The sequence below is a fragment of the Canis lupus genome, chromosome 18 (assembly GCF_003254725.2).
Source record: "Canis lupus dingo isolate Sandy chromosome 18, ASM325472v2, whole genome shotgun sequence".
Taxonomy (NCBI): domain Eukaryota; kingdom Metazoa; phylum Chordata; class Mammalia; order Carnivora; family Canidae; genus Canis; species Canis lupus.
In genome coordinates, this window is record NC_064260.1 from 37,346,698 (window position 1) to 37,418,786 (window position 72,089).

The 72,089-nt window shown below is 38.5% G+C and overlaps 3 protein-coding genes across 3 annotated transcripts; all 3 read left to right on the top strand.

Moving 5' to 3' along the window:
• Positions 1-18,517: 18,517 nt before the first annotated feature.
• Positions 18,518-19,477, top strand: LOC112663725 (olfactory receptor 5A2-like). Its single transcript, XM_025452792.1, has one exon. The coding sequence runs from the start codon at positions 18,518-18,520 to the stop codon at positions 19,475-19,477; it is 960 nt and encodes a 319-aa protein (XP_025308577.1).
• A 15,974-nt stretch (positions 19,478-35,451) lies between these two features.
• LOC112663724 (olfactory receptor 5AN1-like) lies at positions 35,452-36,390 on the top strand. The gene has a single exon (XM_025452791.1). It carries the CDS (start codon positions 35,452-35,454, stop codon positions 36,388-36,390), a length of 939 nt encoding a protein of 312 aa, XP_025308576.1.
• Positions 36,391-64,390: 28,000 nt separating this feature from the next.
• On the top strand, positions 64,391-65,361 carry LOC112663723 (olfactory receptor 5AN1-like). The gene has a single exon (XM_049096758.1). It carries the CDS (start codon positions 64,391-64,393, stop codon positions 65,327-65,329), a length of 939 nt encoding a protein of 312 aa, XP_048952715.1. The 3' UTR covers positions 65,330-65,361.
• The last annotated feature ends 6,728 nt before the right edge of the window (positions 65,362-72,089 follow it).

Sequence of the window (72,089 nt, forward strand, 5' to 3'; positions counted from 1 at the left end):
TTAGGAGTCTTTATGTTCTGTCTCCCTTTCTGATATTTCCTACCCATTTCTTCTCCCTTCCCTTCTATTCCCTTTCACTATTATTTATATTCCCCAAGTGAATGAGAACATATAATGTTTGTCCTTCTCCGATTGACTTATTTCACTCAGCATAATACCCTCCAGTTCCTTCCACGTCGAAGCAAATAGTGGGTATTTGTCATTTCTAATGGCTGAGTAATATTCCATTGTATACATAAACCACATCTTCTTTATCCATCTGTCTTTCTATGGACACAGAGGCTCCTTCCACAGTTTGGCTATTGTGGACATTGCTGCTAGTAACATCGGGGTGCAGGTGTCCCGGTGTTTCATTGCATCTGTATCTTTGGGGTAAATCTCTAGCAGTGCAATTGCTGGGTAGTAGGGCAGATCTATTTTTAACTCTTTGAGGAACCTCCACAAAGGGGATTTTTGTGAGGCTTACCTGGGTTAACATATGTATTAGAAGAATGACTAGTACAATAAGTGGCCAACAGGTATTATTTAAGTATTGTTATGAATGAAGACAGATAAACAAAAGGGCAGACATTTACAATTCTGTAACCTTAAAATTAACAATTGGTTTGTCTGTTTGATTTTCAAAGGGTGTCAACATCCAAAATCTTGTTATGGTCAAATTAGCATACCCCATTTCATAATGCCTAAGGGTTTCAGTAAGAATCAACATTTGTTTCACATTTTGTAGCTTCTCATTTCCCATTAAATTCACTTAAGGGCCTGATTAGGATGTAAAACATATGACATCCAAGTGAACAAGCCCAAGCCCACTCCATATCCCAAATCCTAAAATATGGAGAACTTCAGGAATCAATGAAGTAAATGTTCCCTAGCGTTGGTCTGCATGTTCTAACTTTTTAAGTCACCTTGTTCTTTGAATTTTCTACATATGAACTTCTTTCCTTCTTCTCTTTCTTCCTCTTTTTTCCTTCCTTCCTTCCTTCCTTCCTTCCTTCCTTCCTTCCTTCCTCCCTCCCTCCCTCCCTCCCTCCCTCCCTCCCTCCCTTCCTTCCTTCCTTCCTTCCTTCCTTCCTTCCTTCCATCCTTCAGTGCAAGGACTATGTAAAGAGAAACAACTCTGCAAACTCAAGTTTACGTTGGGCGATGGTCTCTAACCTGTTACTGTGAACATTGCAAATCACAGTGACAAGATTTGTTACATGAAAGGCCTACGCTAAACCAGTCTTAGTAACAGCAATACCCTCAGGGAAAGCTATTATCTCAGGACTTCTGGATCCTGTAAGCCCTCAGGCTGGTTCAGGAGAAGTCGTAAAGATACACAGTGATGCCCACAGAGACACTTTGGATATTTTTCCCACTTCAGCTCCATCTATTATCTTAGAGAAACTCAAACTCTGCTTCTCCTTCCATGATAGAAGACTGTTTTGTTTTTACATGTAATAGGTATATAATTTCCCCCCAAAATGATAATATTTCAGTGAGTGAAAGAACCTCTTAAAATTCTCCTTTAGTCCCATTATTGTGATTCTTTTCCAACATTAAAGAAAGCCCATCATGGTTCTACATAGTTGGAAGATTTATGCACTAATAGAAGAAATAAATGATAATCACTTGGAAGCATTATCTTAATCTCAAGGTCTGACAAAGGCTGAAGTGTTCCTTCAACAAATGTGTGCCCCCCTACAGTATTTGAGGCATTGGAGGTGTTAAAAAAAAAACAAGCATGATTTTGCTTTCCTAAGATACAATTCCTTTCGGGGTGCCTGGGTGGCTCAGTGGTTGAGCATCTACCTTTGACTCAGGTCATGATCCCAAGGCCAGGATAGAGCCCTACATCAGGGTCCTTTCAGGGAGCCAGCTTCTCCCTTTGCCTATGTCTCTGCCTCTTCATGTGTCTTTCATGAATAATGAAAAAAGATACAACTCCTTTCAACTATTCTGCAGGCTTTCAAACAGCTGCTTGTGCTCTAGCAACTCTCTTTTAACTCATCTATTCTTTAGAGAAGTGGCTTTTAAAGTGTGCTGTTGGGACCAGCTGTGTCAGCATCGCCTGAGAACTCGTACCAAAAGAAAACTCTCAGATCCCACTCCTGATGTACTATCTAGGAAATTCTCAGAGGTAGGGCCTAGGCATCTCTGCATTAGTAAGCCCTTAGGGTGATTTTTATGCACCCTGCAGGGGACTACACTTTGAAATCAATTGCAGGCTGTTAGAAAATACTGATGCCTGGTTCCCAGTACCAGCAATGCTGATTTAAGGGTTGAGGTATGGCCTGATCCATAGAGGCTTAAAAAGCTCACCAGACGATGCTACTATACACCCCGGGTTGAGAAGCTCTGCCTTGGAGGGATAATTTTCAGCCTGAGATGGGTGAGCTGCAGAAAGATCAGAGAGAACGCTGTGCAGGTGGTTCCCTCCCCTGCCTTTGTATTACAAAGGCTAGAGAACCAACACGTGGAAGAACCTACTTTGATGAATTTGAGTAATTTGTCCAGGTGCAAGGGGCTCCCTGCAACCAGCAAAATGCATTTGCAACCAACAAAATACAGGGGATTCCTGTCGCTACTTTGTCCATGTTCCATTTTTCCCCCTCTTCTCCAGATTATTCATTTGAGACCACTCATGAATTCTTTAGTTCCACTCTGGGCATAGAGTTGTAGTAAGCTGTAAAGCCAAGATGTGGACTTTTAAAAATTACTATTTATTGTATTTTTTCTGAAGTCTTGTGTACTGGCTCTATGCACAAGAGTAGGATTCTAAGTAAAGTGGTATTTATGATCAAATTATTTTCTCCATATATCATTTGTGTTGTTTTGTTATTTTGGCTTAAGTGCATTTTCTGGTAGACATTTATGAGAAGAGCTAATATATATATGATGACCTCTGAATTCTCTTATTTATTTGCTTATTTACTTATTTATTGGTTTTATTAAAATTCAAATTAGTTAACATATAGTGTATTATTAATTTCGGGATAGAATTTAGTGATTTATCAGTTGCGCTTAACACCCAGGGCTCATAACATTAGGTGCCTTCCTTCATGACCGTTACCCAATTACCCCATCCCCCCACCAATCTCCCGTCCAGAAATCCCCAGTTTGTTCTCTATAGTTAAGGGTCTCTTATGGTTTGTCTCCTCTCTATTTTTATCCTATTTTATTTTTCATTCCCTTCCCTTATATTCATCAGTTTTGTTTCTTAAATTCCATGTATGAGTGAAATCATATGGTATTTGTCTTTCTCTGACAGACTCATTTTGCTTAGCATAATACCCTCTGGTTCCCTCCATGTCATTGCAAATGGCATGATTTCATTCTTTTTAATGGCTGAGCAATATTCCATTGTGTATATATACCATATCTTCTTTATCCATTCATCTAATCCATGGACATCTAGGCTTTTTCCATAGGTTGACTATTGTGGACATTGCTGCTATAAACATTGGGGTGCATATGTCTCTTCAAATCACTGTTTGTAACCTTTGGGTAAACACCTACAAATGCAATTGCTGGATCATAGGGTAACTCTAGTTTTAAGTTATTGAGGAGCCTCCATACTGTTTTCCAGAGTGGCTGCACCAGGTTGCATTCCCACCAGCAGTGCAAGAGGATTCACCTCTCTCTGCATCCTTGCCAACATCTGTTGTTTCCTGAGTTGTTAACTTTAACCTTTCTGATCAGTGTGAGGTTGTATCTTATTGTAGTTTTGATTTGTATTTCCCTGATGATGAGTGATGTGGAGTCTTTTTTCAGGTGTCCACTATTTCTATGCCTTCTTTGGAGAAGTATTTGTTCATATCTTCTGCCCATTTCTTGATGGGGTTTTCTGTTTTGGGAGTATTGTATTTTTTAATATTTTATTTTATTTATTTATTTATTTATTTATTTATTTATTTATTTATTTATTTATGATAGTCACACACACACACACACACACACACACACACACACAGAGGCAGAGATACAGGCAGAGGGAGAAGCAGGCTCCATGCACCGGGAGCCCGACGTGGGATTCGATCCCGGGTCTTCAGGATCGCCCCGGGCCAAAGGCAGGCACCAAACCGCTGCGCCACCCAGGGATCCCTGGAGTATTGTATTTTTTAAAGATTTATTTATTTATTTTAGAGAGAGAGAGAGAGAGAGAGAGAGAGAGCAGAGAGCAGGTGGGGGGAAGGGGCAGAGAGAAAGAGAGAATCCGGTAGCAGACTCCCTGCTGAGTGCAGAGCCCAACCCCCTGAGATCATGAGCTGATTTGAAATCAAGAGTTGGCAGCTTACCCAACTGAGCCACCCAGGCACCCTAAGGTTATTTATTTATTTTAGAGAAAAGGGAAAGAGCAGAAGGAGAGGGAGAAAGAGGGGGAAAGAATCTCAAGTAGACTCCATGCTGTGCATGGAGCCTGATGGGCTTGATCCCACAACCCATGAGATCATGACCTGGACCAAAACAAAGAGTAGGAACTGAATTAAGCCAGATGTCTCTTTATTTTACTTACTTTTTTTTTTTTCTTGAGTAAGCCTATACTTTCTTTGTGTTACATTCAGCAGTATATTGTCTCCTTTCTTTTTTGCTGCCTCCAACCTTAACTTAATCTCTATGATAGTGATTTCTTTCATTAAATTGATTTTGAATGTTATTTTTATATATTTATTTTGCTAAACTCTCATTAATTCCAGTGAGTTATCTGTACAGTCTTTTTTATTTTCTACACAGACATTCAGATCATATGGGAATGATAATTCTCATATTTTTTTTTGAGTTAATTATTTTATTTTATTTTATTTATTTTTTTTTATTGGTGTTCAATTTACTAACATACAGAATAACACCCAGTGCCCGTCACCCATTCACTCCCACCCCCCGCCCTCCTCCCCTTCTACCACCCCTAGTTCGTTTCCCAGAGTTAGCAGTCTTTACGTTCTGTCTCCCTTTCTGATATTTCCCACCCATTTCTTCTCCCTTCACTTATTTTCCCTTTCACTATTATTTATATTCCCCAAATGAATGAGAACATATAATGTTTGTCCTTCTCCGACTGACTTACTTCACTCAGCATAATACCCTCCAGTTCCATCCACGTTGAAGCAAATGGTGGGTATTTGTCATTTCTAATAGTTGAGTAATATTCCATTGTATACATAAACCACATCTTCTTTATCCATTCATCTTTCGTTGGACACCGAGGCTCCTTCCACAGTTTGGCTATAGTGGCCATTGCTGCTAGAAACATCGGGGTGCAGGTGTCCCGGCGTTTCATTGCATTTGTATCTTTATGGGCAACTAATATTCGATAATTCTCATATTGCTATTTAGTTTCTTTTTGGATTTTATACAGAAGTGACCAGATCGATGGAGGTAATAAAAATATAATTTCTTTTTTATCCTCAGAAGCTGAAATTCTCATAGCTGGCAATGTAAAATGGTACAATCGGGTGAACTGTATGGTATATGAATGATATCTTAATAAAACTTTAAAATATTACCCACTAGAAAAGCAATTTGTCTTTTTCTTTTAAAGTTAAAAGAACACTTGCCATAGAATCCAGAAACTCAGTGTAAAGAACTTACCCCCCAAAATGAAAACATATGTCTACACTGTGATTTGCACACAGAAATTCATAAAATATTTATTTGAGTAGCTAGAAATTAGAAGCAGTTCAAACATCCATCAGTAGATGAATACATTGTGGCGTATATGTACATTGAAATATTATTTAGCCATTAAAAGAAATGAACTATTTCCAGAGTGGCTGTACCAGTTCACATTCCAACCAACAGTGTAAGAGGGTTCCCCTTTCTCCGCATCCTCTCCAACATTTGTTGTTTCCTGTCTTGTTCATTTTGACCATTCTCACTGGTGTGAGCTTGTATCTCATTGTGGAATTGCTGTAAGAGTTCTAGCAATATTGGGGTGGAGGCTTTTGGGTTTTCAATGTAGAGTATCATGTCATTGGCGAAGAGGGAGAGTTTGACTTCTTCTTTGCCAATTTGAATGCATTTAAGGTCTTTTTGTTGCCTGATTGCTGAGGCTAGGACTTCCAGTAATATGTTGATAGCAGTGGTGAGAGTGGACATCCCTGTCTTGTTCCTGATCTCAGGGGAAAGGATCCCTGTGCTTCTCCATTGAGAATGATAATTGCTGTGGGCTTTTCATAGATGGTTTTTAAGATTTTTTTAATAATAAATTTATTTTTTATTGGTGTTCAATTTGCCAACATACAGAATAGCACCCAGTGCTCATCCCATCAAGTGCTCCCCTCAGTGCCCGTCACCCATTCACCACCACCCCCCGCCCTCCTCCCCTTCCACCACCCCTAGTTCGTTTCCCAGAGTTAGCAGTCTTTACATTCTGTCTCCCTTTCTGATATTTCCCACCCATTTCTTCTCCCTTCCCTTAGATTCCCTTTAACTATTATTTATATTCCCCAAGTGAATGGGAACATATAATGTTTGTCCTTCTCCGATTGACTTATTTCACTCAGCATAATACCCTCCAGTACCATAAACGTCGAAGCAAATGGTGGGTATTTGTCATTTCTAATGGCCGAGTAATATTCCATTATATACATAAACCACATCTTTATCCATTCATCTTTCGTTGGACACCGAGGCTCCTTCCACAGTTTGGCTATTGTGGACATTGCTGCTAGAAACATTGGGGTGCAGGTGTCCCGGTGTTTCATTGCATCTGTATCTTTGGGGTAAATCCCCAACAGTGCAATTGCTGGGTCATAGGGCAGATCTATTTTTAACTCTTTGGGGAACCTCCACACAGTTTTCCAGAGTGGCTGCACCATTTCACATTCCCACCAACAGTGTAAGAGGGTTCCCTTTTCTCCGCATCCTCTCCAACATTTGTTGTTTCCTGCCTTATTAATTTTCCCCATTCTCACTGGTGTGAGGTGGTATCTCACTGTGGTTTTGATTTGTATTTCCCTGATGGCAAGTGATGCAGAGCATTTTCTCATGTGCATGTTGGCCATGTCTATGTCTTCCTCTGTGAGATTTCTGTTCATGTCTTTTGCCCATTTCATGATTGGATTGTTTGTTTCTTTGGTGTAGAATTTAATAAGTTCTTTATAGATCTCGGAAACTAGCCCTTTATCTGATATGTCATTTGCAAATATCTTGTCCCATTCTTTAGGTTGTCTTTTAGTTTTGTTGACTGTATCCTTTGCTGTGCAAAAGCTTCTTATCTTGATGAAGTCCCAATAGTTCATTTTTGCTTTTGTTTCTTTTGCCTTCGTGGATGTATCTTGCAAGAAGTTACTGTGGCCGCGTTCAAAAGGGTGTTGCCTGTGTTCTCCTCTAGGATTTTGATGGAATCTTGTCTCACATTTAGATCTTTCATCCATTTTGAGTTTATCTTTGTGTATAGTGCAAGAGAGTGGTCTAGTTTCATTCTTCTGCATGTGGATGTCCAATTTTCCCAGCACCATTTATTGAAGAGACTGTCTTTCTTCCAATGGATAGTCTTTCCTCCTTTATCGAATATTAGTTGACCATAAAGTTCAGGGTCCACTTCTGGGTTGTCTATTCTGTTCCATTGATCTGTGTTGTTTTTGTGCCAGTACCACACTGTCTTGATGACCACAGCTTTGTAGTACAACTTGACATCTGGCATTGTGATGACCCCAGCTATGGTTTTCATTTTTCAAATTCCCCTGGCTATTCGGGGTCTTTTCTGATTCCACACATATCTTAAAATAATTTTTTCTACCTCTCTGAAGAAAGTCCATGGTATTTTGATAGGGATTGCATTAAACGTGTAAATTGCCCTGGGTAACATTGACATTTTCACAATATTAATTCTGCCAATCCATGAGCATGGAATATTTTTCCATCTCTTTGTGACTTCCTCAATTTCTTTCAGAAGTGTTCCATAGTTTTTAGGGTATAGATCCTTTACCTCTTTGGTTAGGCTTATTCTTAGGTATCTTATCCTTTTGGGTGCAATGGTAAATGGGATTGACTCCTTAATTTCTCTTTCTTCAGTCTCATTGTTAGTGTATAGAAATGCCACTGATTTCTGGGCATTGATTTTGTATCCTGCCACACTGCCAAATTGCTGTATGAGTTCTAGCAATCTTGGGGTGGAGGCTTTTGGGTTTTCGATGTAGAGTATCATGTCATCGGCGAAGAGGGAGAGTTTCACTTCTTCTTTGCCAGTTTGAATGCCTTTAATGTCTTTTTGTTGTCTGATTGCTGAGGCTAGGACTTTCAGTACTATGTTGAATATCAGTGGTGAGAGTGGACATTCGTGTCTTGTTCCTGATCTTAGGGGAAAGGATCCCAGTGCTTCCCCATTGAGAATGATATTTGCTGTGGGCTTTAGTAGATGGCTTTTAAGATGTCGAGGAATGTTCCCTCTATCCCTACACTCTAAAGAGTTTTGATCAGGAATGGAAGCTGTATTTTGCCAAATGCTTTCTTTGCATCTAATGAGAGGATCATATGGTTCTTGGTTTTTCTCTTGCTGATATGATGATTCACATTGATTGCTTTATGAGTGTTGAACCAGCCTTGCATCCTGGGGATAAATCCTACTTGGTCATGGTGAATATTTTCTTAATGTACTGTTGGATCCTATTGGCTAGTATCTTGTTGAAAATTTTTCATCCATGTTCATCAGGGATATTGGTCTGTAATTCTCCTTTTTGGTGGGGTCTTTGTCTCGTTTTGGAATTAAGGTGATGCTGGCTTCATAGAATGAATTTCCAAGTACTCCATCTCTTTCTGTCTTTCCAAACAGCTTTAGTAGAATAGGTATGGTTTCTTCTTTAAACGTTTGATAGAATTCCCTGGGAAGCCATCTGGCCCTGGACTTTTGTGTCTTGGGAGGTTTTTGATGACTGCTTCAATTTCCTCCCTGGTTATTGGCCTGGTCAGGTTTTCTATTTCTTCCTGTTTTGGTAGTTTGTGGCTTTCCAGAAATGCATCCATTTCTTCTAGATTGCCTAATTTATTGGCATATAGCTGTTCATAATGTTTTTAAAATCATTTGTATTTCCTTGGTGTTGGTAGTGATCTCTCCTTTCTCATTCATGATTTTATTAATTTGAGTCTTTTTTGTCTTCTTTTTTTTTTTGTCTTCTTTTTAATAAGAATGTCTAATGGTTTTTCTATCTTATTAATTCTTTCAAGGAACCTACTCCTGGTTTTATTGATCTGTTCCACAGTTCTTCTGGTCTTGATTTCGTTGAGTTCTGCTCGAATCTTTATTAACTCTCTTCTGCTGGGTGTAGGATCTATTTGCTGATTTTTCTCCAGCTCCTTTAGGTGTAAGGTTAGGTTTTGTATTTGAGTTCTTTCCAGTTTTTGGATGGATGCTTGTATTGCGATGTATTTCCCCCTCAGGACTGCTTTTGTTGTATCCCAAAGATTTTGAATGGTTGTATCTTCATTCTCATCAATTTCCATGAATATTTTTAATTCTTCTCTAATTTCCTTATTCGCCTTTCATCTTTTAGGAGGATGGTCCTTAATCTCCACGTGTTTGAAATCCTTCCACATTTTTTCTTGCAATTAGTTCTAATTTCAAAAAATTTGGTCTGAAAATATGCAGGGAAGGATCCCAATCTTTTGGTATCGGTTAAGACCTGATATGTGACCCAGTATGTGGTCTATTCTGGAGAAAATTCCATGTGCACTTGAGAAGAATGTGTATTCAGTTGCGTTTCAATGTAAAGTTCTGTAAATATCTGTGAAATCCATCTGGTCCAGTGTATCATTTAAAGGTCTTATTTCTTTGGAGATACTGTGCTTAGAAGATCTATAGATTGTAGAAAGCACTACATTCAAGTCACCAAGTATAAGTGTATTATTATCTAAGTATGTCTTAACTTTTGTTATTAATTGATTGGTATACTTGGAAGCTCCCACATTCGGGGTATGAATACTGATGATTGTTAGGTCCTTTTGTTGGATAGATCCTTTAAGTATGGTATAGTTTCCCTCTTCATCTCTTAGTTCAGTCTTTGGGATAAACTTTATTTTATCTGATATAAGGATGGCTACCCCTGCTTTCTTTTGAGGACCATTTGAATGGTAAATGGTTCTCCAACCTTTTAATTCAGGCTATAAGTGTCCTATGTCTAAAATGAGTCTTTTGTAGACAGAAAATAGATGGGTCTTGCTTTTTTATCCAGTCTGAAACCCTGTGCCTTTTGATGGTGTCATTAAGCCCATTCACGTTCAGAGTTACTATTGAAAGATATGAATTTAGTGTCATCATGATACTTGTTCAGTCCCTGTTTTTGTGGATTGTTCCCTTGGACTTCCTCTTTCTATTTCAGAATCCCCCTTAGTATTTCTTGTAGAGCTGGTTTGGTGGTCACATATTCTTTCAGTTTCTGCCTATCTTGGAAGCTCTTTATCTCTCCTTCTATTCTGAATGAGAGCCTTGCTGGATAAAGTATTCTTGGCTGCAGGTTCTTCTCATTTAGGACCCTGAATATATCCTGCCAGTCCTTTCTGGCCTGCCAGGTTTCTGTGGAGAGGTCTGCTGTTAATCTAATATTTCTCCCCATAAATGTTAGAGATTTCTTGTCTCTTGCTGCTTTATGGATCTTTTCTTTATCTTTGGAATTTTCAAGTTTCACTATTAAATGTCAAGGTGTTGAGTGGTTTTTATTGATTTTAGGGGGGAAGAATCTCTCTATTTCCTGGATCTGAATGACTGTTTCCCTTCCCAAGTTAGGAAAGTTCTCAGCTATGATTTGTTCAAATACATATTCTGGACCTCTTTCCCTTTCGGCGCCCTCGGGAACCCCAATTAAACGTAGATTTTTCCTTCTGAGGCTGTCATTTATTTCTCCTAACCTATCCTCATGATCTTTTAATTGTTTTTCTCTTTTTTCCTCAGTTCCCTCCTTGCCATCAACTTGTCTTCTATGTCACTCACTCGTTCTTCTACCTTGTTAATCCTTTTCATTAGGACCTCTTGTTTGAATTGCATCTAATTTAATTGATTTTTAAATTTCTAAATTCTGCTGTCATAAAGTCTCTTGAATCCTTTATGCTTTTTTCTAGAGCCACCAGTAGCTTTATAATTGTGCTTCTGAATTAGCTTTCTGACATTGAATTGTAATCCAAATTTTGTAACTCTGTGGGAGAGAGGACTGTTTCTGATTCTTTCTTTTGAGGTGAGTTGTTCCTTCTAGTCATTTTGCTCAGTGCAGAGTGGCCAAAAACAAGTTGTACTTGATAGAAGCATGAACTCTTCTCACTGTAGCATTTCAGCTGCTCTCTCTTTAAGTCTCAGACTGAATTTGTAGGTTTTCAGATTGATTTGAAAGTTATCTAGGTAATTTGGTGGGGACAGGTGACTTGGGGACCCTATTTTTCCGCCAACTTGCCCCCTCCCCGATATATTCATTTTAAAAGATTTATTTATTTATTTGAGAGAGAGAGCAAGCACAGTGGGGGTGGTTTGCAGAGGAAGAGGGTGAGAGAAACTCAAGACAGACGTGGGGCTAGATCTCATGACACTGAAATCACAACCGTGAACCAGAACCAAGAGTCAGATGCTCAATCAATTGCACCACCCAGGCACCCCTAGGATTCAACATTTATGATCTCCTAATGATTCATTTTGAGTTTAAGTCTTACCTAGCAATTCCAAGAGAGTCTAATATATTCAAGTATTTTCTAGAAGTATAACATTACATCATTCAGGAAAAGTGTTCATAGTAATACTAAGCTCAAAATAATAAAAAAATGACAGTGATAGCAATGACTGTTTATAAAAAAATATTGTGTCCAGATTTGCTAAACATGAAAGTCTCTTAAAAACTATGTCCGAATTAGTTGGCTTTTAATTAAAATGTGTACAGTAGTTAGTTGGTATTTAATGAAAGCTTAGAGTTAGCTGGGCACAATAATAGCATGGATTACTGGGTGCCTGGGTGGCTCAGTCAGTTAAGCAACTGCCTGCCTTTGGCTCAGGTCATGATTCCAGGGTCCTGGGATTGAACCCTGGGTTGGGCTCTCTGGTCAGCAGGATGTTTGCTTCTCCCTTTCCCTCTGTCCTTCTGTCTACCTCTACTTGTGCTCTCTCTCTCTCACTTGTGCTCTCTTTCAAATAAAGAAATAGAATCTTAAAAAAATAATATGGATTACCATGCATTTCTAATAAGCTGATATCAAACTACTATAGCTAGAGATGTTTCCTCTGAGACACATTGGTAATTTAAAAGTCAGAACAATAACTCATCCCATTTGAATAGTTTTTACCTAATGGTTTTCATATAGGTTTCACATATAATCCAACAGTCATAAATGCTGGTACACTCGGATGAATCTCACAGATGAAGGAAGAGGCGATATGAAGTCAATGGAGGTGTGCAAGACCACACAGATGGAAATAGGCAGAATGCAGACCTCTGTGCCATGTGTTAACACCACCATTTTTAATGCTTTTAACCAGCGATGGCTGTTCTTTTAGGCTATTCTTTTGTTATGTTATGATGCCCCTTTTTAAGAACTTAAAAATCTGATTTGTTTAAAATGTTACCATGAATGTGAATTTGTGCCTTGCCTATATTATACATCACTCTTATCTAAACATATTTGTTTTTTAGTGTTATTCACCATTTTCAATATGCTTAGTAAGTTGTCCATCTCCCTGCTCTGCTTTCCTCCCAGAATTTAACTGCGTGAGAGTGTTGAGTTAAGGTACTTGAGGGGCACATGGTACAGTGCATAGAGCATGGTGGGTGTATAATGTGCTTGAGGATAATCAGTTATTATTGCTGTGGTAGCTTCTCAAGTGGATTTTGGTGCCCAAAGATCACCTAAGACTGACCCTACAGTTCAGACATACTTCCACTAGGTGGCAGCTACATTCCATGGGAGGGTCTGCAAGTAGTCCTCCCCTGTGCTGATCATGATTTGCTAATATAGTTATCTCAGTTGTAATCTTGCTGTTTGGGTTCTTAGAGGCCTTCCACTTTAGTTTTTTGTTTTGCAGTAAAAAACTGAGTCCCAGAGAGGTCAAGAACCTAATTTCCCACAGCAGAATGGGAATTGGAACACAAGTTGTATAAGTTCCAGTCTTTCCTTTCCTTTCCCATATGAAAGGAAAGACCACTAAAACCTCTACATGTGCATTTGTCTTGTATCATATCTTTGTTTGGAATGTCTGGTGGAAAGACTCTGGATCTACAAAAGGTTGACATTTATACTCCACACTAGTAGAAGATACACAAACCAAAATAACTTTTCAGACTCCAATTTGAGAATCAAGATTGTGTTTTATTGCCAAGGACCTTTGGATTTTTCTCTGGGCTTTCTTTGAAACAGTTAAAATAACCTTATTAAAATAGCTATGCTAAACTATTAAATAAACATGAAACCAAAGTATTTTAGGAGAAGCTGTCAGCAAACAAATATCCTAGTGAGTTAAATGTTGAGTTGACTCTTAAAGAGTTACCTCCTAAACATTTGTAATTCTATATGAAGCTTATTTTCTTTTATGTGCTATTTGCTTTCATACTTTTTAATGATCACTTTATCTTTCCAGTTTGAATTCTCAAATTTAATCATACATGAAATCTGATATTTTATTTTATTTTTTTGAAGATTTTATTTATTTATTCATGAGAGACACAGAAATAGAGGCAGAGACACAGGCAGAGGGAGAAGCAGACTCCTTACAGGGAGCCCGATGCCGGACTTGATTCTAAGACCCTGGGATCTTGACCTGAGTCAGAGGCAGATGCCCAACCATTGCGCCACCCAGGCATCCCGAAATCTGATATTTTAAAGTAAGGGTAATAAGAGTTTATGCATATATACAAGTGAATTTAATATGGCATTAATAAGGCAAGTTTCTTTCTTGTTCTTAAGTTCTTATAGAATAGGTTGACAAATACATCAAATGTCCCGACCCTACATTTTCCTCTCCAACGCAGATATTACTAATTTATAATTTGCTCTTTATTCTTGAGTTTCCCCGTCTTATTTTGCAGATAACCATTGTCACTATAATCAGAGTTGTCATGATGGATAACATCTACTACTATCCCTTATTATCAACTTTTCTAACTCCAAGAAAATGTATAGAGCATAATTAGGGACTACTTTCTAAATTATGAGATTTTAATTAAGTATTACTAAAACACTTTCATAGTTAGGCTTGATTCTCCTAGCCTCAGGATCTTCTGGGCCAGTATGCCTCCAATCCTAGCCCAAAATGCTTCTGTTAATAAAGAACTCACATAAAAGAAATAAAGATCTCACTTCACTTTTCTCCTTCACAGTCTATTTTTGGAGTCACTCATCTCTTTTTCTTTCAATGTCAGTTGCTAGATTTCTTTCCCTAAATTCAGCCTATTACCTTATGTGTCAAGAGTCTCAGTAATTATACTCTTTCAAATGGAGTTTATTTTTGTCATTTAATTAATTTTTATTCTCAGACTAGGGTTCTCTAACTTGATATCCATGAAACAGATTAATTCCTTTTTGGGCACTTTATTCTCATACAAAAAGCTTCAAAAAACAGAAAATTAGTGTCTCAAAATAGTAGACTTTCAGAGCTTGAGGTATCTTTGGAAAGTAAGCAAGCACTGTCCTGAAGCACCGTCCTGCAAGGTGGGGGAAGTGTTAATTGACTCACCCACAGCCACATATCTAGGTCATGGCAGTGGTGGAAATAGAACTCAAAATATTAAAGAGTAAAGAAACTGTTTTCATCACAATGAAATGTCAGATAGAAAGGAGCTCTTGGCCACAACCCTAGAGACAGAATTAATGATGTTATTACTCAACATTCATTGAGTAGTTTCTATTCATCAGGCACTGTGCTAAGACCTTCCTATTCACATCTCATTGCATTATCACAAAAGCCCTTTTGAGATTGGTATTATAATTATTATACCAGAGCTATAAATGAGGAAATTGATATTTCAGAGATTTAAAAAAATTGTATATGTTTATACAGATAAAATGACAGAGCCAGAATTTGAACCCAACTCTCTTGTGTGTGGTTATTTCCAATGAAAGGTCTCGAAGTGGAAAGCCCCCACCAATGCCAAAAGAAGTCTTCCTGGAGCCATGTCAGGGAAAGCTCAGAGGAGAATAAGGCAGGGGACTGTAAATAAGACTTTGGCAATGGGTGGTTATCCCTATCCTTATCACCCCAGAGAACAATTACTGCTCAGAAATGTTTAGTTCTAATGATTTCTGGTCTTTTACTTTGGACCCAAGAGTGAATGACAGGACAACCACGTGGAGGAAAAGTGTGGCTACTCCTGCCCATTAAAATAGTGAACTCCCTAAGGCCATTTTGAAGACTTAGTAATAATGGAGCAGGGATTACAGAAGTGGATATTACTATTTGCATGAGGTCAGACTATAAAAAATTGACTGAGCCAGAAACCAGGCATAGAACAAAGGAAATGCAGATGAACTGAAGTTTGTAAAAAATGTTAGTGGAGCAAAGCAACCAATAATTGTTCTTCTGTAGGATGAGATCTCAGAACACTTCTGCCTGAAGTAATTCAGTAAGTTCAGCTCCTTCCTTTCCATCTCATTCATCCAACAACTGACAATTATAATTTACAGCCTATTCCACATTTCATCTATCAAAGGGGCAGAGTTAGTCTACCCACTTCCAGGGAGGATTAAATGAGTTAATATAAATCAAATCCTTAATAAAGTGCCTGGTACTCAATAAGCCTTGAATAAGTGTTCATGATTATATTATATATTTCATATTATATTACTATAATTGTTCAATATAAGCCAAACACATTGTGACACTCTGTAGATAGGTAGTGAAAAAATTCATTCATCCAACTATACTTACTGTGCCTATGTTCCAATCACTGTTGTAGATTAGTAATAGAATAAATCAATAAATAGATCAATAAACAGAACTCCCAGCCTGCCTTTGAATGCCTTACATTCTGATAGGGAAGATTTCATTAAGATAAGAGACACGAACCTCACATTATTTCCTCTTTGATAGGTTCATAGATTGATGTCATAGTGAAGAGCAGCCTTGGCTCTTCTCAATTTTGGTTGCTCAGTTGGTGACTTACTGTGAGGAGATTTAAAATTTTAGAAAACACAATACTAGGAGTAGTATGTATTTGTTTTAACAACTTTATTGAGAAATATCTTTAACATATAGAAATTATATATATTTAAGGTGTGCAACTTGATAGTTTTATATATACATATATGTTGTGACTGTCACCACAAATGAAGCTAAATAACTTCTCTGTCTCCTCTACATACTTATCCTGTGTGTGTGTGTATGTTGTGTATATGTGTGTGTTGAGATTTAAGATCTATCTTCTTAGAAAACTTCAAAAATATAATACAGTAATGTCAGCTGTTGTGACCATGCTGTTCATTAGATATCCAAAACTTATTTATTCTCAATAACTGAAACTTTGCACCTTCTAACCAACATTTCCCCATTCCTGCCCAGCCCCCCAACCTCCATTTTACTCTCTACTTTTATGAGTTTGACTCTTTTATTCCACATATAAGTGAGATAATGCAGAGTTTATCCTTCTGTGTCTGGCTTATTTCACTTAGCATAAAGTCCTTCAGGTTCATCCACGTCTTGGCAAATGACAAGTTTTCCTACTTTTTTATGGCTGAATACTATTCCATCCCCCCTCCTCTCTCTCATCAATGGTCTGTCATCATTGTCATCACCACCTCCATCATCATCATCACCATCATCTGTCTGAAATTTTCTTTACCCATTCACCTATCAATGGACATTTAGGTTAGAAACAATCTGGACTATTGTGAATTATGCCACAATAAACGTGGAAGTGAAACTATTTCTTCAAGATATTGACTTCATTTTCTTTGGATAAATACCCAGAAGTAGGATTGCTGAATCACACAGTAGTTCTATTTTTAATTTTTTGAGGAACCTCCATAGTGTTTGTCATAATGAGTGCACCAATTTACATTCCCACCAACAGAGTACAACACTCTTCTCTGTAACCTCGCCAACACTTATCTTTTGTCTTTTTATTAATAGCCATCCTGACAGATCTGAGGTGATAACTCATTGTGGTTTTGATTTGTATTTCCTCGATGATTAGTGCTGTTGAGCACCTCTTCATGTAGAACAGTTTTTAATATGATGAATGATAGAGAAAGACTATCTGATAGTAGCAATTGGTTGCAAACATGCATGGGTAGTCAAATTCCATAAAATGATAAAATGTTAGCAACTTTAATTTTAGCCCTGAGACTTCCCCAGGGTACTTCTGCCTTTTCACACCCATCTCATTTATGTTTCTTCATTTTGATCTTACATCAGTGTCAGCCTGTCTTTTTTTTTATGATCTTATTTATTTATTTGAGAGAGAGAGAGAGAGCAGGGGAGATGCAGAGGGAGAAGCAGACTCTCTGCTGAGCAGGGAGCCGGATGTGGAGCTCGATCCCAGGACTCTGGGATCATGACCTGAGCCGAAGGGAGATGCTCAACCAATGGAGCCACCTACGTGCCCCAGCCACCTTGTCTTTCTTAATGAAAAATGCACATGGTCTTCTCTCTTAAAAATGATAACCTGGTCTGGCCTGATGATATCAAGGTTTTCCAAGGTCATCCATAAATATTATCCTTAAATATCTAATGGACCCTTTCCAGGTTTCCTTGCTCAGAAAATACTGGTTTCTGCTTGTTCTTGACTACCACGGTTCATCCAATTTCAGTCAACGTTGGTATTGTTCTACCATTCCCCCAACCATGGAGATATTATTCCCAGCTCTTCTATCCCATAATAATGCTGATTGTGATCATGCAAGTTTTGATCTTTTTATGCATTTTATGCAATTCCTACATAAAAACTTATTACATAATTAGAAAAATTTTCTAGTTCTAAGCATGTATGTCTATGTGTGTGTATATATATATATATATATATATATATATATATATTCTGTATATTTTTTCTTTTAGTTTTGTAACCTGATAGTATGGATTATTTTATTATGAGTTGGTCAAAATGCAATATGTCAAATATTGTAGCTTGTTGTGTTTTGCTCCTTTCCCAGATTCTTATACTAAAGAGATATAAAATATAAGATTCCTTGTGTTTGTTAACCTGGGTTTATATTTTCAAGTTATAAAGTCTAAAAAGCCATAAACCTAAAGCAACCTGGATACTCAGCTGATTTAACCTTCCCATTTTTTCAGTTGAGAAAATGAGAATCTGGAGAGGCAAAGTCACTTTTCCACAGTCCCCAGGGAGTCAGGAATGGAGCTGAGGACAAAACCCGATTATTGGCTACCAGTTACTCTTTACTACCTTAGAGAGACCTTCTCCTAATCAACAAAATCTATGGCATAGAGATTTTAAATAGTGCCAAGAGATTATCATGGGCAGACTTCCTCAAAGAAGAAGAAACAGCTAGCAGGTGGCTGTGATGTTGACTTGGTGTTAATTGTTTATATGATTTTCCAGGAAATATCCACTCATAATAACAAACACAATCTAACTGATCACAGGATTGTTTCTTCCTTAATGCAGGAAGTAGGTCTATGGTTGCAGGAAAGAACAACACAATTGTGATGAAATTCAGCCTCCTGGGATTTTCACATCATCCTCAAATGAAGCTTTTCCTTTTCGAGTTGCTTCTGGGGATTTATCTCTTGACACTAGCCTGGAACCTGAGTTTCATTGTCCTCATCAGGATGGACTGCCACCTGCACACGCCCATGTACTTCTTCCTCAGTAACCTATCCTTCCTAGATATCTGCTATGTGTCCTCCACAACTCCCAAGATGCTCTCTGACATCATCACAGGGCAGAAAACCATTTCCTTTGTTGGCTGTGCCACTCAGTACTTTGTGTTCTGTGGAATGGGGCTGACTGAATGCTTTCTTTTGGCAGCCATGGCATATGACCGCTATGCTGCAATCTGCAACCCATTGCTCTACACAGCCCTCATTTCCCACACCCTTTGTTTAAAGATGGTGGTTGGTGCCTATGCAGGTGGATTCCTCAGTTTTTTTATTGAAACATACTCTGTCTACAAGCATGATTTCTGTGGGCCCAACATGATTGCCCACTTCTTCTGTGACCTTCCTCCCGTTCTGGTTCTATCATGCTCTGATATCTTTACCAGCCAGGTGGTGAACTTCATTGTGGGTGTTGTTGTTGGAATGGTATCTGTCCTTGTGATCCTCATCTCTTATGGTTATATTGTTGCTGCTGTCTTAAAGACCAGCTCAGCTAAAGGTAGGACCAAAGCCTTCAGCACCTGTGCCTCTCACCTGACTTCTGTGACTCTTTTCTATGGTTCTGGTCTCTTTATGTACATGCGACCTAGTTCTAGCTACTCCCTAAACCGGGACAAGGTGGTGTCCATATTCTATGCTCTGGTGATCCCTATGGTGAATCCTATCATCTACAGTTTTAGGAATAAGAAGATTAAAAATGCCATGAAGAAAGCTATGCAGAAGGATCACGTGCTTTCTCACGGGCCTTTGTTTTTCTGATCCTGAGGTAATGTTTACAGGGAGGCTGTGAGATGGGTCAGTTGTGCAGATTTTCATGCAGTTTTGGACTAGTTGATCTACACAATGATTCGTGTTGACTAGACTTTTCTCTCCTTTCCAATATTCCCCTAACTAGTTTACTTATTGGTTATCTAGAAAACAGTTTGGCTATTATTGGTTTCTAGAATGAATAGCATTGCATATACTGAGATTATAAATGCTCAACTTAGCGGACTTCACCATAACAAAGACTGAATGACCAGGAACAACAAAGTAGAGTTTGTGTCTGTAGGAAGAAAACATTGAAAAAAAAAGTTAGTAGAGCATTCGTGATAATGATTTTTAAGATAGGTAGGAATATATAGCATAATAACCTGAGGAGGGGGACACTTTTTCTAAAAAACAGTTGCTTTTCCCTCTTATGAAGTTCTAACATGGCACATGAACACCACAAGGCAGACACCCTCTCCTATTTGGGAATCTAACTCTCAGTGAGCCACTGTGACTGATGAGGGGAGAGTACTGACTCTTTAAATATGGTAGGGCAAGAAAGAGATAAAAAACTTCTGATTAGGGCCTTAATGACTAAACAATCTTATGGCTAATTCAATCAGCTACAGAAAAGAGTCACTACAATGAGTTAAATAAAACCAGGGATTTGTCATTTAATCTGAAGTAACTGCTCTCTAGCCAATTCTCAAAGTTTCTCAGGAATCTATAGAAGAGGAGTGTATCTTCATTTGGGGGAAAGTTTCTATGTTTTCACCAATTTTGTGATAAGTTCTAGAATGGAATTTAGCCTAGAATTGAAGAGAGTGATTTTTTTTCTCTTCCCTACTATCACAGAACTTGTTATAAGTCCTTAAACCAGCAGTAAACAACTGGGATACTTTATTTCAGCTTTGACTGCTCTTGGTTGGCCATAAATGAATAAATAAAGTATCTACCTGTGTGTCCTTGGACAAGTTATTTGGGCTCTGTGTGCCTTAGTGCCTTATCTGTAAAATAGAAATAATAATAGTAATTCTCTAATAGGCTTATTGTGAAAAATTAAATGACTCAATATATACATGCACTGAGAATAGTGCTGGTGAATAGCAAAGGTTCAAGAAGTGAGTATTATTATTATTATTATTATATATTTATTTATCACTATTTGACAAAGAAATAGAAGACATTTCCTTCGTTTGGTAAAAAAAATATATATATATATGATCTTGTAATATCTTTGATGCATTGGAAAGTGGGATGGCAGAGACTAGAGCAAAAGCTGTTAAAGAGTATTCATTAGCTATTCTTAAGTCATTAGAGCTGCAGTTATTAATCTCATGTCTGCCTCTTTGTAGGTAGGTGGCCTTATGGAAGTTACTTACAAGCTCCATTTTTCTCACTTGTACATTGAAGGTAATACTTGTATTTACCTCATGGAATTGATACAACCATTAAGTGAGGATATGCATGAAAAGAGCTTAGCTTAGTGCCTGTTATATGGTACTACTTAATAAATAAATGTTGGCTCATATTACTAGTCAATTTCATATAAATCAAGAGAAATCCAGGTTAATGTGCAAAAAGAGGCAAATCAGGTAGCTTTGGGATAGCCACTCAACCTGGGACATAATCGTTTCAATAAAAAGACATGCCTGTTCCTCTCACCTAAGAGTCATTAGGAAAATATTACATTCACAGAAGTGGCCGCACATAGAAATGCTACAATTATGCCAACTCTATCAGCCACCTGGACACCCCGCCTTTCCTTGTAGCCCGTTTTCCCCGTCCCCCTTTCCTTATCTGTACTCCAGTTCACCAAGCTCTTATCTTTCTATTTACTTTTGGTAGCTAATCTTAAATTCTCCTAATGCTAAAAGTCATTGAAACAAAACAAAGCAAACAAACAAACAAATAAAGGAAAATATTCTTCATGCTTTGGACTTACATGGAGCTGTCATTGGTCTATTATCATTTCTATATTTTATGGAACACACATTTTGGATATAAGAACTTTGGGAAAATATGTCTTGTTCAACCATATACATGTTCACTGCTAGTAGAAATTTTTTCCTTGCATTGAGAAAATATAATATACCTTTTTAGTTTATCGGACTCCCAAAGAGAAAGTAATGCTCGTTAATAATTGTTAAATATAGTGCATATGGTGGGATTTGCTCATGAGGCTTGAATAAAGCAAAAATGATCTGGGATTTATAATAAGCCACATCTTAAATAAAATTTCCTAAATAACTGCATTTATTATGGGGCATATAAATAGATATACATTAAACAATATTCTTGACGCTAAAAGAATCATATGTTTTATAGTTCTTTGAAGGAAAAAAAGGTACAGCTGTCCTGGGGAGGTGGGCAGCTAGCTAGCTGGAGAGGAATTCATTTTAGTAAAATTAGGACAATCCAGGGTGTGTCACTCATCTTCACAACCTCTGAAGATTTTTTTCAGTTGGACTGAAGTTACCAAGCTCAGAATAGCTAATGGCATAAGCCAGATGCCATTTTTAGTTTTCATGGAAGAATAAAACCGCCAAGCTTGTATTTGTGCTAGTGGCACGATTCTCTGACTTGCTGAGGAAACCACATCGAAATACAAATTACAATTGAAAATCTATTTGGAGAGAAAGTGGGCAATGTGTGTCAGTGCCTGTTGTGCCCAACTGCAGAGTCCAGACAGCTGAGGCACTGGGCCAGGGCACTGACAATTTTTCTCCCCAAGTATTTGTCTTCCTCTCTTCTAAGGGACCATCTTCGCATCTAATCACTACATTCACAGATCAATTAATAGACAGATTTTCCTTCTTTGGTTGTAAGAAACATTTTGGTCTCTAAAATACCTCCGTTACACATTTTATTGAACATGATCTGATTTTGTGGTTTAATTTTTAGAGTTTTCAGAAACCTGGTTATTGTCCATATATACCACCCACATTCCCCTAATTTTTTGGTAGGTTTATATGATTAAATGCTCTCTTTCTCACTCATTTACATACTTAGGAATTAGTGACTGATGCATTAAATGGGTTCTTTTTTTTTAAGTTTCCTTTATTTATTCATAGAGACACAGAGAAGAGAGGCAGAGATGAGGCAGAGGGAGAAGCAGGCTCCCTATGGGGAGCCCAAGCAGGACTTAATCCCAGGACCCTGGGATCACGACCTAGCCAAAGGCAGATACTAAACCACTGAGTTACCCAGGTGTTCCCATTAAATGGGTTCTGATGAGATTTAAAATTTTTTCCCTAAAGATGAATAGTTTCATGTTTCTAGTCATAAATCTAGAGAAACCCAGAGCTTACCTATTCTGTGATCATCCACATAAATGAGGAAACACTTGCAATTAATTTCCCTGCGTGCTCAGATAACTGATTCGGATCTCTCTGACCTACAACTGATCAGGGAAAGCCTAAATGCCTTGCATATATGAAGATATGCCATGTGTTCCAGCATTCTCCTATAGGCCTGATCTGCGATGATCATCTTTGAATTCTTGGTGGGTCTCCTTGTCTGTAACATCTCCTAAATAACTGGGGAAGATAAACCAACTGTTGCTATGTGACCTTTGCTGCTTTTATTCCATCCTCACTCTTCTCATGCTTTTCTTTTCCCATCTAATGCTGGCCAAGATATTCTATGTGCAATACTTCTGTGCATCTGTCCAAGGATGAAATTCCCCACCTTCCCCCAAGTAAAGAAATAGCCATAGTAAGCTCTTGTACTCATGGCTCACAACTTTTATTGAATGGATATCGTACCATCTTCCTTCAGTGTTGCCATCCTAGATGAAAGACAGACCAACCTCCCACTTTAGTGGGACCACACTCTAGAAATAGGCAGGCATCGTGGACCCAGGGAGACACCATGGAAAAACAGGCTTCATTTCTCTCTCTGAAAACAAAATTTTTCTGAAATAGTGTCAGGTGTCAGATGGGACTTAAATGCAACATAGGTAGAAAAACTGGCATGTGTAAAAATATCACATTGATATTGTATGAAATATTCTTGTTCTAATAAAGCCTCTTTCTTATGCAAAGGAAGGCTGGGTGGTTTTCATCTTAAGAAATGCTTAAGGAACAAAATTATTGATGTACATGGACCAGAGGGAGGAATCCCTATATTAGACATTCACTGAAACTCACAGATCATTTTTGAGCACCCCAAAGCTAAGCAAGAACCCTGGCAGGAATCATCTCACTCTTCCATTTGACCCTCAGTCTAGAATGCAATTGGAAATAAGTCCTGTGGCTGAGTTACAGCTGAGAGTTGTCCATAAACCTTATCAAAAAGAGGTAGGTTCTGAGAAGTCCTGCATCTCAGGGCATTTACCTGTCCAATCTTTCCTTTAATCATTTCATGTATCCTGTTGCAGATACTCTTTATGATTTGCTGTATTATCTGTACTGTCTGGTCTAGATGCCACTTTTTTCTTGCATTCCCTCTTTGTACCAGAAGGTAAACCAGAGGGTTTAACACTTATCACGTCTGTAGGTTTCAGATCTATGAAGGTTCTTGAATTGTTTTTCATATTGTCATCTCTGGCAGGTTTTCAACAGAAGGCCATGCATGAGATTTTCCAGTATTAGCTAGTTAAGCATCTTTGATGAAGACACTGGTCTTCTTTTCTTAAAGATTTTATTTATTTGAGAGAGAAAGAGTGAGCAAGCCATCAAGTCACGTCAAGTGGCAAGATTTCCTTCTTTCTCATGGCTAAATTATTATATTAATAGGACCCTCCACGTTCCATCATGTGAATAATGCCTGACACACTGTATGCGCTTAATATTGTTCAGACAGTTAACCTTAGTATGTTAGTATGTTAGTACAAATCTTTTTGGTTCTTTTTATCCTGTCCCCCACTGCGTTATTCCGTTTGGGAGTCTTATCACACTTTAATATAAGAGAGGCATTCATCGAAATCCTAGGGACTTCAAATTTGGCCTAACTCAAGAGGATGCCAGGGGATTTCTATTTCACCATTAAAGTGGCGCAGTCCTGTGGTCACAGCTGAGACGTTGATTTCTGGCCACTCTTACCCAGTTTTAACTGCATTTGCATTCAGTTAAGGTTGTATTCTCAAGGTGACATCATATTAAATACTCTTAGCCTATCCATGCCTTGGATAGCAACATACATTTACTTGTTTCTTTTAGAAAGAATTGGTCTCATCGTGCAATTAAAATTGAGACTCAGTAGGTCTTGCTCTACAAATCAATTAAAACGTAGTGAAATGATTTCTTTTGGATCTTGTGTGTGGGATACAGAATTCCTGTTTTTCGGTCAACTCTGACATACTGACATTTTAAAAATTATGGTCTAATTATAGTTTTGGAATGAAAGCAAAATGTGATTTTACCATATCTTCCCTATACATATATATTTATATATTTTGGTTGCTCAGATATAAGGCCTTAACATTAAGGCCTATAATGTTGACATTAAAAAAATGTGGTTGTAACAGTAGGCTGTAGACATTAGTAAAGCAACAGTATAAGCTAATTACCTTTTTATGAGTAGAGGTGCTGAATAGAAATTATGATAAAAATGAATATAATTAAAAATATATAAACATATAAACAAAAATTTCACATCAAAGGTAATAAAGGAAAATTAAAACAATTTTTTTACCTAGTGAAATATCAGTAAAAAACCAAATATCAGTAAAAAACCTAATGAAATATCAGTAAAAAAACAAATATTAAAATAATTTTTAAATTACATTATCTGAATCCTAGGGATAATGCAATGAACAATGGTATAGAGTCAATTGTTTCTATTAAAAATGCAAAATTGCTTAAGAAATTTGGGGCACCTGGCTGGCTCAGTCAGTGGTGTCCGACTCTTGATTTCAGCTCAGGTCTTCATCTCAGGATGGTGAGCTCAAGCCTGGCACTGGGTGCCAGGACTGGAGTCTACTAAAGAAAAAAAGAAAAGAAATTTGAAAACACAGCTGATATATGTGGGTAAACATAATGGGCTGAATCTGTACATTTGCCTTTACTCCTTAGAGCCTTCCTAAAATGACAAAAAAGTTTTTTTTTTTTAACCCATAAAATCACTATAATATGAATACCAGGAGAGAGGACAACAGAAGGTGGAACCTGGAAAGTAGATATATGAGGAATAAACAACTCAGATTCAGGAAATCAGGAAGCGGGTGGCTCAGTCAGTGAAGCTTCTGACTTTGGCACAGGTCATGATCCCAGGGTCCTGGGATCAAGAGCTGGGCTCCCAAAAAAAAAAAAAAAAAAAAAAAAAAAAGAGCTGGGCTCCCTGCTTAGTGAGGAATTTGCTTCTTCCTCTGCCCCTCCCCCTGCTTGGGCTCTCTCTGTCACATGTTCTCTGTTTCAAATAAATAAAATCTTAAAAAGAGAGAGAGAAACAGGAAGTTATCTGTCCTGGATAGATGGGGCAGGAAAGCCAAGAAGCAAATTGATTTCAATTGCACAACCCTCCTACCATCAAGAATTGTAGGCACTAGGCATCTGTATAGTGGGTGGGGCTTAAAACCGGAGATTTGATTGAAAATCTATTAGGGGTAACTAGACTTCTAGACCAACCCATCCCTTTCCTCTTGCATACAAGAAACTCCACCATCCCCATCATTCCTCCTTCCCTGTAGTAGGATATTGGAAGAATGTTTTTTCTCTGGAGAATTGAACCAAGAAATATGGGCCCAGGGCCATCACATTTATCTGTGGGAGAATGATAAAAATAGAGGGATGAAATAATATCTACATGGTGAAGATTCTTCATTATGTTTTTTTTCACTACTAATATCTACATAAGGAGACTCTTCCTCCACTGCACACCTCCTCCATTCAGTTACTCAACTCTCAAAATACTCCGAGCTAGGTTTCTACCTTCCTGGGCAGGAAACTGGAGAATTCTGTATAGAGAAAAACCTGCCCATAGTTATAGCAGAGGTTCATTAGAGCAACTGAGAAGAGACCCCCAGATTGCCTAGCAAGAAACCCAACAGAGGACAGTCTCTAGTCATAAACACCAAGCCTCAAATCTTGCTCTATAGTGCTTTTCCCTGCAATGTGAAAAGACAGCCTAAAATAAACAAATAAGCAACAAAAGAACTCAGATGGTGAAAAGACAATGAATGGAGCATAAGACCATGTAAAAAATAAAACTCCAAAATTAGTTCACTCAGATTAAAGTAGATATTGTGTGTTTAAAAGAAGATACTGCATCCTTATGTGGCATATTAAACAGAAGAGAAGAAACTGGACATTTGTAATATTGTTTGAGCCAATGGATCAAATTTTCTCTGACTCCTTCAGTTTTATGAGCTAATAGATTCACTTTATTGTTATGCCCAGTTGCAGTTCTTTTTTTCTGTTGTTAAAATGAAAGATTCCTGATTTGAAAGATTCCTGATTCTGGGATAGTTTTATGATATATACCAACATCACAAAAATGCAATTCCTTTTGAGTATAAGTGGTCTCTCCTCATAGTATATTAGTTACCTGTTATTGCTCAAAACATCACTACAAAACTTCATGACTTCAAATGTAAATATTTACTATATGGTTTCTGTGGATCAGGAATTCAGGGTCAACTTGGTTATGTGGTTCTGATGTCTCTCATGAGGTTGCACTCCAGTAAGTAGTTGGTTAGGGCTGTAGTCCTCTGAAGCCGGATTGAGCCTGGAGGACCCACTTCTAAAATAGACTGGCAAGTTTGTGCTGGCTGATGGTGGAGGCCAATGATCTTGGTTACATGAGTTAGCCCTATTAGCTATAGGAGGGAGTCTACAAAAACCTGTGAACACTAGAGGACCAGGATCATTGGGGGCCATCTTGGAAGCTGCCTATTACACTTAGATGTTAGGAATGCTTCAGAGTCAAAATATTAACAAGCATTCATTGAAAGTTTGGAAACAACCTACTCCTTGGGCCTCCTTGTGAAGTGAATTGTGAAAAGGAGATGGGAGAGAAAAGTGGAAGAAGAGGCACACTTAAAATCAAGGTTGTATTTCTTGCTTCTTGAGGTAGGCCTGTATTAGTATAATATTCTCTGTTAGAGGGGATCCCTGGGTGGCTCAATGGTTGGCACCTGCCTTCGGTCCAGAGCATGATCCTGGATCAAGTCCCACGTCAGGCTCCCTGCATGGAGCCTGCTTTTCCCTCTGCCTGTGTCTCTGCCTTTCTCTCTCTCTCTGTCTTATGAATAAATAAAACCTGAAAAAAAATTCTCTCTTAGAAAAGCTTTTGCTTCATCCCAAAGATTTTAGACTGTGGTGTTTTCATTTTCATTTTTCCCCATGTATCTTTAGATTTCCTCTTTGATTTCTGGTTGGGCCATTCATTATATCATATGCTGGAAACTAATAACATTGTATATTAAATATACTTGAAAAGTAGAATCAAGGTTGGGGAGATTCTCAGAGGCTATAAAGCAGTAAGAGTCATCCATTTCTGGGTAAAAGCAAGCCTGGAATATGTTTCATGGGGAAACTTGGAACATAGCTTCCCAGGACCCTGCAGGATCTCAGAAATGTTGGCTATTATGATGTGTGTAGGGTGGTTGGGCCCAAGGCCCAGAGGTCTGAGCCTCTTGGGGATTCTAGGAAAATAAGATGACCAGGGAGCAGAAGAGCCACCAGACTTGCGGTACCGTGGAGACTCAGAGTACAGCCGAGAGAATTTAAAGATAATTTTAAAGAGATATTATTTTTCATATCTTCATGGACTAATTTAATGCATATTATATTACTATTTATACAATATTTTCTGCTTCATGCAGTTACATCACATAGATTTGATTTTCTTATGAAGATGTCACCATATGAAGATGGCAGGTGAGAAATTGTATTGCAAATATTACAGATAAAACCTTTGGGCACATAGATGTCTGCCACGTTCTTCCCAGTGGAGCAACAATTTGTTTGGATCTCATAAAGTGTGATTTGTGGAACATACATGGTTCTTATAGACCAGAAGTATGTCCTCTATTACTTGGCCATGGTGCTCACATTCCATACTTTTGGTGTTATACTTTTAAAACTCTCTTAAGAACTTGTTTTGTTAAAAAAAAAAAAACTTGTTAAGGATTAAGTTCTTACAGTTCTTATCAGGGAATATATACTAACCTATCAGCAAGAGTTAAATAATTAACACATTGCTCACCCACCCCTTTCTCCCTAGAAGTGAGAATAGTTGAAATAGGTCAAACCAAGAATGGGACCTTATCTAAAACATCCCTGTATCCCTAGTAACTGGAAGGGTAGATGAGTTTCATTTCTAAACAAATGAGCAAAAATGTTTGTGGGAATGATGCTAAGTAGATATTTTTAGTGAAGGATTAGTAATGCAGCATAAAATGTTGGCAAGAACTCCAAATCAGAACATAGAAAGTACACCTACTATTAACAGAAGGTGTGCTTGTACTATATCCCCTGGTAAGTGCTTTAAAAGCATTATCCAGTTTGTTTCTCTCTGTGAAGACCTACTCTATGAAGTAGCTACTACTGTCACCCCATTTGATGATAATCCTGAGGCTGGGAGAGGTTAATTTGTTCAAGGTCACACACAAGTCACCAAGTGGAAGGGTCAGAATTGTACCCAGAATGGTGCTACCAATGCCTCAGGTTGTAGCCATGATAAATCATGGCTCTGTCATGAATTCGTTTTATTGTTGTCCCTTATTGCCTCAATTGCCTCACTTATGCATAGGAAATACTGCGATGTCTGCCTCACAGGCAGCTGTGATGATTGGATCTGGTCACATATTTGAGAAAATGTATGTATGTGTGTATATACTTAAAATGCAAGTGCTTCGTACACAGGGAATTGTTCACATATCTATTTTAAGTAAGGTATTTTACCAGCTAGTGTTTTACCAGCGTCATCTTGACCAAATCTTTTAGCTCCCCTGCTTTAGGTTCCTCACCTGGTAATTGAAGATGTTGGACTAGATGATCCCTAGGTCCTTTCCAGCCCTAAAGACTTTTAAGTTTCTAATAGAAAAGCTATAATTATGAAAACATGATTGGACTATAGAGAAAGTGCAGAATGGATCCTGAAGGGACATGGCAAAGTGGGGCATGAAATTAGCAGGACAAATACTCCATGACAACCATGACTCAAGAGGATAAGTATCTAGAGGGTTTTCTTCCTCTAATTGTCTTTTCTCCTCTTACCTGTGCCCTCAACAATAACACATTTAAGAGGATCTCAGTTGTGGGCATCTCTCTTGCTCTGAGTGGATAGCCAGTTTGATGGCCAAAGGCTCCCATCTTGGAGAGCAATAGGGCCTACCTGGAAAATTCGTTTGGAAAACAAAGAAGCAATTTCAGCCTTTGGCAAGACCTCTGTCTTCTTGGGGAATCTGGGTCAGGTGAGAGGGCAAGATTTAGTGAGAACAGTGGATTCTGTTATCTTAAAGCGATGTGATTCTTCCAGTAGGACCTGTGTGCAGCAAGGTTTATGGTCCACAGTCTCTCTCATTCTTCACCTCTTTCTCACTCCCACACTCTCCACTGTGGGCTCTTCCTTGGGTTCTCTTGCTCCTTACCCAACTTCTCTGACCTTCATTGAGAAGATGATCTCTAATCTAAAATTTCAGGGATTATTCTGGGGTGAGGGATGCATGTTGAGTTCTAGTTCTGTAATTTCCTAAGGGTGTGTGATCTTGAGCTCCATTACCTTCTTTTTTTTTTCACCTGTAAAATGAGGGATAATGGGATTATTTAGAATATAATAAGACAATGTTTATAATGCCTAACAAATTTTAAAATTGAATGATTGAGCACTGAATTAAAAATAATGATTTACTTACTTTCAGAGGAATTTCCTAAGATCCCACATTCTAGTCTTGATTTTCCAACTTTATCCATCCCAAGACTCTGAATTTGTTTAGGAGTCTGTTGTTATAATGTCATTAGTTAATTTGATTTCCACGTCAATATATAGCTTTGATTGATAATTTCTGAGCGGCAGAAGGCAAGCAGGCCACTAAATGTTGATATAACAGAGTACTCATGTACAGTTTTATTGGTCTTTTGAAGTACTTTGAGTAATTATCCATGGTCATCTTTGGAGACTCTGTGGATCCGGGAGCACTAGTGTGGGTCTACTGTGAGTGAGGTATCTCACTGCCAACATTGGTAGTTGTTGTTCTGTCTCTTTAACTTCATCTTCTTCTTCTTCTTCTTTTTTTTTTTTTTTTACTTACACTGTTCTTCATTGCCACATCTTGGTTTTCTCTATTTGATTTTATTCCCTGAACAACCTTACAAACTGACTATGTCTTTAGTTGGTCAGATTGGAAAGCTTTGATTAGCTTTAACTTCATCTGTAACCAGTATGTATGTCAGTCTCCATTTCTTCTCAAACTATTTGGGAGATGGTGAACAGATACTGTCTTAAAACTTAAAACTCTCACCTCATCACCTTCAGAATCATTTTGTACCCTCAACACATAACCACCTTAAAACTTAACCAAAGAGACTGAATATATTCAGAATTTTTCTGTCTTACTCTGTGTTACCAAATTTCAACAAGTAAATTTTCAGGATCAATTTTATCATGAATTAATAAACAATACATAATTGTTTATTTTTCTGGTGGGGGGAAATGATGAGTTACATAAAGTACTTTTAGCTCTGGCTGCCTCTGTCACCAGAATATAATATGAAACTGAAGAGTTTTACTACAGTGATTGATCAGAAGTTTGGCTTATTTTTGCTGAACTGATTGATTATGTTGGTATATTGGATGTTGGATGTTGGAGGCTGTGCACGAGAGTTTATATTTTCACCATGTTTTCATTGACTCCAACTCATCTTGAGAAAACAAGAGAGATATTATATTGGCAACACTATAGGAGTCAACAGAAAGATTTCCAAGTTCATAAAACCATAATTGAAATAAGATCATTTTAGTTTTGCATCCAAAAGTGGGTGAAAGAACTATTTGTTCAACATTTATTTATTTGGCAACACAGATATTTGTATGCAAGATGTTTTCATTAAGTAGTGGACCTCTCCACTAGACCATGTCTGTGTATAGCATCATTGGCTCAAGGTGGTGGTGGTGACACATAAAAAGGGGCATCAGGGCTTTACACTCCAGCTGACTGGGAGATAACAGAATAATACAACACAGAAATAGTCATTGATTAACTATATTTTTGCCTCTAGGCTTAGAGACCATCTAATTTTGAAGATAATTATGTGCAGAGCTCTTTGATATTTCCGCATTAGTTTGCCTTATTTTTCTTGAAAGAGAGGAATAATAATGGGGATGATAAAGGCTAACATTTACTGAGCCCTTACTGTTTTAAGCTTTTTACATCATTCAATTCTTGCAGCCACATTCTGATAGTAGTAAGCACTATCATCCCTGTTTATAGATGAGGCAACTGAGGCACAGAGGGGCTAATGACTTGCTAAGGGTGACACAGACACTGGTATAAGCCAGGAAATTCTGAGAGCCTCTTTGGTCTATTAGTGTCTCTCTTCTTTATTTCCCCTTCCCTCTCCCCTTCCATCTCACTCTGTGCTTACTATGGAGGATTTATATATCTTAACAACTTTTTCTTCCTATAAATACAGGAGTTGTCAGAAATTGATCAAATATGGAGATGTTTGAAGAAGGAAATCAAAGGCATGCCAGTCATTACACTTGACATTTGTAATTGTCTTGTGTGTGTGAGAGAGTGAGAGACAGAGAAAGATACTATAAAAAGCAAAACAATTTTTCCTTCAGAAAAGTAGAATCATTTTGTACCCTCCTTAGTAGTAAATGTGAGCACTGTATCCCTTGATCTATGCCTTTTGTATTAAAGGCATTACTATGTTGCCTTTTTTATGCTTTGTGACTATTTTTCCCTCATCAATCGCATTTCAAAAGTATTTTACATATGTGGGCTTTTTTGGCATAATAACCAAGTTTTAAATTGTTATATTTTTCTTTTATGGTTTCTGTTTTGGTGTTATAATCAGACATTTCCCCCACATATCAAGATTATATAATGCACATCAAGAATTGAATCTTTCTCTATCAATTTAAAATACTAATTTTTATCATATTTAAATTTTTACTGATATTTAAATTTCTCTAAAATTTCTATGGTCTTTTGGCATCTATTTTTATAAGAATAGTGAATTTTCAGTGTTTATAATGCTTTTTAATATCTAAAAGAATAATACTAACATGTGTTTTTAATTCATAATATTTTTTCAAAAATTTCTTAGCTGTTCTCAGTCATTTCCTCTCTTATCTCAAGGAAGGGCAGTTGATTATGAACCATAGGCCATAGTTGCAATCTATTATGAATTATGAATCTGTTAGTAAGCTCTAACATGATGACTGTATCAACAAAACTGATGAGCCATACCTATGTAGTACTTGGTAATTGAAATTATTTACTTTTTATTTGCCTCAAGGTCATCATGGTTTGATGCTGGTTGTCAAGCAAGTATACTCAAACTCAAGCAAACTAAATAGAACATTGTTTATGTGGTTTATGTCTTCATGGCCCTGGGTGGTTTGATTTGCTTCTACATGAGGTCTGAATCTACATCTGCCTAGAGGTAATGATTCCTCACTGTCTATAAGGTCAATGATGTCTCAGGAAATTCCTCAAATTAACCCCTACAACTGGGGACATTCCTAACCATGGGTACAGCTGTCATTCATGGTTATCTGTAAGCAATCCATGATAATAATAGCCAACCCCTAGTGGACAATTACCATGTACAGAGTTGTGTGCTGAGCATCCCTATGAATTTTATTGTAACCATCCTAGTAATCTTACAGTCCAGGAGCTCTTAATGATCTCACTTTATTTTGAGTAAATCAGTCTTAAAGTGTTTAAGCTACTGTTCATAAAGTGAGAGGGTATCAGACAAAACTCCAAAGTCTGAACCTTTAACTACAGTACCATGCTGTTTCTCAGGTAGTAAAATACTCTAAAATTAAAAAAAATGTTGGGGTCAATAGTGAGCTATCCTACTCTTGCATTGGTATATTTAGTATGAAGACTTCTTTTTTTTTTATTGGTGTTCAATTTGCCAACATACAGAATAACACCCAGTGCTCATCCCGTCAAGTGCCCCCCTCAGTGCCCGTCACCCATTCACCCCCACCCCCCACTCTCCTCCCCTTCTACCACCCCTAGTTCGTTTCCCAGAGTTAAGAGTCTTTATGTTCTGTTTCCCTTTCTGATATTTCCCACACACTTCTTCTCCCTTCCCTTATATTCCCTTTCACTATTATTTATATTCCCCAAATGAATGAGAACATATAATGTTTGTCCTTCTCTGTTCTTATCAGTACGAAGACTTCTGTGAGACGACTTGTTCCATAACTTTATTGGGCACATATGCTGTCATAAGTTATGATATAGTTTTCCAGGCCAGTTAGAAGATGATATATTAACTACATTCATATAAAAGTTTGTGAAATTATTACAAACAGGGTAAATAACTTTTCCTAAGGATAAAGGAAGAAATTTAAAAAATTTATCTAAATGAGGACACCTGAGTGACTCAGTAGTTGAGCATCTGCGTTTGGCTCAGGGCATGATCCTGGGGTCCTGGGACTGAGTCCCACATTGGACTCCCCATGGGGAGCCTGCTTCTCCCTCTGCCTATGTTTCTGCCCCTCTCTCAGACTCTCTCATGAATAAATAAATAAAACCTTAAAAAATGTATCTAGATGACCATCTTGATAGGCTATTTCAGTTTTAATCTGGAGTGATGCCACTTATGCTTTTTTAAAAAAATATTTTATTTATTTATTCACTCATGAGAGAGAGAGAGAGAGAGAGGGAGAGAGAGAGAGAGGCAGAGACACAGGCAGAGGAAGAAGCAGGCTCCATGCAAGAAGTCCAACGCTTGATCCCAGGACTCGATCCCAGGACCCCAGGACCAAGCACTGGACCAAAGGCAGGAGCTAAATCGCCGAGCCAACCCCTCGGGAAAAATAGTACACATTTTTTTTATTTTTATTTTTTTTTAAATCTTTTTTTTTTAAATTTTTTTATTTATTTATGATAGTCACACAGAGAGAGAGAGAGAGGCAGAGACACAGGCAGAGGGAGAAGCAGGCTCCACGCACCGGGAGCCCGATGTGGGATTCGATCCCGGGTCTCCAGGATCGCGCCCTGGGCCAAAGGCAGGCGCCAAACCGCTGCGCCACCCAGGGATCCCTACATTTTTTTTTTTTAATTAGTGGGTATGTGTGGCTTTCTCTTTTCTTGACATTCCCAGCAAATTGTTGCTGCCGAGACTCACTGTTAAATTGACAATTACAGGGACACAAGTGATGCGTGTGCCATAACTGCCAATGTGATTATCTCCTTCATATCACTTATGCTTAGAAACCTGCTGGTCTCCATTTTAATTATGTATTGATACAAAAGAGCCTGTTTTTTTTTCCTGTGGCCCCGTCATCAGGCCCAGGGCACAAGGTCCTGGGGACAGGATCCGTCCCTGCCTCAGGCGCGGACAGCTTTCCTCTCTCCGGCCTTGGACCCCTGCCAGAGGACAGGTGCAGGTCCCTCCCTCAGTGTGATTAAGCCACATCTGAAACCATTTGGGAGAATTATTGGCTGAAGAGTGTTAAACAGGCAAGAGGAGCTGAGCACTTATGACATCCAGGTGACAGCAATCAACAGGTCGTCTGATGTGTTGTTTAGTAGCAGATTGTAATTCTACACACGAGGTCTCTCTAATAATCATAGCCTTTCTGTTGTTTTAGTTCTCAAATTTGAAAAAATCTCTTTAATTTTCATGACACTTCATTAAATAGGTGAGAACATGAGACACTAAAAAGTCACTTCTTGCCAATTGGAGATGAAAAACTGGATCTTTTCATCAGGTCAGTGAGGCATTGCTTCTATCCCCACACTCCATGGAGGGAAACTATGGCACATATGAGATTTGTAATGCTGCCATTTCTCCTGGGTCAGCAGTGCCTTCTCTTCTCTTTTCTGATTTTAGAAGCACCGAGCAATGACTGGGGGAGGAAATACTACAGAGATCACTTATTTCATCCTTTTGGGATTCTCTGATTTCCCCAGAATCCTAGCAGTGCTCTTTGCTGCATTCCTGCTGATTTACATTTTGACTCTGACTTGGAACCTGGGCCTCATCATCTTAATAAGGATGGACTCTCACCTCCACACACCCATGTACTTCTTCCTCAGTAATCTGTCCTTCATAGATGTCTGCTATGTGACCTCTACAGCTCCCAAGATGCTCTCCAACTTTTTCCAAGAGCAGCAAACCATCACCTTTGTGGGTTGTGCCGTTCAGTACTTTGTCTTTTCAACCATGGGACTGAGTGAGTCTTGTCTCATGACAGCCATGGCTTATGACCGATACACTGCCATTTGTAATCCACTTCTCTATTCATCAGTCATGTCACCCACGCTCTGTATTCAGATGGTGCTGGGATCCTATCTGGCTGCACTCTCTGCTTCTATATCCCAGTTGTGTGCCATGTTTCAGCTTCATTTCTGTGGGCCTAATGTCATCAATCACTTCTTCTGTGACATGCCCCAACTATTAATCCTGTCCTGCACTGACACTTTCTTTGTACATCTGTTGATTGCTATACTAGCAACGATCTTTGGGATGATAAATGCCTTTATTATTATGATATCCTATGGCTATATTGTCATGTCCATCATGAAAATCACTTCAGCTAAAGGCAGATCCAAAGCTTTCAACACCTGTGCTTCTCATCTGACAGCAGTTTCTCTCTTCTATACCTCAAGTGTCTTTGTTTATTTGAGTTCCAGCTCTGGTGGTTCCTCCAGCTTTGACAGATTTGCATCAGTATTCTACACTGTGGTTATTCCCATGTTGAATCCCTTGATTTACAGTCTGAGGAACAAGGAAATAAAAGATGCCTTGAAGAGGTTACCAAAGAAGACATGGTATTGCTGAGGTCCTGTCCAGAGTTATCCTCTCGAAACTTTAACCCCTAATAATGTGTACATGAATGGATTCTAACAAAATTCATACTGCTTTTGAATAAAGATACTTTAAATTGTAACAGATAATATGCCAAATGGACTTACAGCTGAATTGATTCCATATAAACACAATATCATTAGGTCCTAGAGGTTCATACTTTCACCCTACATGAAGAGTGGCCTCATCATTTATTAATAATCTGCAAGTATTTTTAAACGGTAAGGTTTAGAAACTCTTTGCTTCTTTTGGCTTCAGAGATTGAGGCCTGTTTATCTCAGACCTCTGATTGTAAAGAAGCAATACCTGGCAGAGGCACCCAGGAGTGTAGAGACCTTGTCTCCCAAATATTTTGATGCAGCATAATCCAGACATGAGGGTGATCAATGTTTGTTTTGGAATTCTGACCATAATGGGAATAAGTAGGGGGGATGTGCCTTTGAACAGAAACAAAGCTATACAATTGGCTTGGCAACAGCAGTCTGAGATAGCTAATGTTTGTTGAAGGCCTCTTTCCAGCCTAGTCATCTAATAAGTTTGGTCACTTTCCAGTCTCCACCAACTGTAATCTAAGGAAGCAGGAGGTGATTTGAACCATAAAGGAGAATGGAATGAAGAATGTTTTTCCTTCAGTACCATTTACTTATGAGTCTGATGACTTCATTTCTCACTTCTAGTGTTCAGTGGAGATTTCTGATGGGAGTGATGTTGAAAATCCATATCCCAGCCAATAGCTATTTCTTACATTGTGGGACTCAAACCTCTCTCTCCCATTAAATCAAGAAAAATTATCCTGATGTAGCCAGCGTTTCACATTATCAAATCATTTCTAGTATTTCAAGCATTGTTATTTCCTTTCTTCTAATAACTTTGGCTATGTTTGTACTTTTCCTCATTCCATGAGGTAAAAAGTTAGGTTATTTGAAATCTTTACATTTGCCTAGTATATGTCATTATCCTTGTAAACTTCCTTTTTAGAACTGCTTTTGTAGTATCTCATTGGTTTTCCTGTATTGTATTGGCATTTCCATTGGTCTTAAGATATTTTTTTATTCTTCTTTTGATTTCTTCTTAGACCCTTTGGTTGTTTAGGAACGTGTTGTTTAGTTTTCACATGCTTGTCAATTTTCCAGTTTTCCTTTTGTTGATTTCTAGTTTCATAACAATGTGGTTGGTAAAGATACTTGGCATGATTTCAGTCTTCTTGAATTTGTTAAGACTTGGTTTGTGTCCTATCATATGATTTATTCTGAAGAATTTTCAGTATGCACTTAAGGAGAATGTATTTTGTTGCCATTGGATAGAATGTTCTATAAATGTCTATTAGCGACCTCTGGTCTGGTGTTTGGTTTTGTCCAACATTTTCATGTAGATTTTCTGCCGGGATGATCCATCTATTGCTGATAGTGGGGTACTGAAGTCTCCTACTATTATTGTATTGCTGTCTGTTTTTCCCTTCAGATCTGTTGGTATTTCCTTAATCTGTATTGGCACTCTGATATTGGATACATATATTTTTGGTTGTTATGTCTTCTTGATGAATTGACCCCTTTATTATTATTTAATGACCTTCTTTGTCTATTATTCCCAATTTTGGCTAAAAGTCTATTTTGTCTGATATAAGTATAGCTGCCCTGCTTTCTTTTAGTTTCCACTTTTTCCATCTCACCTTTAGCTTGTGTGTCCTTAAAGCTGAAGTGAGTTTCTTCTAGGCAGCGTATAGTTAGGGTTATTTGTTTGTTTGTCTTTAGTTGTGCCTTTGGTTGGTGAATTCAGTGTATTTACACTTAGGATACTTATAATATGTTATCTTACTAATGTAAACTTATTAATTGATTTATGGCTATTTTGTTGTTCAATTGTTTGTTTTGCCTGTTTCCTCTTAACTTTGTGAATTGGTTATTTTTCCTGATGGTATGCTTTGATTCCCCTTTCTCTTCTGTGAACCTAATATAAGTTTTTGTTTGTGGTTACCACAAGGTTTACATAAAACATAGACTTAAAAATCCATTTTAAGCTGATAGCAATTTAACTTTGGTGTCATACAAAACAGCTATCCTTTTACTTCATTCTTTTATATTTTTGATATCACAGTTTACTTTTTATGTGATGTGTGTGTGTTTTTAAAGATTTATTTATTTATTTTGACACAGAGAGAGCACGAGAGAGCACAAGCAGGGAGAGAAGAAGGGGGAGAGGGAGAAGCAGGCTCCTTGCTGAGCAGGGAGCCCAACAACTACATGAGGCTCAATCCCAGGATGCCTGGATCATGACCTGAGCTGAAGGCAGACACTTAACTGACTGAGCAACCCAGGTGCTCCTATGTTGTGTGTTTGTTCACAAACTACAGTAGTTATACTACAGTTATACTATAATTAATTGGTTAAAACTCTATCCTATACAGAAATAGCCTTCTAAATCTGATTGTATATTTACCTCTACCAGTGTGTGGTCTATTTTCATGTTTTCGTGTTACATCTTTTCAATTCAGCTCGAGGATCTCCTTTCATTATTTCTTGATGGGAGGGTCTAATGGTGATTAATACTCACTTCCTCAAATCTTTACTAGCTATCTTTGGATGGGAGATATTTTTCATTGGTTTTACTATAGCTGGTATCTTATTCAGCTTTGTTAGGATATGGCTACTTCAGATTTCTTGCCATGGCTAAATTGTTAAGCTTGTTTGTGTGTACCAGTTCTTACAACTCACCAGACTGGCTCCTGGAAAGTTCTGTTTTGTTTCTTAGAAGAAGGTGGAGCTACAGCTTAAGTTGTGGTTCCTTCCTTGAACGGAAGTTTTTCTTAGCATATTCATTCTTAACTGGAGCTCACTTTTGCCTCTGACTTGAGAAAATGCACAGTGAGCTGTCACAAGGTGGGTAGATTTAGCACATAGGGTGTTGCGGGTGACTGGTGGCCAGTTGGGGGGATCTATTGCATCCTTTTAATGCCCTTTGATATTCTTATCTGCTTCTTTCATGATATCCACACCCCTCCTTCCCAGTAATGAACGTCCTACCTTAGTACTGCTGGACAGAAATGGGTTTCTGGGTTTCTCCATTATTTTCCACACAGCTGTAGCAGCCGGGCACTCACTCACCACTTTCTTTTTGCCACACGGACTAGTTAGGACTGGTTAGTTCATTCCTGCACTGTGTTGCCTTGGGGAAAGGATGGTACTGGCAATGGCACTCAAACTTGTATTTATTTTTTGCTCCAGTGGAGATCTGAACTTTTTCCTCAGGAAAGCTGGACTTGAACAAAATCTTCCTTTTCCGTGGTTGTTCACACAAACTAGCACTCCAGGTTTTCCCTGACTGTGGCTGAGAGTGTCAGGCTGGTTTGCTAGCTTCCACTAGATCCACAGCACATACTGAGATTTGTTACCTGTTACCTACTGCACAAGGGAGAAAATTCCTACTTGGCCCTGGCCATGTGGTGCTAGAGCTCACAACTCCCACAGATGTACTTTTGTTGATGGCTAGGTGCTAATTTATAGTTGTTAATGGAGAGAGAAAGAGGGATTTTAGTTCAAGATAGTAACATAGGAGGCTCTTGAACTTATTTTCTCTTATGAACGCACCAAATCTACAGCTCCATATGGAGCAATATGCTGTGAGAGAAATTCATAAACTAGCCAAATGACTCCTGTACCTTGTTCAAACAAGAACAATTCTACATTGAAACAAATGGGAGATGTGGAGATACAGCCTTGCCAATAACCCCACCCCTGGCACAGTCACATAGATTGGGAGGGAACTCACAACTTCTAGCTTCCTCCCAAGTTGTGAAGGGTTTGGACCCAATGCCTAGCACCTTAATTTTTGAGACTTCCTCCTGGGATATTGGCTCCCAAAACACCTATCTCTGAAAGCCAACTGGACTTATATCTGTGAGATTCACAAAATGATAGCAAACAAAGAAACTGTTCTGAACTGGCTATCACCCAGGACTTAATTCAGAGAGCAGCCAGAAACACTCAACTCCCAGTCTTTTATAGAAAGAGGCCCATATACATATTATAAAAGCTACAGTCTGAGGTAAGCCTTCTAATTTAACACACACCTATGGGTGGACTGCTATCTTCTCTGGAGACTGGGGAGGACTGCAGGCACTATCTCTGTACTTTCCCTCTGCGCTACCCCAGGTCACCAGTATCTCCTAGAAAGGATTGTGCTCATGCCTGATGCCCTGGATTGTGTGTGCTGCCTGGGGGACATCCCTTGATAGCCCAGCTCTTTTGGCCAGTGAGGCTTGTATTCATGGATCCCACAGGATTGTACCAGACAAAGAAACGTTCCTTAATAGGCTGTATCCCTCAGGGATTAGTGCAGAGGCATAGATAGAAACACCTGTTTCCAGGATTTCCCTGAAAGAGTCTCACATGCATACTTTAAAAATACTTCTTGAGTATCTGACTTCCAATTACCCTGCATTTAGATGTTGACTGGGATCCTCCCTTTTGAGACACTGACAGATTGTGGCACAACCTCAACTATGAGGAGCCACTAAGAACAAAGAAAGCTGTTTGAATAATCATGAGATAGGGCCCATCTGAACAATAAGTTTCATCTCCTAAATGATATTACTCCTTTAAGTTGGGAGAGGTGTCTATTTATCTAATGCACAGAAACCAACACAGAGAAGGAAAATAAGGAAACAAAGAAATATGTTTCAAACAAAGAACAAGATAAAGCCCCAGAAACAGATCTTAATGAAACAGAGATGAGTGATTTATCTGATAAAGAATACAAATTATGGTCATAAACATGCTCACCTCATCAGGAGAGCAATGCATGAAAAAGTGAGAATTTCAACAGAGATAGAAAAATAAGGGGTTACCAAACAGAAATCTCAGAGCTGAAGAATACAATAAGTTTACTGAAAAATTCAATAAAAAGGGCCAGCCACATACTATATCAATGAAGTTGAAGACAGAGCAGTGGAATTTATCCAGTCAGTGGAGCAATCAGATAAAGAATGAAGTAGAGTGAGGTTGGCTTAAGAGATTTATAGGCCACTGTCAAACAGACCAGTATTTGCATTATAGAGGTTCCAGAAGGTAGAGAGAGAGAGAGAGAGAGAGAGGCAAAAAGCTTATTTCAGGAAATAAGGACTCAAAATCTCCCTAACCTAGGAAAAGAAACAGACATCTATATGCAAGAAGCCCCAAGAATTCTAAGTAACATGAATCCAAAGAGAACCACATGAGATATATTATGAATAAAATGTCAAAAATTAAAAGGAGATAATCTTAAAAGCAGCCAGAGAAAAACAACTTTTATGTTCAAGGAAACCTCTATAAAATTATCAGTAGATTTTTCAGCAGAAACTTTGCAGGCCTAAGAGTATGGCACAATATATTCAAAGTGCTGAAAGAAGAAAACCTGCCAATCAAGAATAGTCTACCTGGATAAATTGTCCTTCAGAATTGAAGGAGGGATAAAGAGTTTCTAGATAAGCAAACCTGAACAATTCATTGCCACTAGATTGTCTTTACAAAAAGTTTAAAGGGGACTTCTTCAAGCAGAAACAAGATGTCATTAATTAGTATAGTAAGAAAACATATGAAAATGAAATCATTGGAAAGGTAAATTCAGAGCATTCTTATGTGGTGATCATGGTGATATATCACTTACAAATGTAGCAGAAGGTTTAAAAGACAAAAGTAAAAATAAAGTGACAACTACAATAATTTGTTAATGGATACACAATAAAAAGATATAAATTGTTGCATCAAAAAATAAAATGTAGCAATGTACTTTTAATATATATTTGAACTTAAGTTGCTGTCAGTTTAAAGTAGACTGTTACAATATGTTTGATGTAAACTTCATGATAACCACAGAGCCAGTATTTATAGTAAATCCGTGGAAGATAAAGTGAAAGGAATCTAAATATACTAATACAGAAAATCATCAAATACAAAGGGAGAGAGCAAGAGATGAAGAAACAAATGAGTTATAAAACATTCAGAAAACAACAAAATGCAAAAAAAACAACAAAATGTAATATTAAGTCCACACTTATCAATAGTACTTTAGATACCAAAGAACTAAATTTTCCAGCCAAATACACCGAGTGAGTGAATGGATTGAAAAACACACAGAGACACACGCAACGAGATCCCACTATCTGCTGTCTAGAAGAGACTTACTTATTAGAGCTTTAAACACACACACAGAGAGACTAAAAATTAAGGGGTAGAAAAAGAAATTCCATGTAGATGTAAATCAAAAGAAAGCAGGTTTAGCTGTATTAATATCAGGAATAAATAGATCTTAAGACATAGATTTTAATGAGACAAAGGTCATTATATAACAATAAAAGATCAACTAAACAAGAAGATATAACATTTACAAGTATTTATGCATGCAACATAGAAACATCTAAATTTATAAATGAAATATTAATAGACTCAAAGGGAGAAATAGATAGCAATATGATAATAGTCGGGAAACCCCACGACCCCATTTTCAACAACGGATAGATCATCCAGACAGAATATTAGTATCAAAACATTGGACTTAAACTACATGTTAGGACAGATGGGCTTAATAGACATTTTCAGAACATTACATCCAAAGGTAGCAGAATATATACTTTTCTCGAGTGTAAGTGAAACATGCTCCAAGGTAGTTCATATGTTAAGCCACAAAATAAGTCTTATTAAATTTAAGGGGATTAAATGTGTATTAAGTAATTTTCCAGTAGTATGAAATTAGAAATCAAGTACAAGAAAAAACTGGAACATTCACCGGTATATGGAATGAAAGCAATATGTTACTGAACACCAAGAAGAAATCAAAACAGAAATTTAAAACATATTTTGAAGCAAATGAAGTGGAAATACAACATATCAAAATTTAGGGATACAGTAAAAGCAGTTCTAAGAGGAGAAGTAGATAGCAATGAATGCTTTCATTTAGAAGGAAGAAATGTAATTTCAACAACTTAACTTTACAATTCAAGGAATGGTAGAGAAAGAGGAATAAACTAAGCCCAAAGTTAGTAGAAAGAAGGCAATAACAAGAATCAGAGTGGAGATAAATGAAAAAAGAAACTAAAAAACAATAGAAAAGGTTAATGAAACTAAGATTTGCTTTTAAAAAGCTTATAAACAAAACAGAAAAATCTTTAGACTCACCAAGAAAAAAGAGAATGAAATAAATAAAATTAGAAATGAAAGAAGAGGTGTTACAACTGGTACTGCAGAAATACTACAGATTATGAGACTACTAAGAACAATTACAAGACAAAAAATTGGATAACCTAGAATAAATGGACATATTCCTATAAACATATAGATGGCCAAGACTGAATCATGAAGAAATAGAAAATATGAATAGACCAATTGCTAGTAAGGAGATTGAATCAGTAATCAAAACCCTCCCAAGAAACAAAAGTGCAGAACTAGATGGCTTCTCTGATGAATTTTACCAAGTAAAGAAGAATTAGTACCAATCATCCTCAAACATTCCAAGAAGCAGAAGAGGAAGAAATATCATGGTTTTTTTTTATCATGTCTAGATGTTGAATTTTGTCAAATATTTTTCCTGCCTCTATTGGAATGATCATATTTTTACCCTTCATTTTGTTATTGTGCTATATCGCACTGTTTTGTTGATGTTGAACCATCCTTGCATAACTGAAATAAATCCCATTTGATTATGGTATATGGTCTTTTCTAAACTCATTTTATGAGGGCAACATTACTCTAATACCAAAACAGACAAGGACACCAAAAGAAAATTATAGCTCATTATACCTGATGAACATAGATGCAAAAATCCTCAAAATATTGCACAGTGAATTCAATAATATATTAAAAAGACCATATACCATAATCAAATGGGATTTATTTCAGTTATGCAAGGATGGTTCAACATCAACAAAACAGTGCGATATAGCACAATAACAAAATGAAGGGTAAAAATATGATCATTCCAATAGAGGCAAGAAAAATATTTGACAAGATTCAACATCCAGACATGATAAAAAAAAACCTGTCAACTCATTTGGCCTAGATAGAACATACTTCAACATAATAATGCCATATAAAACAATCCTACTGTTAACATTATAGTCAGTCGTGAAAAGTTGAATAAATTGCCTGCAAAATCAGTAACAGACAGGAAGGCCCCCTCTTACTGCTTTTATTCTCTATAGCACTGGAAGTTGTAGCCAGAGTTATTAGATAAGAAAAAGAAATAAAATGCATTCAAGTAGGAAAAGATGATGTAAAATTTTCTCTCTTTAGAGATAACATGATAGTGTATATAGAAAACCCTAAAGGCTTTACAAAAAAACTGTTAGAATTAATAACAAATTTGATAAAGTTACAGGGTAAAAATGAACATTTAGAGACCTTTGACATTTCTGTACACTAATAATGAACTAGCAGGGGGAGAAATTAAGAAATAAATCTTAAAAAAAGAGAAATAAATCTCATTTACAATTGTATCAAAAATAACAAAAAACTTAGGAATGAGTTTAACCAAGGAAGTGAAAGACCTGTATAAGACAATGACAAAAGAAGTTGAAGAAGAGTAATATTCCATTGTGTGTGTGTGTATATATATATATATATATATATATATATATATATATATATTTATAGGCAAGTTGAACACCAATAAAAAATAAATTTATAAAGAAAGAGAAGTTGAAGAAGACACAAATAAATGGAAAGATTTATAATGTTCATGGATTAGAAGATTTAATATTATTAAAATGTCCATACTTTCCAAAGCAATCTACAAACTAAATGAAATCCATATCACATCCAAACTCAACTGAATACACATTCTTCTCAAGTGCACACGGAACTTTCTCCAGAATAGACATGTACTGGGTCACAAATTGGGTCTGAACCGATACCAAAAGATTGGGATCCTCCCCTGCATATTCTCAGACCATAATGCCATGAAATTAGAACTAAATCACAGCAAGAAGTTTGAAAGGACTTCAAACACGTGGAGGTTAAGGACCATCCTCCTAAAAGATGAAAGGGTCAACCAGGAAATTAAGGAAGAATTAAAAAGATTCATGGAAACTAATGAGAATGAAGATACAACCATTCAAAATATTTGGGATGCAGCAAAAGCAGTCCTGAGGGGGAAATACATCGCAATACAAGCATCCATTCAAAAACTGGAGAGAACTCAAATACAAAAGCTAACCTTACACATAAAAGAGCTAGAGAAAAAACAGCAAATAGATCCTACATGCAGCAGAAAAAGAGAATTAATAAAGATTTGAGCAGAACTAAATGAAATCGAGACCAGAAGAACTGTGGAACAGATCAACAAAACCAGGAGCTGGTTCTTTGAAAGAATAAATAAGATAGATAAACCACTAGCCAGCCCTATTAAAAAGAAGAGAGAGGAGACTCAAATTAATAAAATCATGAAGGAGAAAGAAGAGATCACTACCAACACCAAGGAAATACAAATGATTTTAAAAACATTACGAACAACTATACACCAATAAATTAGGCAATCTGGAAGAAATGGATACATTTCTGGAAAGCCACAAACTACCAAAACTGGAACAGGAAGAAATAGAAAACCTGAACAGGCCAATAACCAGGGAGGAAATTGAAGCAGTCATCAAAAACCTCCCAAGACACAAAAGTCCAGGGCCAGATGGCTTCCCAGGGGAATTCTGTCAAACATTTAAAGGAGAAACCATACCTATTCTACTAAAGCTGTTTGGAAAGATAGAAAGAGATGGAGGACTTCCAAATTCGTTCTATGAAGCCAGCATCACCTTAATTCCAAAACCAGACAAAGACCCCACCAAAAAGGAGAATTACAGACCAATATCCCTGATGAACATGGATGCAAAAATTCTCACCAAGATACTAGCCAATAGGATCCAACAGTACATTAAGAAAATTATTCACCATGACCAAGTAGGATTTATCCCCGGGACACAAGGCTGGTTCAACACTCGTAAAACAATCAATGTGATTCATCATATCAGCAAGAGAAAAACCAAGAACCATAGGATCCTCTCATTAGATGCAGAGAAAGCATTTGACAAAATACAGCATCCATTCCTGATCAAAACTCTTCAGAGTGTAGGGATAGAGGGAACATTCCTCGACATCTTAAAAGCCATCTATGAAAAGCCCACAGCAAATATCATTCTCAATGGGGAAGCACTGGGAGCCTTTCCCCTAAGATCAGGAACAAGACAGGGATGTCCACTCTCACCACTGCTATTCAATATAGTACTGGAAGTCCTAGCCTCAGCAATCAGACAACAAAAAGACATTAAAGGTATTCAAATTGGCAAAGAAGAAGTCAAACTCTCCCTCTTTGCACATGACATGATGCTCTACGTAGAAAACCCAAAAGCCTCCACCCCAAGATTGCTAGAACTCATACAGCAATTTGGAAGCTGGCAGGATACAAAGTCAATGCCCAGAAGTCACTGGCATTTCTATACACTAACAATGAGACTGAAGAAAGAGAAATTAAGGAGTCAATCCCATTTACAATTGCACCAAAAAGCATAAGATATCTAGGAATAAACCTAACCAAAGATGTAAAGGATCTATACCCTAAAAACAATACAACACTTCTGAAAGAAATTTAGGAAGACACAAAGAGATGGAAAAATATTCCATGCTCACGGATTGGCAGAATTAATATTGTGAAAATGTCAATGTTACTCAGGGCAATTTATACATTTAATGCAATCCCTATCAAAATACCATGGACTTTCTTCAGAGAGGTAGAACAAATTATTTTAAGATTTGTGTGGAATCAGAAAAGACCCTAAATAGCCAGGGAAATTTTAAAAAAGAAAACCATAGCTGGGGCATCACAATGCCAGATGTCAGGTTGTACTACAAAGCTGTGGTCATCAAGACAGTGTGGTACTGGCACAAAAACAGACACATAGATCAATGGAACAGAATAGAGAACCCAGAAGTGGACCCTGAACTTTATGGTCAACTAATATTCGATAAAGGAGGAAAGACTATCCATTGGAAGAAAGACAGTCTCTTCAATAAATGGTGCTGGGAAAATTGGACATCCACATGCAGAAGAATGAAACTAGACCACTCTCTTGCACCATACACAAAGATAAACTCAAAATGGATGAAAGATGTAAATGTGAGACAGGATCCCATCAAAATCCTAGAGAAGAACACAGGCAACACCCTTTTTGAACTCAGCCACAGTAACTTCTTGCCAGATACATCCACGAAGGCAAAAGAAACAAAAGCAAAAATGAACTATTGGGACTTCATCAAGATAAGAAGCTTTTGCACAGCAAAGGATACAGTCAACAAAACTCAAAGACAACCTACAGAATGGGAGAAGATATTTGCAAATGACATATCAGATAAAGGGCTAGTTTCCAAGATCTATAAAGAACTTATTAAACTCAACACCAAAGAAACAAACAATCCAATCATGAAATGGGCAAAAGACATGAACAGAAATCTCACAGAGGAAGACATAGACATGGTCAACATGCACATGAGAAAATGCTCTGCATCACTTGCCATCAGGGAAATACAAATCAAAACCACAATGAGATACCACCTCACACCAGTGAGAATGGGGAAAATTAACAAGGCAGGAAACAACAAATGTTGGAGAGGATGCGGAGAAAAGGGAACCCTCTTACACTGTTGGTGGGAATGTGAACTGGTGCAGCCACTCTGGAAAACTGTGTGGAGGTTCCTCAAAGAGTTAAAAATAGACCTGCCCTACGACCCAGCAATTGCACTGTTGGGGATTTACCCCAAAGATACAGATGCAATGAAATGCAGGGACACCTGCACCCCGATGTCTCTAGCAGCAATGTCCACAATAGCCAAACTGTGGAAGGAGACTTGGTGTCCATCGAAAGATGAGTGGATAAAGAAGATGTGGTTTATGTATACAATGGAATATTCCTCAGCCATTAGAAACGACAAATACCCACCATTTGCTTCAACGTGGATGGAACTGGAGGGTATTATGCTGAGTGAAGTAAGTCAATCGGAGAAGGACAAATAGTGTATGTTCTCATTCATTTGGGGAATATAAATAATAGTGAAAGGGAATATAAGGGAAGGGAGAAGAAATGTGTGGGAAATATCAGAAAGGGTGACAAAACATAAAGACTGCTAACTCTGGGAAACGAACTAGGGGTGATGGAAGGGGAGGAGGTCGGGGGTTGGGGGTGAATGGGTGATGGGCACTGAGGGGGGCACTTGACGGGATGAGCACTGGGTGTTATTCTGTATGTTGGTAAGTTGAACACCAATAAAAAATAAATTTATTTAAAAAATAAAAAATATACCTGATTACAAATAAAGATGGTAATAACCTTGGGAAAAAAAAGCTTGTGAAGGAAAAATAGTGAAGGAAACCATCATCAAAATGAAAAGGCAGCTAACTGAATGGCAGAAAGTATTTGCAAATGATATATCTGACAAGAGGATTAATATGTAAAATATATAAAGAACTCATAGAACTCAGTAACAAAAAAAACTAAACAATCTAATTTAAAAATGGGCAGAAATCCTGGAGACATATTTCCAAAGAAGACATATGGCCAACAGATATACGAAAAGATGCTCAACATCACTATTCATCAGGGAAATGCAAATCACAAGAACAATGAGATACCGCCTTACAGCAGTCAGAATGGTATCAAAAGATAAGAAATAATACCTGTTGGAGAGAATGTGGAGAATATGGAACCCTTATGCAGTGTTAGTAGAAATATAAGTTGATTTAGCCATTTTGGAAAATAGTATGGAGGTTCCTCAAAAAATTATGAGTAGATCTACCATATGATCCAGCTATTCTATTTCTGGGTATTTCAAAGAAATAAAAAACATGAACTCAAAAAGATATTCACTCCTATGTTAACTGCAGCATTATTTGTAATAGCTAACATTTGGAAACATCTTTAGTATTCACCAGTGGATGAATGGATAAAAAGGATGTGTGGGCACCTGGTGGCTCAGTTGGGTGTCCAACTCTTGATTTTGGCTCCAGTCATGATCTCAGAGTCTTGGGATCAAGCCGTATGTTGGGCTCCATGTTCAGTGTGGAGTTTGCTTGGGGTTCTGTCTCACCTTCTTCTCCTTCTGCCCACACACACACACACACACACACACTCTCATAAATATATAAAATCTTTAAAAAATGAAGGTGATATATATATACATATATATTGATATATATGTGTGTATAGATAGGTATAGATATATAGATATAGATATAGATATAGATATACTGGAATACTACTGGACCATTAAGAAGAATGAACATTTTCTCTTTGTAAACAACATGGTTGGACCTTGAAGGTATTTTTCCATGTGAAATGAGACAGATGGAGAAAGAAAATTATTACATGATTTCCCTCATATCTGGAATCTAAAGACACAAGATAAACAAACATAATAATATAAAAATAAACTCATAGATCCAGAGAACAACTGATGGTTACCAGAGGAAGGAGACTGCGGAGTGGGTAAAATGGTAATGAAGGTCAATTAAAGGTGATGACTGGTAGCTAGCCTTTTGGTGGTATATGTAGTGTATGGAGATGTTGCTTATAATGTACATCTGTAACTTATATAATGTTATCAGTTTCTTGGCACAGTCAGGCCTGGAGCATGCTGCTTGGTATCTCCCCAGAGAATGTGCAACCTTAGATATGATGACTGTCATGACGTGTTTAGGGTGCAGGAAGTGAGTTCCTAATGTGAGCATCCTAGGGATTCCAGGACTTTAGGTTGATCAAGAACAGAAGAGCCAGCAGACTTGGGGGTTACATGAAGACAGAGTCCAACTAAGAGAATTTCTTTTTTTTTTTTTTTTTTTTCAGGCTTCAGTGTTTTTTTTTTTTTTTTTTTTATTGGTGTTCAATTTACTAACATACAGAATAACACCCAGTGCCCGTCACCCATTCACTCCCACCCCCCGCCCTCCTCCCCTTCTACCACCCCTAGTTCGTTTCCCAGAGTTAGCAGTCTTTACGTTCTGTCTCCCTTTCTGATATTTCCCATACATTTCTTCTCCCTTCCCTTATTTTCCCTTTCACTATTATTTATATTCCCCAAATGAATGAGAACATATAATGTTTGTCCTTCTCCGACTGACTTACTTCACTCAGCATAATACCCTCCAGTTCCATCCACGTTGAAGCAAATGGTGGGTATTTGTCATTTCTAATAGCTGAGTAATATTCCATTGTATACATAAACCACATCTTCTTTATCCATTCATCTTTCGTTGGACACTGAGGCTCCTTCCACAGTTTGGCTATAGTGGCCATTGCTGCTAGAAACATCGGGGTGCAGGTGTCCCGGCGTTTCATTGCATTTGTATCTTTGGGGTAAATCCCCAACAGTGCAATTGCTGGGTCGTAGGGCAGGTATATTTTTAACTGTTTGAGGAACCTCCACACAGTTTTCCAGAGTGGCTGCACCAGTTCACATTCCCACCAACAGTGTAAGAGGGTTCCCTTTTCTCCGCATCCTCTCCAACATTTGTTGTTTCCTGCCTTGTTAATTTTCCCCATTCTCACTGGTGTGAGGTGGTATCTCATTGTAGTTTTGATTTGTATTTCCCTGATGGCAAGTGATGCAGAGCATTTTCTCATATGCATGTTGGCCATGTCTATGTCTTCCTCTGTGAGATTTCTGTTCATGTCTTTTGCCCATTTCATGATTGGATTGTTTGTTTCTTTGGTGTTGAGTTTCATAAGTTCTTTATAGATCTTGGAAACTAGCCCTTTATCTGATATGTCATTTGCAAATATCTTCTCCCATTCTGTAGGTTGTCTTTGAGTTTTGTTGACTGTATCCTTTGCTGTGCAAAAGCTTCTTATCTTGATGAAGTCCCAATAGTTCATTTTTGCTTTTGTTTCTTTTGCCTTTGTGGATGTATCTTGCAAGAAGTTACTATGGCCGAGTTCAAAAAGGGTGTTGCCTGTGTTCTTCTCTAGGATTTTGATGGAATCTTGTCTCACATTTACATCTTTCATCCATTTTGAGTTTATCTTTGTGTATGGTGAAAGAGAGTGGTCTAGTTTCATTCTTCTGCATGTGGATGTCCAATTTTCCCAGCACCATTTATTGAAGAGACTCTCTTTCTTCCAATGGATAGTCTTTCCTCCTTTATCGAATATTAGTTGCCCATAAAGTTCAGGGTCCACTTCTGGATTCTCTATTCTGTTCCATTGATCTATGTGTCTGTTTTGTGCCAGTACCACACTGTCTTGATGACCACAGCTTTGTAGTACAACCTGAAATCTGGCATTGTGATGCCCCCAGATATGGTTTTCTTTTTTAAAATTCCCCTGGCTATTCGGGGTCTTTTCTGATTCCACACAAATCTTAAAATAATTTGTTCTAACTCTCTGAAGAAAGTCCATGGTATTTTGATAGGGATTGCATTAAACGTGTATATTGCCCTGGGTAACAGTGACATATTCACAATGTTAATTCTGCCAATCCATGAGCATGGAATATTTTTCCATCTCTTTGTGTCTTCCTCAATTTCTTTCAGAAGTGTTCTATAGTTTTGAGGGTATAGATCCTTTACATCTTTGGTGAGGTTTATTCCTAGGTATCTTATGCTTTTGGGTGCAATTGTAAATGGGATTGACTCCTTAATTTCTCTTTCTTCAGTCTCATTGTTAGTGTATAGAAATGCCACTGACTTCTGGGCATTGATTTTGTATCCTGCCACGCTACCGAATTGCTGTATGAGTTCTAGCAATCTTGGGGTGGAGACTTTTGGGTTTTCTATGTAGAGTATCATGTCATCGGCGAAGAGAGAGAGTTTGACTTCTTCTTTGCCAATTTGAATGCCTTTAATGTCTTTTTGTTGTCTGATTGCTGAGGCTAGGACTTCCAGTACTATGTTGAATAGCAGTGGTGAGAGTGGACATCCCTGTCTTGTTCCTGATCTTAGGGGAAAGGCTCCCAGTGCTTCCCCATTGAGAATGATATTTGCTGTGGGCTTTTCATAGATGGCTTTTAAGATGTCGAGGAATGTTCCCTCTATCCCTACACTCTGAAGAGTTTTAATCAGGAATGGATGCTGTATTTTGTCAAATGCTTTCTCTGCATCCAATGAGAGGATCATATGGTTCTTGGTTTTTCTCTTGCTGATATGATGAATCACATTGATTGTTTTACGGGTGTTGAACCAGCCTTGTGTCCCAGGGATAAATCCTACTTGGTCATGGTGAATAATTTTCTTAATGTACTGTTGGATCCTATTGGCCAGTATCTTGTTGAGAATTTTTGCATCCATGTTCATCAGGGATATTGGTCTGTAATTCTCCTTTTTGGTGGGGTCTTTGTCTGGCTTTGGAATTAAGGTGATGCTGGCTTCATAGAACGAATTTGGAAGTCCTCCATCTCTTTCTATCTTTCCAAACAGCTTTAGGAGAATAGGTATGATTTCTTCTTTAAACGTTTGATAAAATTCTCCTGGGAAGCCATCTGGCCCTGGACTCTTGTGTCTTGGGAGGTTTTTGATGACTGCTTCAATTTCCTCCCTGGTTATTGGCCTGTTCAGGTTTTCTATTTCTTCCTGTTCCAGTTTTGGTAGTTTGTGGCTTTCCAGGAATGCGTCCATTTCTTCTAGATTGCCTAATTTATTGGCGTATAGCTGTTCATAATATGTTTTTAAAATCGTTTGTATTTCCTTGGTGTTGGTAGTGATCTCTCCTTTCTCATTCATGATTTTATTAATTTGAGTCTTCTCTCTCTTCTTTTTAATAAGGCTGGCTAATGGTTTATCTATCTTATTAATTCTTTCAAAGAACCAACTCCTGGTTCTGTTGATCTGTTCCACAGTTCTTCTGGTCTCGATTTCGTTGAGTTCTGCTCGCATCTTTATTAACTCCCTTCTTCTCTTGGGTGTAGGATCTATTTGCTGTTTTTTCTCTAGCTCCTTTATGTGTAAGGTTAGCTTTTGTATTTGAGCTCTTTCCAGTTTTTGAATGGATGCTTGTATTGCGATGTATTTCCCCCTTAGGACTGCTTTTGCTGCATCCCAAAGATTTTGAACGGTTGTATCTTCATTCTCATTAGTTTCCATGAATCTTTTTAATTCTTCCTTAATTTCCTGGTTGACCCTTTTATCTTTTAGCAGGATGGTCCTTAACCTCCACGTGTTTGAGGTCCTTCCAAACTTCTTGTTGTGATTTAGTTCTAATTTCAAGGCATTATGGTCCGAGAATATGCAGGGGACAATCCCAATCTTTTGGTATCGGTTCAGACCCGATTTGTGACCCAATATGTGGTCTATTCTGGAGAAAGTTCCATGTGCGCTTGAGAAGAATGTGTATTCAGTTGAGTTTGGATGTAAAGTTCTGTAGATATCTGTGAAATCCATCTGGTCCAGTGTATCATTTAAAGCTCTCGTTTCTTTGGAGATGTTTTGCATAGAAGACCTATCGAGTATAGAAAGAGCTAGATTGAAGTCACCAAGTATAAGTGTATTATTATCTAAGTATTTCTTCACTTTGGTTAATAATTGATTTATATATTTGGCAGCTCCCACATTCGGAGCATATAATTGAGGATTGTTAAGTCCTCTTGTTGAATAGATCCTTTAAGTATGATATAGTGTCCCTCTTCATCTCTCACTACAGTCTTTGGGGTAAATTTTAGTTTATCTGATATAAGGATGGCTACCCCTGCTTTCTTTTGAGGACCATTCGAATGGTAAATGGTTCTCCAACCTTTTATTTTCAGGCTGTAGGTGTCCTTCTGTCTAAAATGAGTCTCTTGTAGACAGCAAATAGATGGGTCCTGCTTTTTTATCCAGTCTGAAACCCTGCGCCTTTTGATGGGGTCATTAAGCCCGTTCACATTCAGAGTTACTATTGAGAGATATGAGTTTAGTGTCATCATGATATCTATTCAGTCTTTGGTTTTGTGGACTGTTCCACTGAACTTCTTCTTAAAGGGGAATTTTAAGAGTCCCCCTTAAAATTTCTTGCAGAGCTGGTTTGGAGGTCACATATTCTTCAACTAAGAGAATTTCAAGAAAATTTTTAAAGACATTTTTTTCTATTCAAGAGTTTATGGACTAATTTCATACATATTACATTACTATTTATACAGTACATTTATATAGTTACATCACAGATTTTATTTTTTTCGATCACCATATGAAGATGGCAGGTGAGAAATTGTATTGCAAATATTACAGATAGAACCTTCGGGCACATAGATGTCTGCCACATTCTTCCCAGTGGAGCAACAATTCATTTGAATCTCATAATGTGTGATTTGTGAAACCTACAGGTTTTTATATACCAGATGTATGTCCTCTATTGCTTGGCCATGGTGCCCACATTCTACACTTTGGTATTTTACCTTTAAAACTATTTTAAGATGATTACCATATGGTTTCACTCATATACGGAATATAAGAAACAGCACTGAAGATCATAGGGGAAGGGAGGGAAAACTGGGAAGAAATGAGAGAGAGAGACAAGCATGAGAGACTCTTAACTATAGGAAACAAACTGAGGGTCACAGGAGGGGAGGTGGATGGAGGGACGAGGTAACTGGGTGATGGGCATTATGGAGGGCATGTCATGTGACGAACACTGGGTGTCATATGCAACTGATAAATATTGAACACTAGATCTGAAACTAATATACTATATGTTGGCTAACTGAATTTAAATTAAAAAAACTATCTTAAGAACTTGTTCAGTTTAAGGATTTTAAAAAATATATCATTTATTTATTCATAAGAGACACAGACAGAAAGAGAGAGGCAGAGACATAGGCAGAGGGAGAAGCAGGCTTCCCACGAGGAGCCAAAAGTGGAACTCGATCCCGGATCCTGAAATCATGCCCTGAGAACAAGGCAGACACTCAACCGTTGAGCCACCCAGACATCCCAGTTTAAGGATTAAGTTACTACAGTTCTTATCAGGGGATATATACTAACCTATCAGCAAGAGTTAAATAATTAACACATTGCCCACCCACCCCTTTCTCCCTAGAAGTGAGAATAGTTGAAATAGGTCAAACCAAGAATGAGACCTTATCTAAAACATCCCTGTATCCCTAGTAACTGGCAGGGTAGATGAGTTTCATTTCTAAAGAACAAGAAACAGATGAGCAAAAATGTTTGTGGGAATGATGCTAAGTAGATATTTTTAGTGAAGGATTAGTAATGCAGCATAAAATGTTGGCAAGAACTCCAAATCAGAACATAGAAAGTACACCTACTATTAACAGAAGGTGTGCTTGTACTATATCCCCTGGTAAGTGCTTTAAAAGCATTATCCAGTTTGTTTCTCTCTGTGAAGACCTACTCTATGAAGTAGCTACTACTGTCACCCCATTTGAATGATAATCCTGAGGCTGGGAGAGGTTAATTTGTTCAAGGTCACACGCAAGTCACCAAGTGGAAGGGTCACAATTGTACCCAGAATGGTGCTACCAATGCCTCAGGTTGTAGCCATAATAAATCATGGCTCTGTCATGAATTCGTTTTATTGTCCCTTATTGCCTCAACTTCCTCACTTATGCATAGGAAATACTGCGATGTCTGCCTCACAGGCAGCTGTGATGATTGGATCTGGTCACATATTTGAGAAAATGTATGTAAGTATATACCTATAATGCAAGTGCTTCGTACATGGGGAAATGTTCAGATATCTAATTTATTTTAATTAAGGTATTTTACCAGCTAGTGTTTTACCAGTATCATCTCGGGCAAATCTTTTAGCAACCCTGGCTTTAGGTTCCTCACCTGGTAATTGAAGATGTTGGACTAGATGATCCCTAGGTCCTTTCCAGCCCTAAAGACTTTTAAGTTTCTAATAGAAAAGCTATAATTATGAAAACATGATTGGACTATAGAGAAAGTGCAGAATGGATCCTGAAGGGACATGGCAAAGTGGGGCATGAAATTAGCAGGACAAATACTCCATGACAACCATGACTCAAGAGGATAAGTATCTAGAGGGTTTTCTTCCTCTAACTGTCTTTTCTCCTCTTACCTGTGCCCTCAACAATAACACATTTAAGAGGATCTCAGTTGTGGGCATCTCTCTTGCTCTGAGTGGATAGCCAGTTTGATGGCCAAAGGCTCCCATCTTGGAGAACAATAGGGCCTACCTGGAAAATTCTTTTGGAAAACAATTTGAATTGCCAGAAGCAATTTCAGCTTTTGGCAAGAGGTCTTTCTTCTTGGGGAATCTGGGTCAGGTGAGAGGGCAAGATTTAGTGAGAACAGTGGATTCTGTTATCTTAAAGCGATGTGATTCTTCCAGTAGGACCTGTGTGCAGCAAGGTTTATGGTCCACAGTCTCTCTCATTCTTCACCTCTTTCTCACTCCCACACTCTCCACTGTGGGCTCTTCCTTGGGTTCTCTTGCTCCTTACCCAAGTTCTCTGACCTTCATTGAGAAGATGAATCTCTAAAATTTCAGGGATTATTCTGGGGTGAGGGATGAATGTTGAATTCTAGTTCTGCAATTACTTAAGGGTGTGTTCTTGAGCTCCATTACTTTCTGTTTTTTTTTTTCACTTTTAAAATGAAGGATAATGGGATTATTTAGAACCTATTGAGACAATGTTTATAAAGCCTAACAAATTTTAGAATTGAATGATTGAGCACTGAATTAAAAATAATGATTTACTAACTTAAGGGGAATTTCCTAAGATACCACATTCTTGTCTAGATTTTCTAACTGTATCCATCCCAAAGACTTTTCTGAATTTTCTTTTGTTTAAAGAGTCTGTTGTTATAATAATTAATTAATTGATTTGATTTCCATGTTAATATATAGTCTTGATTAATAATTTCTGAGCAGCAAAGGGCATGTTGGTTACTAAATAATGATATTAGAAAGTACTCACGTACAATTCCATTGGCCTTTTTAAATACTTCAAATAATTTTCCATGGTTCTCTCTGGAGACTCTGTGGGTCTAGAGGTACTAGTGTGCATAACACAGATATTGGAGATACCTCACTTCAAGGCATTGCCGGTCTGCCTCTTTTAACATTTTCTTTACTCACATTGTTCTTCATTGAAACATATTGGCTTTTCTTTACCTGATTTTTTACTCTGTTCAACCTTACTAACTGGCCATATCCTTGGTAGTCAGAATTGGAAAGGTTTTGATTAGCTAGATGCAAATAGTAAATTCTCCAATTAATATTTACATCAGTCACTTTTTCTTTAAATTGTCTTGGAAAATGGTCAACACATGCAAAAACTTAACCAAGGAATGAATTTTTCCCCCTTTCCTGTAGCTTACCAAAGTTTAACAGATATATTTTATCATGAATTAGTAAAACAATCCCCAATTCCTTAATTTTTGGGAGTGATGAGTTATATAAAATACCTTTACTTCTGCCTGCTTCTGTCACCAGAATATAATAAGAAACTGAAGAGTTTTACTGCAAGTGATTAATTAGACTCTTGGCTTATATTCACTGAATTGACTGATTATTTTGGGGATGTTTTTGTTAAGTAGTGAAACCGTTCCACTAGACCATGTCTGTTTATAGCATTATTGACTCAAGGTAGTTGTTGGTGACACATAAAAAGGGGCATCAGGGCTTTACACTCCAGCTGACTGGGAGATAACAGAATAATACAACACAGAAATAGTCATTGATTAACTATATTTTTGCCTCTAGGCTTAGAGACTATCTAATTTAGAAGATAATTATGTGCAGAGCTCTTTGATATTTCCGCAGTTGTTTGCCTTATTTTTCTTGAAAGAGAGGAATAATAATGGGGATGATAAAGGCTAACATTTACTGAGCCCTTACTGTTTTAAGCTTTTTACATCATTCAATCCTTGCAGCCACCTTCTGATAGTAGTAAGCACTATCAGCCCCGTTTATAGATGAGGCAACTGAGGCACAGAGGGGCTAATGACTTGCTAAGGGTGATAGAGACACTGGTAGAAGCCAGGAAATTCTGAGAGCCTGTTTGGTCTGTTAGTGTCTCTCTTCTTTATTTCCCCTTCCCTCTCCCTTTCCATCTCACTCTGTGCTTACTATGGAGGATTTATATATCTTAACAACTTTTTCTTCCTATAAATACAGGAGTTGTCAGAAATTGATCAAATATGGAGATGTTTGAAGAAGGAAATCAAAGGCATGCCAGTCATTACACTTGACATTTATAATTGTCTTACGTGTGTGAGAGTGAGAGACAGAGACAAAGATATTATATAAAGCGATTTCTTTTCTACAGAATGGTAGAACTATTTTGTGCACATTCATCAGCCATATATGTGAATGCCCATCCCTCCTATTAATGTTTTTTTATGGTGAAGGCATATGCATATTGTCTTTTTCATATTTTCTGAATGTTTTTCTCAGTTTATCAGTTGTATTTGAAAAGTATTTTATGTAATGGGTTTTCAACCATATGCAAGTTCTAAGTTGCCATATTTTTTTCTCAGAGTTTTTGGTTTTGGTGTTAGATTTCAAAAATTTCTCTCCCAAAAAAAAAAAATTTCTCTCCCATACCAAGATTATATGAATATTTACTCATTCATTCATTCATTCATTGATTCTTTTTATGTATAATGAGCCAGGTCTCACAGATCATTAATGGTAGAGTTTATCCTTTCTCTATCAATTTAACATATTAATTTTGTGGGGCACCAGGCTTGCTCATTAGTAGACTGTGCAACTCTTGGTGTTGGGGTTGTGTGTCTGAGTTGCATGTTAGGTGTAGAGATTACTTAATAAAATAGGAGATAAATAAAAATAAATGTTAGTTTAAAAACAGAAAAAGAAAACCTACTTTCCAAATTTGAAAAAATACTAATTTGGTCATATGTTAAATTTTTACCAATATTTAAATTTATTCTTTTTTTAAAGATTTTAATTTATTCATAAGAGATACAGAGAGAGGGACAGAAACATAGACAGAAGGAGAAGCAGGCTCCCTGTAGGGAGCCTGATGCAGGACTCCATCCCAGGACCCCGGGATCACGACTTGAGCCAATGGCAGATGCTCAACCACTGAGCCACCCAGGTGCCCCTATTTAAATTTATTCTTAAATATTTATTTGTTCTTTTGATATGTCTGTTTTTATAAGAATAATGAATTATCCATGTTTATAATACTTTTTAGTATCTGAAAGTTCAAGTCCTTTTTAATTCTTGATTTTTACCCACAATTTTTGGCTGTTCTTAACTTATTATTTCATCTCAAGCAAGGACAGTTTGGGTATGTAGTGCAGCCAGTAGGTGGTATCCATTACAAATCTGTTAGTTCTAGCATGCTAACTATATCATCCAAAAATACGAAATATACCTTTGTAGCATTTAGTTACTGAAAAGATACACTTTGATAGATTATTGACATCAAGGCCCATAATAATAGCTTGATGCTAGTTGTCATTTGACCAAATCTATTTGAACTCAATAAAACTAAATAGAAAATAATTTACCTGGTTTAACTCAAGACAATGTAATAATTAACCCAGGTGCTCTGACTTGCTTCTACATAAGGTCTGAGTCTATATTGCCTAGAGGCAAGGATGCCTGACTGTCTGCAGGACTGATGAGGTCTCAGAAATTTTCCCAAATTAACCCATAAAACTCTAGTATCCCTGGCATGCCCCTCCACAGGCATAGCTGCCATTCATGGTTATTTTAAGCAATCAATGATAGTAATACCCAATATGTATCGAACAATTAATGTGTATTTGATTGCATGCTCAACATGTGCATGAATTTCCTCAGATAACTGTCTTATAAAGCTTATAGTTCGGGGGTCCTTACTGTCCTCCCTTTATGAGTAAATAATATCTAATGTGTTTAAGCCACTGGAACAAGTTCTTAGAGTGAGATGGTATTAGAATTAAAACTCTTTTTTCCACTTTATTGAGATAGAATTGACATAATACATTGTATACATTTGAGGAGTACAATATAATGATCTGATATATGTATATATTTACAAAATGATTACCACAGAAGATTAGTTAACATTCATCACTTTGCAGTTTCTTTCTTGTGATATGAACTTTTGAGATCTACTCTCTCAGCAACTTTCAAACACACAATATAGTATTGTTAACTCTAGTCATCGTGTTGCACATTACACTTCCAGAGCTTATTTCTTATAACTGGAAGTGTTGACCACACCCAATTCCCCCATCCCCTGCCCTCTGCCTCAGGCAACCATAAATCTGATCTCTGTTTCAATGAGTTCAGTTTTTTTAGATTTCACATATCTCATAGTGAGATCATATGATGTTTGTCTTTCTTGATCTAACTGATCTCACTTAGCATAGTGCTCGCAAGGATTATTCAGGTTGCACAGATGCCAGAATTTCCTTTTTTTTCATGCCTAAATTATATTCATCTATATAATATTGAATATATATATTTAAATTTTTTTTGCAGTTCAATTTGCCAACATATAGCATAACACCTAGTGCTCATCCTGCCAAGCCTCCCTCATTGCCTGTCACCAGTCACCCCAACCCACCACCCAGTTCCCCTTCCACCACCCCTTGTTCATTTCCCAGAGTTAGGTGTCTCTCATGTTTTCTCACCCTCACTGATATTTTCACTCATTTTCTCTCCTTTCCCTTTATTCCCTTTCACTAATTTTTATATTCCCCAAATGAATGAGACCATATAATATTTGTCCTTTTCCAATTGACTTCTTTCACTCAGCATAATACCCTCCAGTTCCATCCACGTCGAAGCAAATATTTTTTATAAAATCTTTTTAAAAAATATTTTATTTATTTATTTATGAGAGACACAGAGAGGGAGAGAGAGAGAGAGAGGCAGAAACACAGGCAGAGGGAGAAGCAGGCTCCCTGAGGGGAGCCTGATGTGGGACTCCATCCCAAGACCCTGGGATTACACCCTGAGCCAAAGGCAGACACTCAACCACTCAACCACCCAGGTGTCCCTCCTATGCCCAATTTTTAATTGGACCATTTATTTTCTTACTATTAAGTTGTTTGGGTTTGTTTTGTATTTTGGATATTAACCTCTTTTTAAAATTTTTTTTAAAAACTTACTTATTTGAGAGGGAGGGAGACATAGAGAGTGGGGGGATGAAAAGAGGGGGAAGGAGAGGAAGAGGGATATCATCCCAAGAATCCCAAGTCAGCTCTGTGCTGAGTGCAGAACCCAATAAAGGACTTGATCCCAAGACCCTGAGATCATGACCTGAGCTGAAAACCAAGAGTCAGGTGCTTAACCATTGAGCTACCCAGGCCATGGATATTAACTTCTTATCAGATATGTGATTTGAAAATATTTTCTCCCATTCCATAGGTTAACTTTTCACTTTGCTTATCACTTCTTTTGCTGTGTGGAAGCTTTTTAGTTTGATATAATCTCTCTTGTTTATTTTGAATATCCAATTTTCCCAACACCATTTATGAAAGAGACTGTCCTTTCCCCGTTAAGTATTTTAGACTCTCTTATCAAATATTTGTTGACTCTATATGCATGATTCTGTTTCTGGGCTGTGTCTAAATGTATAAAGCCACTGACTGGACTCTCTGCTAGAGTGCTCCTGGGTTTGATAGCTTCCCAGGAGCTCTGGCCAGGCTTCTTATCTGGGTGGTGCTGGGGGATATACTCAGCAGTTGGTGGGGCTGTGGATTGGTTTTCCCTGGCGTGGATAGGGTGGAGACAGGCTCTGAAGTCAACAAGGCTCATTGTTTGAGGTTCTCAGGCAGGACTGTGTGCTGAGTTCTCCGGACCAATGAGGCCAGTGTCCTGGCTCTGCAGCTGAGCAGCACTGCTGGCTAATGGACTATGTTCCTTTCTAGGTGCTCTGGCCAGGGTTCCTGGTTGGGCTGGGCTTCAGGGGATACGCTCACAGTGGATGGGTGTATGAATGAGTTTCCTGCCTGTGCGGAGTGACAGACAGGCTCCAAGTGAGAAAGCTTGCTATCTCAGATCCTAAGTTAGGCAGAACTGCCCACTAAATTCCCTGGTGGTCAGATGGGGTCACCATCCAGGCTCTGCAGATGGACAGAACCTCTGGTTGGGATTTCTACTTGGGGCCAATGCAAGTAGGAATGCTGTTGGCTAAGATCTGAACATTGGTTGCCGTAAGTCCTGCCCCTTCTCCATCCCAGTGGTCAAACCCCACAGATTCTCCTGTGACTCCCAAGAGGCGAGACCAGATTGGACATCCCAAGAAGTAACCTACAATTCTCAGGGAACTGGATATCCACCTTGGGAGGAACTCTTTTTTTCTACTGTGGAAACCACAGGCTAAAGGGACCCTACACTGTTGGTGTGGCATTGTGCCAGCGTGGGAGAGTGGCAATACAATCAGAGTGTGGCTGACATCCACCCTTCTGTGTGGTCCTTCTTGGTTCCTGTAGTCCAAGGTAAGTCTTTCTGCCTCATTTCTATGTTCTACAATTTTCACAATGTTGTCTTGTCTATGAATAGTTTCTACTTATTCTTCTGGGGAGGGGATTGATGTCAGGAATGACCTATCGTGCCATGTTGATGATGTTGCTCAGAACTAAAATTCTGAGGTCTAAACCCCTAACCACAATACTAGGCTGTTTCCTAAGAAACAAAATACTTTAAGATCGAGACAATAATTGGGGGCAATAGTGAGTTGTGTTAGCCCTCTGTATAGAAGAGTTCTTATGAAGGCTTCCCTAAGAAAACTTATACTAAAGTTTATTGAGCACACATGATGTGCCCCAGGAGAATAGTAGCAGAATTACATACTATGATGTAATTTTCCAGGCCATTTTTGGAGATGTATGTTTAAAAGTTTTTGTTAAAATTTTGAGAAGTTATTATAAACAGGGTAATTTTTCTTATGGGTAAGATAAGAAATTTAAGATATCTATCTAGATGATCATCTGGTAGAGAAGAGGTATTCTATATTTATTCTATAATTATGTCACTTATGCTTTGCTATTATAGAACTCCAGGTATATATTGAATTATCAGAGGTCTTTTAAAAATGTATTATTTTAGGGATGGCAGGGTGGCTGAGCAGTTGAGCATCTGCCTTTGGCTCAGAGCATGATCCTGCGGTCCTGGGATCAAATTCTGAATCAGGTTCCCCATGGGGAGCCTGCTTCTCCCTCTGCTTCTGCTTCTGCCTCTCTGTCTCTCATGAATAAATAAATAAAATCTTTTTTTTTAAATGTATAATTTAAGGGATCCCTGGGTGGCTTAGTGGTTGAGTGTCTGCCTTTGGCTCAGATTGTGATCCTAGGGTCCTGGGATTGAGTCCTGCATCAGTCTTCCCATGAGGAGCCTGCTTCTCCCTCTACCTATGTCTCTGCCTCTCTCTGTGTCTCTTGTGAATAAATAAATAAAACGTTTTAAAAAATTAAATAAATTAATTAAAAATATATTATTTTACAAATGATGTACTATATGTTGGCTAATTGAATTTAAAATAAAAAAAACATTTTTAATCAATGATTTATACTTTATACATAAGAACCACAGGATTTCTATAGCTTTTTAAAAAAACTTGTCAATCAATTTTTAAATATCTCTTAATTTTCAGAGACCTCATGAAAAAATTGGGCCTGAAGCACTTTTAAGAGGCACTTTTCGGGGTGCCTGGGTGACTCGTTGGTTGAGTGTCTGAATCTCTGTTTTGACTCAAGTCATGATCTCCTGGTTGCGGGATCAAATCCCACATGGGCTCTGTACTCAGTGTGGAGTCTGCTGCAGATTCTCTCACTCCCTTTCACCCACACTCTCAGTCTCTGTCTCTCAAATAAATAAATAAATAAATAAATAAATAAATAAACAAATATCTTAAAAAAATAAAAACCAAAGAGGCACTTCCTGACAATTTGAGATGAAAAACTGGATCTTTTGTCAGGTCAGTGAGGCATTGCTTCTTTCCCTGCATGCCATGGAGGGAAACTACGGCACATATGAGATTTGTAATGCTGCCATTTCTCCTGGATCAGCAGTGCCTTCTCTTCTCTTTTCTGATTTTAGAAGCACCGAGCAATGACTGGGGGAGGAAATACTACAGAGATCACTTATTTCATCCTTTTGGGATTCTCTGATTTCCCCAGAATCCTAGCAGTGCTCTTTGCTGTATTCCTGCTGATTTACATTTTGACTCTGACTTGGAACCTGGGCCTCATCATCTTAATAAGGATGGACTTGCACCTCCACACGCCCATGTACTTCTTCCCCAGTAATCTGTCCTTCATAGATGTCTGCTATGTGACCTCTACAGCTCCCAAGATGCTCTCCAACTTTTTCCAAGAGCAACAAACCATAACCTTTGTGGGTTGTGCCGTTCAGTACTTTGTCTTTTCAACCATGGGACTGAGTGAGTCTTGTCTCATGACAACCATGGCTTATGACCGATACACTGCCATTTGTAATCCACTTCTCTATTCATCAGTCATGTCACCCACGCTCTGTATTCAGATGGTGCTGGGATCCTATCTGGCTGCACTTTCTGCTTCTATATCTGAGTTGTGTGCCTTGTTTCAGCTTCATTTCTGTGGGCTTAACGTCATCGACCACTTCTTCTGTGACATGCCCCAACTGTTAGTCCTGTCCTGCACTGACACTTTGTTTGTAAATCTCTTGACTGCTATATTAACAATGATCTTTGGGATAATAAATGCCTTTATTATTGTGATATCCTATGGCTTTATTGTCATGTCCATCATGAAAATCACTTCAGCTAAAGGCAGATCCAAAGCTTTCAACACCTGTGCTTCTCATCTGACAGCAGTTTCTCTCTTCTATACCTCAGGTATCTTTGTCTATTTGAGTTCCAGCTCTGGTGGTTCCTCCAGCTTTGACAGATTTGCATCAGTATTCTACACTGTGGTTATTCCCATGTTGAATCCCTTGATTTATAGTCTGAGGAACAAGGAAATCAAAGATGCCTTGAAGAGGTTACAAAAGAAAAGATGGTATTGCTGAGGTCCTGTCCAGAGTTGTCCTCTCGAAACCTTAACCCCTAATAATGTGCAGAAGAATGGATCTAACAAAATTCATACTGCCTTTGGATAAAGAAGCTTTTTCGTTTCAAAGATTTTATTTATTCAGGTGAGACACAGAGATGCAGAGATATAGGCAGAGGGAGAAGTGGCTCCCTGTGGAGAGAAAACATGAGCAAACATTTCTCCAGAGAAGATATACACGTGGCCAACAGACATATGAAAAAATGCCCCACATCACTTGCCATCAGGGAAATACAAATCAAAACCACAATGAGATACCATCTCACACCAGTCAGAATGGCTAAAGTTGACAAGACAGGAAACAACAAATGTTGGCAAGGAGACGGAGAGAGGGGAACTGTCTTACCCTGTTGGTGGGAATGAAAGATGGTGCAGCACTCTGGAAAACAGTATGGGACTTCCTCAAGAAGTTAAAATAGAGCTACCCTATGACCCAGCAATGCACTACTGGGCATTTTCCCCAAAGATAGGATGTAGATATCCAAAGGGGCGCCTACACCCTAATGTTCATAGTAGCAGTGTCCACAATAGCCAAACCGTGGAGAGAGCTGAGATGTCCATGGAAAAATAAATGAATAAAAAAGATGTGGTCTATATATACAATGGAATATTGCTTAGTCATCAGAAAGGATGACTACCATTTACATCGATGTGAATGGAACTATAGGGCATTACGCTAAGTGAATAAGTCAATCAGAGAAAGACAATTATCATACAGTTTCACTCATATGTGGAATATAAGAAACAGCACAGAGGATCATAGGGGAAGGGAGAGAAACCTGAATGGGAAGCCATCAGAGAAGGAGAAAAATCATGAGAAACTCTTATATATAGGAAACAAACTGAGGTTTGCTGGAGGGCAAGTTGGTGGGGGTGATGGAGTAACTAGGTGATGGGCATTAAGGAGGGCACGTGATATGATGAGCACTGGGTTTTATACGCAACTGATAAATTACTGAACACTACATCTAAAACTAATGATATACTATATGTTGGCTAATTGATTTTAAATAAAAAAAGAAGTAGTTACCTCCTTCAGTCTTTACTGACTGGCTTTGGGAGAGAAATATCTTTTGTCAGCCCTGGTAGGGATTCTGAGATTTCTTTGATTTTTTTTACATGCATAGTCTTGTTCCACACTTTTTGTTCCCTCTTAAGAGAAGAGTCATAAAATTGTATGCCTTCTCTTTATCCTTCAAAGCCACACTGGGTATGGAAAGCTGCCCATTTCGCTTCCTGAGAGCATTGCTAACCACTAAGATTTGTGGGACTTCTCCTAGACCCACAGTCAGGCAGTTCTCTTTGTGTTCTCACTAGCCATCTGTGAGCCGCTTGCTCTTTACTTATATGTACAGATGTTCGTGTTTCTTAAAATTTGTGCAACTTATTTTTTATTCTGAGTCTTTTTTAAATTTATTTTTTATTGGTGTTCAATTTACTAACATACAGAATAATCCCCAGTGCCCGTCACCCATTCACTCCCACCCCCCGCCCTCCTCCCCTTCTACCACCCCTAGTTCGTTTCCCAGAGTTAGCAGTCTTTACGTTCTGTCTCCCTTTCTGATATTTCCCACACATTTCTTCTCCCTTCCCTTATATTCCCTTTCACTATTATTTATATTCCCCAAATGAATGAGAACATATAATGTTTGTCCTTCTCCGACTGACTTACTTCACTCAGCATAATACCCTCCATTTCCATCCACGTTGAAGCAAATGGTGGGTATTTGTCATTTCTAATAGCTGAGGAATATTCCATTGTATACATAAACCACATCTTCTTCATCCATTCATCTTTCGTTGGACACCGAGGCTCCTTCCACAGTTTGGCTATCGTGGCCATTGCTGCTATAAACATCGGGGTGCAGGTGTCCCGGCGTTTCATTGCATCTGTATCTTTGGGGTAAATCCCCAACAGTGCAATTGCTGGGTCGTAGGGCAGGTCTATTTTTAACTCTTTGAGGAACCTCCACACAGTTTTCCAGAGTGGCTGCACCAGTTCACATTCCCACCAACAGTGTAAGAGGGTTCCCTTTTCTCCGCATCCTCTCCAACATTTGTTGTTTCCTGCCTTGTTAATTTTCCCCATTCTCACTGGTGTGAGGTGGTATCTCATTGTAGTTTTGATTTGTATTTCCCTGATGGCAAGTGATGCAGAGCATTTTCTCATATGCATGTTGGCCATGTCTATGTCTTCCTCTGTGAGATTTCTGTTCATGTCTTTTGCCCATTTCATGATTGGATTGTTTGTTTCTTTGGTGTTGAGTTTCATAAGTTCTTTATAGATCTTGGAAACTAGCCCTTTATCTGATACGTCATTTGCATTTGTATCATGTCATCGGCGAAGAGGGAGAGTTTCACTTCTTCTTTGCCAATTTGAATGCCTTTAATGTCTTTTTGTTGTCTGATTGCTGAGGCTAGGACTTCCAGTACTATGTTGAACAGCAGTGGTGAGAGTGGACATCCCTGTCTTGTTCCTGATCTTAGGGGAAAGGCTCCTAGTGCTTCCCCATTGAGAATGATATTTGCTGTGGGCTTTTCAAAGATGGCTTTTAAGATGTCGAGGAATGTTCCCTCTATCCCTACACTCTGAAGAGTTTTGATCAGGAATGGATGCTGTATTTTGTCAAATGCTTTCTCTGCATCTAATGAGAGGATCATATGGTTCTTGGTTTTTCTCTTGCTGATATGATGAATCACATTGATTGTTTTACGGGTGTTGAACTAGCCTTGTGTCCCAGGGATAAATCCTACTTGGTCATGTGAATAATTTTCTTAATGTACTGTTGGATCCTATTGGCTAGTATCTTGTTGAGAATTTTTGCATCCATGTTCATCAGGGATATTGGTCTGTAATTATCCTTTTTGGTGGGGTCTTTGTCTGGTTTTGGAATTAAAGTGATGCTGGCCTCATAGAACGAATTTGGAAGTACTCCATCTCTTTCTATCTTTCCAAACAGCTTTAGGAGAATAGGTATGGTTTCTTCTTTAAACGTTTGATAGAATTCCCCTGGGAAGCCATCTGGCCCTGGACTCTTGTTTCTTGGGAGGTTTTTGATGACTGCTTCAATTTCCTCCCTGGTTATTGGCCTGTTCAGGTTTTCTATTTCTTCCTGTTCCAGTTTTGGTAGTTTGTGGCTTTCCAGAAATGTATCCATTTCTTCCAGATTGCCTAATTTATTGGTGTATAGTTGTTCGTAATGTTTTTAAAATCGTTTGTATTTCCTTGGTGTTGGTAGTGATCTCTCCTTTCTCATTCATGATTTTATTAATTTGAGTCTTCTCTCTCTTCTTTTTAATAAGGCTGGCTAATGGTTTATCTATCTTATTAATTCTTTCAAAGAACCAACTCCTGGTTCTGTTGATCTGTTTTACAGTTCTTCTGGTCTCGATTTCGTTGAGTTCTGCTCGAATCTTTATTAACTCTCTTCTTCTCTTGGGTGTAGGATCTATTTGCTGTTTTTTCTCTAGCTCCTTTATGTGTAAGGTTAGCTTTTGTATTTGAGTTCTTTCCAGTTTTTTTTTTTTTTTTTTTTTTTTTTTTTTTTTTTTTTAATTTTTTTTTTATTTATGATAGTCACAGAGAGAGAGAGAGAGAGAGAGAGAGGCAGAGACACAGGCAGAGGGAGAAGCAGGCTCCATGCACCGGGAGCCTGATGTGGGATTCGATCCTGGGTCTCCAGGATCGCGCCCTGGGCCAAAGGCAGGCGCCAAACCGCTGCGCCACCCAGGGATCCCTCTTTCCAGTTTTTGAATGGATGCTTGTATTGCGATGTATTTCCCCCTTAGGACTGCTTTTGCTGCATCCCAAAGATTTTGGATGGTTGTATCTTCATTCTCATTAGTTTCCATGAATCTTTTTAATTCTTCCTTAATTTCCTGGTTGACCCTTTCATCTTTTAGCAGGATGGTCCTTAACCTCCACGTGTTTGAGGTCCTTCCAAACTTCTTGTTGTGATTTAGTTCTAATTTCAAGGCATTATGGTCTGAGATTATGCAGGGGACAATCCTAATCTTTTGGTATCGGTTCAGACCCGATTTGTGACCCAACATGTGGTCTATTCTGGAGAAAGTTCCATGTGCACTTGAGAAGAATGTGTATTCAGTTGAGTTTGGATGTAAAGTTCTGTAGATATCTGTGAAATCCATCTGGTCCAGTGTATCATTTAAAGCTCTCGTTTCTTTGGAGATGTTGTGTTTAGAAGACCTATCGAGTATAGAAAGAGCTAGATTGAAGTCACCAAGTATAAGTGTATTATTATCTAAGTATTTCTTCACTTTGGTTAATAATTGATTTATATATTTGGCAGTTCCCACATTCGGGGCATATATATTGAGGATTGTTAAGTCCTCTTGTTGAATAGATCCTTTAAGTATGATATAGTGTCCCTCTTCATCTCTCACTACAGTCTTTGGGGTAAATTTTAGTTTATCTGATATAAGGATGGCTACCCCTGCTTTCTTTTGAGGACCATTCGAATGGTAAATGGTTCTCCAACCTTTTATTTTCAGGCTGTAGGTGTCCTTCTGTCTAAAATGAGTCTCTTGTAGACAGCAAATAGGTGGGTCCTGCTTTTTTATCCAGTCTGAAACCCTGCGCCTTTTGATGGGGTCATTAAGCCCGTTCACATTCAGAGTTACTATTGAGAGATATGAATTTAGTGTCATCATGATAACTATTCAGTCCTTGTTTTTGTGGAATGTTCCACTGAACTTCTTCTTAAAGGGGAATTTTAAGAGTCCCCCTTAAAATTTCTTGCAGAGCTGGTTTGGAGGTCACATATTCTTTTAGTTGCTGCCTGTCTTGGAAGCTCTTTATCTCTCCTTCCATTTTGAATGAGAGTCTTGCTGGATAAAGTATTCTTGGTTGCATGTTCTTCTCATTTAGGACCCTGAATATATCCTGCCAGCCCTTTCTGGCCTGCCAGGTCTCTGTGGAGAGGTCTGCTGTTACCCTAATACTCCTACTCATAAAAGTCAGGGATTTCTTGTCTCTTGCTGCTTTAAGGATCTTCTCTTTATCTTTGGAATTTGCAAGCTTCACTATTAAATGTCGAGGTGTTGAACGGTTTTTATTGATTTTAGGGGGGGGATCTCTCTATTTCCTGGATCTGAATGCCTGTTTCCCTTCCCAGATTAGGAAAGTTTTCAGCTAGAATTTGTTCAAATACATATTCTGGCCCTCTGTCCCTTTCGGCGCCCTCGGGAACACCAATTAAACGTAGGTTTTTCTTCCTCAGGCTGTCGTTTATTTCCCTTAATCTATCTTCATGGTCTTTTAATTGTTTGTCTCTTTTTTCTTCAGTTTCCCTCTTTGCTATCAACTTGTCTTCTATGTCACTCACTTGTTCTTCCACCTCGTTAACCCTCGTGGTTAGGACTTCTAGTTTGGATTGCATCTCCTTCAATTGATTTTTAATTTCTGCCTGATTAGCTCTAAATTCTGCAGTCATGAAGTCTCTTGAGTCCTTTATGCTTTTTTCTAGAGCCACCAGTAGCTGTATAATAGTGCTTCTGAATTGGCTTTCTGACATTGAATTGTAATCCAGATTTTGTAACTCTGTGGGAGAGAGGACTGTTTCTGATTCTTTCTTTTGAGGTGAGGTTTTCCTTCTAGTCATTTTGCTCAGTGCAGAGTGGCCAAAAGCAAGTTGTATTGGGAAAAGGAGAAAAAGAGAGGAGAGAAAGAAGGAAAGGAAAGAGAAAGAGAAAAAAAAGGAAGAAAAAAAAAGGAAAAAAAAAGAAGAAAAAGAGAAAGAAAAAGAAAGGAGAAAAAAGGGGGGTGGGGGAAGGAAACAAATCAAAAAGAAAAAAAAACACGAAGGAATATCTTCTGATTCTGTGTACTTTAAGTCCCTTGGCTTCCCCTGGAAGTTGTCAGTCAGTCTAGCTGGTGTTCTGTGGGAGGGGCCTGCTGTGCTGATTTTCAGGTGTTAGCAGTTGGGGGAGCTGCTGTGCCCCTGCCTGGTGCAGGGCTCAGTGGGGGTTGTTTACCCCGTGAGGCCCCAGGAGCAACAGCCCTAGTGGCGGGGCCAGCTCTGCAGCCCTGGATTCAGCCCCCGCAGGAACTCCGGAGCTCTCCGTGTGCAGGGCCTGGAGGCTCCGGGGCGGGCCGCTGATCTGCTCAGCTCGGGGCAGGAGCGTCCTTGCTGTCCTGGGCCCTCCCGGCCTCTGCCTGTCCCGGGGGAGGCGGGATCCTGGGCTGTGTCCCGGGGCTCTGTGCTCGGGAGCCTGCGCTGGTGGATTCGCACTCCCGCCCCGCAGCCCCCTCCGCGGAGCCGCAGCCCGAGCCCCCGAGCTGCTCCTGGAACCGCGCAGCCCCCTCCGCACGGAGCCTCTTCCTCTGCCCGAGCCCCTCCGAGCTGCTCCCGGGGCCGCGCAGCCCCCTCTGCGGAGCCTCTTCCTCTGCCCGAGCCCCTCTTAGCTGCTCCCGCCCCGCAGCCCCCTCTGCGGAGCCTCTTCCTCCGCCCGAGCTCCCCGAGCTGCTCCCGCCCCGCAGCCCCCTCCGCGGAGCCGCCGCCCGAGCCCCTCCGAGCTGCTCCGGGTCCCGCCGTGCGCGCTGCAGCCCTTAGGGACCTCGGCGCACTCTCCCGGGCGCAGGTGTCTGTTAGTGTCCCCGGAGCCCGAGGGCATCCCCGCCCTCCTGGGTCCTGCTCCAACTCCCTGCGAGCCCCTTTCCGCCCGGGAAGGTTGGTGCAGCTCCTGCTCCTCCGGGACGG

What these genes read in the sequence shown, in the direction of transcription:
- LOC112663723 (XM_049096758.1), top strand. Translation starts at nt 64,391, where the DNA reads ATGACTGGGGGAGGAAATACTACAGAGATCACTTATTTCATCCTTTTG.
- LOC112663724 (XM_025452791.1), top strand. Translation starts at nt 35,452, where the DNA reads ATGACTGGGGGAGGAAATACTACAGAGATCACTTATTTCATCCTTTTG.
- LOC112663725 (XM_025452792.1), top strand. Translation starts at nt 18,518, where the DNA reads ATGGTTGCAGGAAAGAACAACACAATTGTGATGAAATTCAGCCTCCTG.